Here is a 71,513-nt window from a genome sequence, read left to right on the forward strand (position 1 = left end):
TAAAAAAAAATTATTTATTTATTTATTTATTTATTTATTTATTTATTTATGAGAGAGAGAGAGAGAGAGAGAGAGAGAGAGAGAGAGAATGGGTGTGCCAGGGCTTCCAGCTACTGCAAATGAGCTCCAGATTCATGCACTCCCTGGTGCATCTGGCTTATGTGGATCCTAGGGAATTGAACCAAGGTCCTTTGACTTTGCAGGCAAGCACCTTAACCGCTAAGCCATCTCTTCAGCCCAGAGTTTTGTGTCAATGTGTCACATGGCTGAAAATAACTACTCTAACACTTCTGTGAGGGGGTGGGGAATCTCATGAGTGTATGTGTGTGCACTTGCACACATATGTGTGGTTCACAGACGGTTGTAAAATGCCCACTGGTGGAAGCTGTAGGCCATAGTGGCAGAGTTTCATACAAAATAAGGACAAATACAATGGCAAGGCAACCATCTACACGCAAACAGCACATCAAGACTAATCGGCTGACACCAAGTACAGGATTTGAGAGGGAAAAGATCCAGTTGGCTCTAAGTTTGTCTGACATTTTACCATGAGAGATTAATTCCACTGGCTCTTGAAGCATCAGGTCTTTAAAAGTCTTCTGGAGCTGGGCATGGTGGCACATGCCTTTAATCCCAGCACTTGGGGAGACAGAGGTAGGAGGATTGCCTTGAGTTTGAGGCCATCCTAAGGCTACATAGTGAATTCCAGGTCAGACTGGGCTAGAGTGAGACCTCACCTCAAAAAAAAAAAAATCTTCTGGAAGACCTAACATCTGATGATAGTATTTCTAACAAAACCTAATAGTCCACCTGAGCAGATTATATAAGGTGACTATAAAGGTGACTATGGTAACAGGAACCCAGACAGAAGGATGAAGTATCCAAAGATGCTTAAAATGATCCAGAGACTAAAAAGAGAAAGATACCTGAGCAAAAGAAAGAAATCACGTTACTTGAGACCATGAGAGGCAGACCCAAGTTAGAGGGGCATCCCATCATAACTGCAGAAGGGAAGGAACACGGGCAAAGCCATGGAGCAGAAGCAGGAAGAACGCAGGGAAAATGGGTCTTCTTCTATCCTCTAATCTTACGCCTCTTTTTCACCACATCTGACTGACCAGCAGCAAGACTGCGAAGAGGTCTGGGGTGCACGGGCCAGTGCAGGGAGTGGAAGGGTGGAGGGGGCCACATGGCTGGACCATCTTTAATGGGAAGAAATCTTACAGCTCAGTCTGAACAGTCCGCCAAGCAGCCGGTATAAATCCTCTTTACTTCTCCCTCACCCGGAGCACCAGAAACTTCAAATGCAAATGGGGGGTGAAAAACCTTGAAAAAGAATATGTTTCAATACTTTTAAAAAATAATTTAAAAGATATTTTTCTTTATTTATTTGCGAGAGAGAAAGAGGCAGAGAGGGGAGAGAGAATGGGTGGACCAGGACCTTCAGCCGCTGCAAATGAACTCCAGACACATGCGCTACCTTGTGCACCTGGCTTACATGAGTCCTGGGGAATCAATCCAGGGTCCTTTGGCTTTGCGACTTGAACCACTAAGCCATCTCCCCATCCCTCAGTAGTGTTAAGTGAGTGTTTTCTGAGGTAGGGTCTTGCTTTAGTCCAGGCTGACTTGGAAGTCACTATGCAGTCTCAGGGTGGCCTGAAAATCAGTGATCCTCCTGCCTCTGCCTCCAGAGTGCTGGGATCAAATGTGTGCACCACCACTCCCAGCTTTTTTTTTTTTTTTTTTTTTTTTTTTTTGGTTTTCCAAGGTAGGGTCTCCCTTTAGCCCAGGCTGACCTGGAATTCACTATGTAGTCTCAGGCTGGCCTCAAACTCATAGAGATCCTCCTGGCTCTGCCTCCAGAGTGCTCGGATTAAAGGTGTGCGCCACCATGCCTAGCCCTGAACTTCTTTTTCTCAGGGAATGCCTATCTCCACATGGTTTGTGTGCCAACATAGCTGGCTGGAGCCTGGAATCAGCGCCAACAAGTGGGGTGTGGAGTGGGTGCAGGCAGCGAGAGAGCACCGCGATTGACAGTTCTGCCAGATACTGTAGACTAGGGGAAGGAAGTGAGCAGGTTCAAGCAATAGATAGCACAGCCCCCCAGGGAGAGCTGTAATGGACTCTGGAGACATGATGGCTGGAGGGTAGATTGGGTGACAGGAGTTGGGATGGGAAAAGAGGTCTTACTATCTACATAAGGTTAGCTGAGAGAATACTGAAATGACAGAGAAATGTGTTGTTGGGTGGGGATAGGGAAAAGATGGCATGAATGAAATTATGAACCTCATGTTAACCATATCCAGGCATGAAATGACTTAACATCTCCCGCTTTTCTATAGAAAGATATGTGAAGGCTGAGCAGGGATGGAATTGCTATCACTCACTCAGGTAAATTGCAACGTTCAGTGCAATTAGCGAAACACCCTAAAATAGCTTTGGTTTGCTTGGCATGTGATCAAAGTCTGGAAAGCTTAGATTTGAATAAATGAGATTCAAATATGTGTCTCATGTATGCTGGAGAAAATGAGTTGAAGGAAGAGACAACACAGCGCAGGCCATCTGTTTAGGAGGTACGCAAGCCCCGGGGGGGGGGGGGATTCAGAAAGATTTCAGAGGTTTAAGGTCAATTGGCAGTGAAGGAGTCAGTCTCCAAGAAACGTGTGTGTGTGTGTGTGTGTGTGTGTGTGTGTGTGTGTGTGTTATTCCATGACAGTGGCATGACCACCCATTGTAGTCAGCGGGGTACTGCCTGTGAGGGATGAAAGGCCTGTGAGAATAGCGGGCCAAAGAAACACGAGTACCAGGAGCCTGAAGGGGCTCACTCATCTCTGTGAGGTTCATGAAGAAGCAGAGTGCCCATGCATCCCAGGGCCACTGACACATGAGGAACCACAATACCACATTTATACCCTCGAATAAATGTCCAATTTCCTGCTTCAGGACTCTCTTTTAGGGCAGGCTGCCAAAGGACTTTCTCTTCCCCCATGAGGCACCAAAATGGCCTGATTCTAGGTCCTGCAACATCAGACAAAAAATAAAAACAGTCAAAAGCATGTTTGGGGGCTGAAGAGATGGCTTAGCGGTTAAGCGCTTGCCTGCGAAGCCTAAGGACCCCAGTTCGAGGTTCCATTCCCCAGGATCCACGTTAGCTGGATGCACAAGGGGGCGCACGCGTCTGGAGTTAGTTTGCAGTGGCTGGAGGCCCTGGCGCGCCCATTCTCTCTCTCTCTCTAACTGCCTCTTTCTCTCTGTCTGTTGCTCTCAAATAAATAAATAAAAAATAAACAATTTTTTTTAAAGCATGTTTGGCTATGCACTTTGAGGAAGAGAAAACAAGATGGTCAGATCCCAGCCACATGAAGTAGAAGAGAAAGCGGAATGGGGTCCAGAACTCTGCTTTTGATAAATAAAGACCAGTTCATTTCCTGGAATCGGACCAATTGACTGAACAACTTAATTGGGAAAAGGCAAAGGCTGAGAGACAGAACCACGAGCCTCCCCCAGAGTAGACTGCGGGACCAGCACAATATGTGGTTCCAGGAAGTTTATTAGAAGTGTGGAATTTTGGGGTCCACCCTAATGAATAGAATTAAAGAAATGTGCTTTTATAAGATCTCCAGACAATTCAAACACATATCAAAGTCTGAAAAGCAGTGGGTTTCTGACTTCTAAATTCACACTCATCAGATTTTCTGTCATTTGGATTTCTGTTCACTTCCTAAAATAGTGCTTCACATATGGTCAATAATTAATGAAGGAATATTTGAGAAATTCTTCTTGTTGGCACTTTCTTAACTCCATTTGGAGGGAAGAGAGTCTTTCTAAGAAGCTAGAACACACCAATTAATTGCTCAGCCAGACAGAAGCGTGTTGAAAACAAGCAAATACAACAATTCCAGGCATCCGCACACAGCACTGCCAAGCAGGACAGATGGGCGTAGTAATTCCTCCCTCGCTCCACCCCCTCCCGTAGTACCCCTCCCTTCCTCACTCATGTGCCCATCATGCCAGTAAGTGCTCAGCTCTTGTGTTGAGTACCACATCTTACACTTGGAGGTGCCAGAGAAGTTCCCTGCCTTTTGTAGCCCTGTCCTCTAAGCCAGGACACAATAGGAAAACAAAACAACATTTTGACCACTCACGGGGCGTGGTGGCGCATGCCTTTAATCCCAGCACTCAGGAGGCAGAGGTAGGAGGATCGCCGAGAGTTCGAAGCCACTACATAGTAAATTTCAGGTTAGCCTGGGCTAGAGTGAGACCCTACCATGAAAAACCAAAAAATAGCATTTTGTCACTTGAGCACATCTTACTTCTGATTGGTTGTGGCCAAATGTATATGTATATCCTACTTGTGACATTACCAAATCCGAGTTCTGGATATTTACCCAACATTTGTCTTCTACAGCCCTTTCTAATATGTATATGTTAGAATGCATTATATATTAGAATGCATTATATATTAGAATATATAAAGTAGCATCCCACATGGAATGAAGTTGTCTGAAGTTGGTAGCTTGCCCAGGGAATAGTCAGAATGGAATTCCAGCCCACACCTGCCTGACTGAGTTCAAAGCTTCTTAACCACTGAATTAACGGTGTCTCACTTGTCAGCAAACATCACAGACTTGCTTGCAAGCAGGGAAGTACCACCCCTCTAGGGTAGGGTGAGGATCAAGATGAAGGAGCACTTAGCAAAGTCAAGTGCTGCGCAACATAAGGTGTAATTTCGTCTGTTGTCTTCTGCCGACAGCCTTCAGGTCTCTGTGACGGGCAGCTATACCTGTGGAAATGCTCATCTTTCATGTGAACTTCATACGTCCCTGTTAATTTCTTGTTCATTTTTCACTTACTACAATAAAACTCATATTTATAGAAACCCTACCTGTGATGCTGGGCATGGATGCTGGGAAAATGTACTACCAAACACTTCACGAATTTGCGTGTCATCCTTGTGCAAGGGCCATATTAATATTAATATTCTCTGTATTGCTCCAATTTTAATATATGTGCTGTCTAAGCAAATACTGAAAATGCATTACTGAAAGGGGCACAAATTAGTCTCACCTTTTAAATTAAAAAAAAAAATGTGTGTGTGTGTATGTGTGTGTGTACATGTGTGCCATAGCCCACACGTGGGGATTAGCTGACTTTTTCATAGGTCCTCTTTACACCTTACTTGAGACAGGATTTCTCTGCATCCTTGCTCTAATTTTTTTTTAAAAAATATTTTATTTATTTTATTTGAGAGAGAGACAGAGGAAGAGGCAGAGAGAAAGAGAGAATGGACGCGCCAGGGCCTCCAGTCACTGCAAACGAACTCCAGACACGTGCGCGCACTTGTGCATCTGGCTTCCGTGGGTCCTGGGGAATCAAACCAGGGTCCTTAGGCTTCACAGGCAAGCACTATAACTGCTAAGCCATTTCCCCAGCCCACTGCTGGGTTTTGCTGCTCACCCATAAACTGGAGAATTTTCCTGTCTCTGCCACCTATCTCCATGCTAGGATTCCAGAAACCCACCAAGTTTCTGGCTTTTACATGGGGTCTGGGACTTGAACTCAGGTACTCAAGTTTGAGTGGCAAGTGCTTTATCCACTGAGCCATTTTCCTAGCCCCTCACCTTTTTAATTTTCTTGGTTTTTTTTTTTTTTTTTGAGGTAAGGTCTCTCTAGCCCAGGCTAACCTGGAATTCACTATATAGTCACAGGGTGGTCTTGGATTCACAGTGATCCTTCTACCTCTGCTTCCTGAGTGCTGGGATTAAAGACGTGTGCCACCATGCCTGGCCTTTATTTATTTATCTTTGAGACAAGGCTTCACTGTGTAGCCCAGACTAGAGCTCACTGTGTATAGTAGGCTAACCTCAACATTACCCTCAGCAACCTCTTAGAGGGAAAAATATGTAAGGACAAAAGTCAACAAGGAGATGGGAGCATAGGTACGTGAGCATGTTGTGTGGGCTCAAATTCAGGATGTGTTGTTACTAGTGAGTGGTGTGATCCCAGGCAAGTCTCTGTGGGATAATTCACAGTTCTAACTTCACCAGGAAGTTATAAAGATTAAATGAATTGTATATAAAATGCTTAATCTGCACCTGACACCAAATAAGTATATGTAGTGTTTTTTATATGTTCATATATATATATATATATATACTTTTTGAGGTAGGACCTTGCTCTACCTCAGGATGACCTATAATTTACTCTGTACTCTCAGGGTGGCTTCAAACTGAGGGCAATCCTCCTACCTCTGCCTCCTAAGTGCTAGGAGTAAAGGCATGCATCACCATGACCAGGTATGGTTTGTTTTTTTTTTTATTTTTGCGTATTTATTTGAGAGAAAAAGGCAGATAGGGAGAATGGGTGCATCAAGCCCTGGCATACCCATTCTCTCTTTCTCGCTGCCTCTTTGTGTCTCTCACTCAAATAGATAAATAAAATATTTTTTAAAAAAACAGTAGAGGGCTGGAGAGATGGCTTAGCGGTTAAGCGCTTGCCTGTGAGGCCTAAGGACCCCGGTTCAAGACTCGGTTCCCCAGGTCCCACGTTAGCCAGATGCACAAGGGGGTGCACGCGTCTGGAGTTCGTTTGCAGAGGCTGGAAGCCCTGGCACGCCCATTCTCTCTCTCTCTCCCTCTATCTGTCTTTCTCTCTGTGTCTGTCACTCTCAGATAAATAAATAAAAAAATGAACAAAAAAATATTAAAAAAAAAACAGTAGAGAAGGATGCAGGGAAATCCTCTCTCAAGTGAGGCAGAAAGAAGAGGACCTATGAAAAAGTTGTCAGCTAATCCCCAGGCAAACTCCAGATGCATTTGTTACCATGTGCATCTGGCTTTCATGAGTATTAGGGAATTGAACCTGGAGCCTTAGGCTTTGCAGGCAAGCACCTTAACCACCAAGCCACCTCTCCAGTCCAGTAGTGTCTTTAAAAAAATCTCATTGTTATCTGTAACAGTATAATCTGTCTGACTACAAAACAGTAAGTTATATACAGTATAGCACATACATGCAGTAAAATATTATATAGCCATTAAAATGAGGTTTGGGGGCTAAACTGAGTGATACAGCACTTGCTAGAATGCATGAGGCCCCAGCTCAATTCCCAGATCTGCAAAAGAAAGGAAAAGTGACATAAAAACTATCTGGGTCCAAGTGTGGTGGTGTACACCTTTAATCCCAGCACTCTCTGGAGGCTGAGGTTGGAGGATCGTCATGAGTTCAAGGCCAACCTGAGTTACAGAGTGAGTTCCAGGTCAGCTGGGGCTAGAGTTAAGACCTTACCTTGAAAAAAAACAAAACAAGCAAAGAATATTCAGGCTTGAGAGATGGCTCAGCAAGTAAGAGCACTTGCCACAGAAGCATGAAGGCCTGCATTGCCCTGAGTTCAATTCCTCAGCACTCACATAAACAGCTGGACACAGCTATGCACACTTGTAACTCCAGTCCTGTGCGGGAGCAGAAACCAGAGAATTGCAGTCTAACTGAAAAAGGCAGCTCTGGGTTCCGTGAGACTCTGTCTTGAGGATACACACCAATAAGCAATAGAAAGCACCACCCGATGGGCTGGAGAGATGACTTAGCAGTTAAGGCGCTTGCCTGCAAAGGCCAAGGGTTGCATTCCCCAGTACCCACATAAGCCAGATGCACAAGGTGATGCCCCTGGGTCTGCAGTTAGTTTACAGTGGCTGGAGGCACACCCATTCTCTTCATCTGCCTCTTTCTCTCTCTCTCTCTTTCAACTAAGTAAAATATTTTAAAAGAATACCTGTCATTCTTCTCTGACCTCCATATGTGTGCACATGGGCATGTGCATCCGCACAAGCACATGCATACAACACACATGAACATTCAATCACATAAAACATAAAGTAAAAAAAAAAATACAGGCGCAAATTGTACCACTTATGTTTGTTAAACAAAAGTACTAACATAGGTGCACAGAAAACCATTAGTAAGACTTACATCAAAGCATCAGTAAAGAAAGTAGAAGGTCGTAAGGACCCAGGTTTGACTCTCCAGGTCCCACATAAGCCAGGCGCACATGGTGGTGCATGCATCTGGAGTTCATTTGCAAGGCTAGAGGCTCTGGTGTGCCCATTCTCTCTCTTTCTCCCTCCCTGCCTCTCTCTGTCTATAGTAAATAAGTAAAAGTAAATCTGTCTTTTTTTTTTAAAAAGAAAGTAGAAGGCTGGAGGTTTCCTCTGAACACTTCTGCATTTTCCAAAGCTTCTAGTGCAGAGCAGTAACAGCCCAAGAATCAGGAATAATCTAGTTAAAATGAAGTTTCAGGCCAATGGGCTGGGGATTTTACAGATCCCAAATCTCTCTCAGGCTCCCTGGCCCAGGGCCTGCACTCTGAGTGGTGAGGTTTTAGAGAGGTGTGTCTGACCCAACCCAGTGCCTTGTGAGAGTGAGGGCACCCTCCCTGGGAGGAGTTCCCTTAAGTAGGTCTGGAGTGTGACCACAGGATTCCTACTCACCTCTTTCCCAGGAGGGACTCAGGCTGCAGTCAGGGAACCACACTTTGACATTCACTACCTTACAGGTTATTTTTTTTTTTTAACAATTTTTTTAAAAAAGCCTCCACAATTCCTTTCAATCATTTCTCTCTGCTTTTACTGCTACAAAATCAAACCACGGTATCCCCAACCCTCAGATTTCAAACATCACAGCGTCTGTGGGATTTCCTTACCCTATCTAATTACCCTATCTAATGCCATTTCCTTCTATTTCCAAACAGTACCCATCCTTCAAGACCCCCCCAACGCCCTCTGATCCTCCTCTGTAAGAATCCGAGAATCGCTGAAGAAAGAACCCGGACTCAAATAGTGTGTAAAAACAAAGGGCGTTTATTCTGCAGAATCAGCCAGCATGTGGGGGTCAACCATTCATACAAAATGGCCATGGGAGAGGAGCAGGCAGGCCCCTTTGAAGCACAACTAGGGGAATTCCCGGAGGGTTAAGTAATCCTTAACATGATTGGCTAGGCAAGCAGCAGTTACAGTTGTACATCTCTGATTGGTTGGGGTAGAAGGCGCGAAAAGGTTGCAAAAGGTGGGAAAGGAACATGTCTCCAGGAACCGACTTGGCCCCTGGGCAGCCATCTTCATGGCCACATGTCAGGGCAGGGCCTTTTCCAGAAGTCCTGCCTGCCTCTCCAGGTAACTGAAACCTAGGCCTAGTTTGTCGTGGCGTCAGCTTGGTCCCTTCATTCCCCCCTTGAGTATGGCCTCATCTCAAATGCTTGAGATGCATCCGCAGGCTCCAAAGGCTGGTGCTGTTGTTTCAGAACCAGTAATTGTACTGTAGCGAGGCGATCCTTAACAAGTTTTACCAAAGCATTAATGATTCAAGGTCCACAGGTGAGGGCAAATAGTAAAAGAATAAGGGGACCAGTTAGGGCAGAAATTAAAGTCATTAACCAAGGGGACCAAATGAACAAAGATTCTTAGCAGTTTTGATCTTTTTAGCCCTTTCTTCTAACCTCTTGTGGACCATGGCTAGGCTGTTTCTGATGATGCCTGAGCTGTTGGTGCAAAAACAGCCTCGTTCTCCCAGGGCCTGGCAAAGCCCTCCTTGCTGTGGAAAGAGCAGTCTAATCCCCTTCTATTTTGCAGTACTTCAGCTAGTGAGTCCAGTGACCGCTCTAGGTGATGGACAGACTTCTATAGCTGAGCGAGATCCGAGTCTATAAGGTTACTTAGAGCCTGATAAGTCTGATTCGACCTAATTAAGGCTGTTGTACCAGGGCCAATTCCTGCAGCTATGCCAGACCCAACCAACACCATGAGAATGATTGCTGAGGCCCCAAAATCTCGCTTTTCTCTGTGGTGGTCTGGGACTGTCTCCATATAGAAGCTGAAGGGAAGGCAATAAACCGGAGGGAACAGTGTGACTAGAACACACATACTGGAATTCTGAAGTAACAGTGGGTGGATGAAAGGGGTTAAGCCCGTGGTGCATGCCAACCAGGTTCCTTTAGGGGGCACTAGGGGGATGTGCCAGCATTTGTGGTGATAGTATTACAGAGATGCTTAAGGTGAGGGACGCTATCTAGTTTTCCCCTGTTCCTGTCACACATAGCCCTTGTCCAATTACAACTTGAAGGGTAAGAACCGGGGACCTTCCCCAAGAGCATCTCGGTGGGTTTTCTGAAGGAGTTGACAAATTTCCTGTGGTAGCTCAGCCAGTACAGTATGGGGTTCTGGGGTCTAAGCAGAGCCAGCAGTCTTCTCTGGTGAAGTCAGTAGTGGAACTGAGGAAATTAAAGGGGAAATTAAGTAACCCAAATAAAATGGGACAAATCAGGGTGGGAGTGTGATTAACCAGGGGGTGATTGGGTCCATGGGGGAGGAGGTGATTGAAACTAGGACCAGGGCCACAGGTTTTAAAATGGACAAAGCCGGAGCTGCTGGCCCTATAGCTGTAGGGGGGTCCCTGCCAGGACAGCCTGTTTCTGGATCTGAAAGAGGAGCCCCCTGTCCCATCCTGACACATATAACCTTAGGCCCCAAATTTTTCCAGCTTCCCATCCTCTGCTAGTTTGTCCCTTTTCTGTCAATGAGATGGAGATGGGGTTTCTCTTTCCCAGTGATGTCTGGTTTTTTGCTCTACTTATCTGGATAAGATCCTGATTATTCTTTACCCAGGGGGCGTTGGTCTCACATCCCCATTTATAGCAAAAGAAACTTTCCGTTCCCCCACAAGTCCCATAGTCATTTGTCGCTGGGCAAACATAAAAGTGCACAGTTGCAAGTTTTTGTTGCTGGCAGTCATCTCCGCAGGTTGCCACGGTGTTTTGTAGGTCTTGATAGGACCTGCAATTTCCATCCTTTGGACTTGGACGTCTCCATATGTAACCGGCCAGGGCACAAAGATCAAGGCGGAAGATGGGAAAAGTAATATTCTCTGGACCGGTTAACATCAAAGTCTGCACTTCTCTCCCTAGGTCTCGTGGAGAAGTCTTAGGGCCCCGAAGTATCCATTTGGTAGCAACAGCTTGGTGAGGGTTAGTGTCTGATGCGGTCTGAACCCCAAGCAGGGCTATCACAAGGGTCAGGTGGATAATGTTTTTCATCTTTTAGTCTCTAGGGCACGGCGGAAGGTGTGGAAGGTAAAAGTTTTTGGATCCTCAGCTTGAGTGGACCTTGTGTGTGGGCAACAGCTCGCCACAGTCTTGGCTCCTCTTCAGGTGTGAGTGATGTCTTCAGGCTGGGATGCCCTCTACCTTGATGGCTGTTGGAGTGGTCAGGATCACGGTTCAAGAGTCTCTATCCAGCGTCTTTTGACAAGTACTAGGTCTCCTGGTATGAACCTGTGGGGCGTAGGTGGAGGTATCTTTTCATAGGTGGCCCACAGTTGGGGCCAGAGACATTCTTGCACCTGAAATAAAGTTTGTAAGGAGGACAGAAATCTCTCATTCTCAAATTCAGTTAGCATTTCTGCTTTCATATTAGACAACAAGGATTGGGGGAGGGGTCTTGCATACATGATTTCAAAGGGAGTCAGCCCCATAGTATAGGGGGAGTTTCAAACTTGGAAAAGGGCAAAAGGAAGGAGAGACACCCAGTCACCGCCAGTTTCAAGGATTAATTTGGTTAGGGTCTCCTTTAGGGTCCGATTCATTCTTTCTACCTGTCCTGAACTCTGGGGACAATACACACAATGGAGTTCCCAATTTGTCCCCACAATTTTAACTATGGCTTGGGTTACCTGTGAGATGAAGGTTGGTCTGTTGTCTGACCCCAAAAGAACGGGTAAACCATAACTTGGAATGATGTCATCTAATAGTTTCTTGGCCACAGTTGTGACATTTTCATTCTCGGCTGGTAAAAGCCTCAGTCCATCCTGAAAAGGTGTCTATAAATACCAGTAAATACTTGTATCCATATAAACCAAGATTTATCTCTGTGAAGTCAATTTCCCAGTTCACCCTAGGTTGGGTCCCTCTTTCTCTAACTCCCAACCAGGAAACAACACTACTGAGTCTGGGGATCCCCAGCGATCGCGGAATGAGCCCCCAAATGTAAGGGTCCTAGAATCGCTAAAGAAAGACCCCAGACTCAAACAGTATATAAAAACAGAGAGCGTTTATTCTGCAGAATCAACCAGCATGTGTGTGGGGGGGGTGTCAACCATTCATACAAAATGGTAACCCCGAGAGAAGCAAGCAGGCCCCTTTGAAGTACACCTAGGGGAATTCCAGGCGGGTTTGGTAATCTTAATATGATTGGCTAGGCTAGCAGCAGATACAGTTGAACATCTCTGATTGGTTGGGGCAAAGGGCGGGAAAGGGTTGCGAAACGCAGGAAAGGGACATGTCTGGGCATGTTTGGACATGTCTCTAGGACCTGACTTGGCCCCTGGGCGGCTATCCTCCTGGCCACATGTCAGGGCAGGGCCTTTTCCATAAGTCCTGCCTGCCTCTGGGGGAAACTGAAACCTAGGCCTAATTAGGGTGGCACCTTACTGAAGCCTATCATCCTTCAAGACCCTCAACTATAACACCCCTGGTCCTCCAATCACTCAGAAAGCCACCTCCTCCACCTCCACCCTGCTCCTCAGAGCTCTATGCACAGCACTTTCTCTTCCTCCTCCTCCTCAGGGATACTTTCCCATCTCTGTCTGGCCCAGTAACTCCTGGTCCAGTCAGTACTGGTATATCCCCACAGTAGACTGGAGACTTCTGGTGTACAGAGATATAACATGCCTATATTAGTCAGGGTTCTCTAGAGGAACAGAACTGCTAGAATGAATTATTTTAAAAAGGGAATTTATTGGATTAGCTTACGGTAGTCCAATAGCAGTTGCAGGCTCGGGAATCAAGGAACCTGGTGGCTATTCAGTCCACCTGGCCAGAAGCCTCAGTAGTCCCCACCAGGCACTGCAGATGCCACAGGACAGACCTGGGGGCTTTTTGAGGAGCCGCTGGGTTTCAATCCACAGCAGGTCTTCAGTCCACTCTAGAAGGCAGAGAGCAACCCTGGCAGCCAAGTGGGAAGAAGGAAGGGGCTTTTCCCACCCCCCCACCCAAGAGCTTCCTTATATAAAATTCCCATCTGAAGCGGGCGTCCCGCCCTGGGGGAGGGGCTCACTCTGGGGGAAGGACTTCCTCCTTTAGTTGATCCTTCCTGGAAGCAACCTCAGAGACCCACCCCAAAGGGATTACTAAACAGATCAAGTTGACAACACCTTAAAGATCCCAATGCCTTATCTTGGTGCCTTAGCCAGGGTCCAGCAGACAGCTGAGGTCAGGAGTGAGTGAAAGAGGGAAGCAATGGAGTCCTCCCGCCAGGGAAGGATGCGGAACTGTCTAGTGATGGAAACAGGAACCACGTGCCCGCCCAGCCTGGTGACCAACAGTAACAGGTGTTTCCATGTCTGGCGTCTGTGATTCATTGTGCATAGCCGCGCACGCACATAGCGTAAGCGCACACAGGCTCCGAGGAATACAACGCCCCGCACGCCGACGTGCACACAAGGGCTGTAGGCGCCCGGGTGGTGGGGTGGGGGTGGGGGGTAGAGACACACCTCAGTGACATCCTGGATCTGCAAAAAAAAATAAATTAAAAAAAATAAAGGAGGCCCTGTGCCCCCTTAAAATAGTAATGCCTTACTGCAAAAAAAAAAAAAAAAAAAAAAAAAAGCAAACAAGAAGAAATGTCTCCTGCCTACTTCTCAGTTTCCCCACTGCACCTTTGCTTTTAGTTCTTTAAAGAAAAGAAAATCCGTGGAGGTGACCCTCCTGCAAACACGCACCCCTCCCCCCCTCCCCCCCCGCACCGGTGTGTTTCCGAAGAGCTTCTCTTCCCGGGAAGGCCCGATTGAACGTGGGGGCCCTTTCTTTGTCATCCATCCCGCCCTCCTTGGAGCCAGCCCAGCTTCTTCCGGGTCAGCGGCGATCTCCCCCCATCGCCTGGGATCACCGGGCTCTTGGTGCCCTGGACCCGCAGCCCCGGGAGCGCCCCGGCGGCAGGCTGCGGGCGGGGAGGAGGGCGGGCGCGGCGGGCGTGGGGGAGGAGGAAGAGGAGGAGGGAGGAGGGAAGCTACCGGCGGCGGGCGGGGAGCATGGGAGTGCGCGGCGAGCCGGCAGCGCCGAGTGTCACGGCCGCGGCGACGCCTGCGGGGCACGGGGCGAGCGCCCGCCGCTTCTAGACCCCGGCAGGGCGGCGGCGGCGGCGGCGGATCGCGGGTGCGCCTTGGACGCCCCGGGGAGCCTGGTGGCATGGAGAGGAAAGGCTCGGCGGCGGCGGCGGCGGCGGCGGCGGTCGGGGCCAAGGGGAACCCTAGCCATCCCGCGGTCGGTGACGGGCAGCGGCCGCCTCCGCCACAGTGCGTGCCCGGTGGTGGCCTCGGCGGGGTCCCCGGTCGGGGCCAGGTCGGCGCGGCCACCGAAGCCGCCGAGCTCATCCGGCGCGCGCACGAGTTCAAGAGCCAAGGGGCGCAGTGCTACAAGGACAAGAAATTCCGTGAAGCCATCGGCAAATACCACCGGGCTTTGCTGGAGCTCAAGGGGTTACCGCCGTCCCCCGGGGAACGGGAACGGGACCCGGCGCGCCCTGCCTCTCCAGCCGGGGCCCCCAAAACCTGCCGACTCTCGGAGGAACAGAGCAAGACGGTGGAAGCCATCGAGGTCGACTGCTACAACAGCCTGGCAGGTGAGCCCACCGCGCCCTCTCCTCCTGGCCTCATACCTCCCCCCCCATCCCACCCTACGCCACCCCCCAAATCCCTGGTCCCTAAAGCTTCCTAGAGCCCCGCTGCGGCGCGCCCGCGGTGCAGGCTCCCCAGGGATGACCGGTACCGATGCTCGGGGAGGAGGGGGAGAGGGAGGAGATCCCGGCGAGGGAGGCGCTTGAGAAAAAGTGACTTTAAAGATGATGCCTTCCAAAGACCGCAGTCATCTCGCTTCCCTTCCCGTCTTCCCTGGCATACATCGTAAATCTTGCCTCTAAACGGATGGACAGACGCAAGGCGAATTCCCGTCCCCAGCCCCCTCCAGGTAGCCCGGCGACGATTGGTGTTGCTCGTAGTGGACCTGGGTCCCAAATGTTAGGATCAGCGCCCCAGTGGGCCCTATGTCCATCACTACCTATGATGTCCATCACTACTAGCGCTTCCCTGCGAGTTGGGTCCTCTGGGCTGCTCACGCACCTGTCCGCTCTCAGGTATCACACTGGCTGCAAAGTTGGCCTTCTCTCTTCCTTTCCTCCTCTAAGTCATGGGGCAACGGGCCTTCCCTCCACGTTCTCTGGTGTGTGTGTGGCGGGGGGGGGGGGGGGGGGGGGGGATGGCAAAGGAGATTTTTGCCACAATGCTTTTAGCATCCCGAGCAAAATGGATTCCAGAAAGCCACTTTCTTCTCTCTGAGTCCTGCTGGTGTTCCGTGTTGTCAGGTGAGGACAGAAATCTCAAAGGGTCTCTAACCCATGGTCAGTCTCTAGCCCTGCGGAATTCTTGCTCTCCTACACAGGTCCCTTTTATTGGGCCAAGAAGGTATTAAATTGCAGCTTGCACTTTGGCGATGAAGTCCATGTTAGTAGTGTTTTGTTTTGTTTTTAAAATTAGGCACCCCAGATTTTAAAAGTCTGTGAAAACGGAAAACTTCAGGTCTTCCCATGGTCTTCTTGTGAGGTGGTAAACATCTGCACAGGCGATCGCCTTGTACTTGAAAAGCTCTTTCTCCTCTTGTCCACCAGATCTGTTGTGATTTCTTTGTGGTGGAGCCTCTCTGACGGTATAAAAGGCCGTTTTTAGTTCCTAACCCTGGAAGTTGCTCAAATTAGCTGTGGCCTGTTCTCGCAGGGTCATGGGGAATGTGACTGTGTTTGGTGGGGATAGTGGATGTGTCTGGGGCACCCAGAACTTGGAGGACGAAAATATAACTGTACTCCATTCCTGAATGCAGACTTCCTGAGTTCCCTCCGAGGTTTCTAGTGCCAGCCTCCCTCTGCCCTCACATAAATGCCATCTCCAGGATCACTGTACTACCCCACCCTGCACCTGGAGATCAAGTTCAGCCAGGTGAAACCCAGGCGAGGAGGCACTTTATACACTGCAAAGTAGTTGACAAAATTCAAGGATGGATATAGCAGTAGGAGTTAGGAGCACATCGGTAGAAATGGTGGTGCCCATAGCAATAAGTAATAATAGCACCAGGTAAAGTTGGGGCTCAGCAAAGATGGGAGGTTTCAATCCATAACAAGATATTTGATTCCTTTTTGTTCCCGTAAGTCTCTGGCATACTGACGTCTGCCCCACGAGCAAAGGGCAGAACAGCAGTGGGTGGAGGTGGAGGCACTCTGGATGGCTAATACAGTGCTTTTGGAATGGTGATGGAGTCTTACATTCAGGGTTACCCATGGGCATTCTAAGACTACAGCCCACCCCACACTTTTGGCTACCAGCCGGTGACTACCACTGCCTGCCTTCCACCCCACAAGTGGCGGCATTTCCGTGGTAAAACTCAAGATGTGTATCCTTGGTCAGGCCAGCTGAGTCGGGGTGGGGCTGAGGTGTGGTCAGCTCTTCCACTACTGTCCCCACTACACAAACGCTTTGGAAAACTTCAGTGGTGACAAAATGGAAAGTAGCCCTAGTAGATTTCCCCCTCTGCTGCCTTCTCCAGGGCCCATCGCTTATTAATATTAATAAAGATCTGGGCTGGAGAGATGGCTTAGCGGTTAAGCGCTTGCCTGTGAAGCCTAAGGACCCCGGTTCAAGGCTCGGTTCCCCAGGTCCCACGTTAGCCAGATGCACAGGGGGCGCACGCGTCTGGAGTTCGTTTGCAGAGGCTGGAAGCCCTGGCGCGCCCATTCTCTCTCTCCCTCTATCTGTCTTTCTCTGTGTGTCTGTCGCTCTCAAATAAATAAATTTAAAAGAAAACAATGATCTATTACGTGCATTGTTAGGAACCTTACACGCACTGTCTTTTTACACCTAAGCTGTCTAAAAGAACTGTGTCATTGGTCTTGCAGAGGAACACGGCAAAGCCCCCAAAGCCATTGAGCCCCAAAGGCAGTGTTCCTGTCATCCCACATTCACGCACAGGCTCAGCGTCTCCTGCCTCTGTCTCCCTTGAGCCCAGGCTCAGATGGGCTTCTAAGCCGTGTGTGTGTGTGTGTGTGTGTGTGTACACATATATATTTAAACTTTTTAATTGACAACTTCCATAATTATAGACAATAAATCACGATAATTCCTCTCTCTCTCTCTCTTTTTTCCATTTTCCATCATATCTCCTCCCCCTCTCATTTAGTCTTTTATTTTTGCCCATCATTTCCTCCTATTAACTGGGTAGGTAGTACTAGGCACTGAGAGGTCATGGACATTAAGGCCAATTTGTATCTGGAAGAGTGCATTTTACGCAGTCCTATCCTTTCTTTGACTCTTACATTCTTTCCGCCACCTCTTCCGCAATGGGCTATGAGCATTGGAAGATGTGATAGAGATATTTCAGTGCTGAGTTCTCCTCTGTCACTTCTCAGCACTGTGGTGCCTTTTGGGTCATCCCAGTGGTCATTGCCATCTGAAAAGAGAAGTTTCTCTAACCAAAAGTGAGAGAAGCATTAATATATGAATATGAGCATTTGGAAAAGTGCTCACAGGACAGTTTGGTGAACATAACATATGCATTTAGCCAGACAAGAGCAAGCATCACACTCCTAGGGCTCTTGATCTCCCCTGCCATAGAGTTTTGATTAGGTTTTCAGACCAGGTATGTATTCCCTCCCATAGAGTGGGCCTCCAGTCCAATTAAAGAGCAATTGGTTTCCCCCTTAAGAGACATGCCACTATTGCATCCATTCAGTCATTTGGCCTGGCTGGCCAGTCTTAAGGCATGCAGTGTCCACTGTTTTCACTGCTGATGACTTCTGTCTCCCATAGATACCCCATATTTCAAAAGTTCTTTTGGGAGGTCTCAGCCTTGGCAACTAAGGGAAAGAAATACAATTACTTGATTCAAAGCTCTGATAGAACTTCCTGCTTCCAGATGTTGTTAGATCTTACAAAATAAAGAAAAGAGTGTTGACAAGCTGCTCAGTCTTGTCAAAGCCAAAGTCTATCGCCTTGTGTCTTAAATTCAGCGGCTGGCAGGAAGCTGCCATATAGACATTGGTTTGGTGAGTAGAAACCTGAAGTCGCCTTCCTTTCAGATGATGCATAAAATTGGTTACCAGTCTCTCCAGAAGTCCCAGTTCGTGTAGCAAATAGTCCTTTTACATGGAGTTATGAAGGTAATGAATACCTAAAATATGTGTTTTCTTTTAGAAAATAGAAAACATTTTAAAAACTAAATGCAGCAGGCTAGGGAGGTGGATCAGTTGGCAAAGCACTTGCCATGTGAAGTATGAGAACCTGAGTTCAGGTCCCTGGCATCCATGTAAATGCCAGGTGTTGTAGCTTGCCTATAATCCCAGAGTTCAGGAGGCAGAAATGGGGATCCCTGGAGCAAGATGGCTAGATTGACTAGCCAAATCCGTGAGCTCTGGGTTCAAGTTAGAAACCCTGTCTCGATAAATAAGGCTGAGAGTGATTAAGGAAGACGCTCAGCTTCATCTTTTGATTTACGTGGACGCGCATGCACACACACGTGCGCATACACATGCAAAAAAAATGAAGTAAATACAAAGTGATCTCTAATCCTACCACTTAAACAAATCTCTTATGTGGCTGGAAATACACCTCAGTAGATAGAGAACTTGGTTGGCATGCAAGAACTCCTGAGTACTTACAATTCCGATCCTAGCACTTGTGAAGATAAGAGCAAGAGGATCAGGAGTTCAAGGTTATTCTTAGCTACATAGTGAGGTCTAGGCCACCCTGGGCTACATTAGACCTTGCCAAAAAAAAAAAAAAAAAAAAAAAAGAAAGAAAGAAAGAAAGAAAGACAGAGACAGAAAGAAAGACAAAAGAAATCCATTGTGGTGTATTATTTCTATGTGCTTACAAAACTAATGTGTGTAATGTGTGATGTGTGTACCATCACATATCTTATTTTGAATCCCACTTATTATTATGCCAGAAGCCTTCCTATACTTCATTAAAATATTTTGTGAATATTATTTTAAATGCAAAATAAAAATGTAAACGTGTGCTTTCATTATCTTTGGGCAGAAAGGAAAGTAAAACCGTTGGTCAGCGTTCATTTTGTTAGAGCAAGAATAGCCTGGCAAGTGCAGCCTGGCCCGTGAGATCCCCTTTCCCCTGAGTGCCTGCTAAAAGGAAGGAGGCTGGCAATGGCAGGTTCATTCTGGCAGAAAAGCAGCTGACCCTTCTTCCATCAGGGCTGTGACGACAGCTGGGCGACTCAACTGGCTGCAGGTTTTTAGACACGTACGTTCTCAAGGCTCAGTCCTCCTTCCACACAGAGCCAGAGCACAGTGAGAGATGTAGCACTGAGAAGGAACTTGGGCAAGTCCGGGAGTATCTGGAGAATTAGGCTGTGTTGCTAGGAAGCATCTCTGCTCCAAACAAGAGCTACGGTGTAGCTTCTGGAGAAAACTTAGGCACAACGAACCCTTGTACCCTGTCTGAAAACCTCCAAAAGAATAGCAGGGGAGGGGGAAGCTAGATTGTGGTAAGGGGCATTAGTTTAAAACCCATTTGAATGACCTGGAACCACATGAAAGGCATACAGTCAATTTGCAAAGTGTTCTGACCTGGACCTCCTTTGCCTGGGAGGAATCTGACTGGCTGTAGGGGTGGCTGGGTGGGATTTTGCATACTTTATTCTCGAGGACATTCAAGGGAAGGGATGGGAAGTAGTCTGTTCCTTCAGAATTATGATTGCTAACGATGCAGTAATTAGACAAGATACTCCGACCTGCCTGTGAAGACTGTGGAGTCTGATCCTTGCCAAGTTCCCAGAGCAAGCATGACATGAGACTCCCTCCCCCTCCAGGCCCCAGAACTCTTGAAGGGCAGATGGGCTGTGGGAATCCCATCTCGGGTAGGTAAAGTCACAAAAATGCATCACATAATGACTTTATTGGCATTTTTGAATGATGCTGAAGGCTCAAGTGGCAGTAGAGATGGATGTCATTGTCAAAGACTAGGAGTTATGCCACCATTCCAGACATAACTTGTGACCTGCAAGGGACACCTACCATTTTTATGTGCCTTCAGTTTTCTATCTACTTTAAGCTACGTTTGGGAGATTTCTGGTTTCTTTGTTTGTTTGTTTGTTTTAATTTGACCAAGTGGCAGATATTATCCTATTGTTTCCAACTGAAGACAAGGGTGTGGCAAGGCCTAGGAGGAAATCCATACTGGGAAAACTCCCAGAATGTTATCTTCTTTTAGAGTTATTTTTTCCATTAATTTTTAAAAAATTTATGTATTTGTACTTGTTGGGGGTAGAGGGGGACACCAGAGTGTCTTGCCACTGCAAGAAGTGCCCATCTAGCATGTAGGTGTCGGGAAAATTGAACCTGGGCCAGCAGACCTTGCAAGCAAGGCTCTTTAACTGCTGAGCCATTTCCCTAGGCCCATAAAACCAATTTTATCAGTGCTTATAGATGCATTTTAAAGTCCATGGGGTCAGGTTCAGACATAATTTTAAGGACCCTGTACAAAATGAAAATGTGGCATTTTGTGTTCAAAAGGCAGGGAAGGGAGGCCAGGCATGGTGGCACATGCTTTTAATCCCAGCACTTGGGAGGTAGAGATAGGAGGATTGCCATGAATTTGAAGGCATCCTGAGACTACAAAGTGAATTCCAAGTCAGCCTGGGCTAGAACAAGCTCATACCTCAAAAAGCAAAAACAAAACAAAACAAAAAAGCAGGGAAGGACTGGAGAGGTGGCTGAGCAGTTAAAGATACTTGTTTGCAAAGCCTGATACCCCAGGTTGGATTCCCCAGTACCCACATGAACCCAGATGTACAAAGTGACACATGTGTCTGGAGTTATTTTTATGGCAGGAGTCTACACTCTTTCTCTCTCTGCCTGTCTCTTTCTCTCTACCTGTCTCTAATAAATAAATAAAAATACCTTGTAAAAAAGCAGGGAAGCCGGGCATGGTGGCGCACGTCTTTAATCCCAGCACTCAGGAGGCAGAGGAAGGAGGATCGCCTTGAGTTCGAGGCCACCCTGAGACTCCATAGTGAATTCCAGGTCAGCCTGGGCTAGAGTGAGACCTTACCTCAAAAAACCAAAAAAAAAAAGCAGGGAAAACATGTCATTCCATATCCTAAAATGTAGAAGTTTTAATAAAGGTTATGTATGCTTATAGTCCCAGTATTTGGGAAGTTAAAGCAGGTGGGCCATGAGAGTGAGGCCAGTACATAGTGAGTTCAAAGCCAGCCTATCTCCAAAAGACCCTAACAAAACAAAACCAAAGCTTTTCCTTTCTGTCATGATTTCACTCTCAGCTTAACGTAGGATTTTTGGTTTTTTTGTTTTTGTTTTTCAAAGTAGGGTCTCACTCTAGCCCAGACTGACCTGGAATTCATTCTCTAGTCTCAGGGTGGCCTCAAATTCACAGCCATACACCTACCTCAGCCGCCCAAGTGCTGGGATTAAAAGGATGCACCACCATACCTGGCTCAACAAAATATTTTTGTTTTATTTATTATTTAATGGAATTATAAGAAAATTAAAAATTTAAATTAATGGCATGGATTTCACTATTAATTTGGTTTTGGGCAATACCAGTTTTAAATGAAAATATAAGAGTACTTGAGTTTAGAATCATAAAAATTGTACAATTCATATTTCATAGTTCAGATATACCTAAGTAGTTTATTCCTTCTTGAATAGTGGAAATGCTACACAAACACACTATTTTTATTAAAGTTTTTTATGTGCATAGTTCATTTCATATGTTACACACATAATTTCTTCTTCTTTTTTTTTTTTTTTGGTTTTTCAAGGTAGGGGCTCACTCTAGCTCAGGCTGACCTGGAATTCACTGGAGACTCAGGGTGGCCTCGAACTCATGGCAATCCTCCTACCTCTGCCTCCCGAGTGCTGGGATTAAAGGCGTGCGCCACCATGCCCAACACTTTCTTCTTTCTACTAAGTAAGAAGAGGAAAACTTTTAGTAATTTATACCCTACCCTTTCTTTTGTATCATTTTCAGCTTTAGTGGTTAGTTAACACAAAGAAGTAACAGAAGTAAGGAAAGATTTAATCGATTACCAGGTCATTTCTGTTTCATAGGACACTATCATCTTCTTATGAATTTAAGCAATTTCTGGTTCAAAGAGAGAGAGTAGTCTCTTGGAACCATCAGTATGTTCACTTAGTTATAAATGTGACACTTCTGTCTACTGGCATTGAGTCTCAATGAACTCTGTGTCATGAGTCTACTGGAATTCTTTGCTTCTGGGTATTGTAAAATTCATATGTAAATAACAGCTTAGTGTATTTATCTTATTCACATGTTCCACTGTCTCATCAGATTTCATCTACCAAATGCAAGTTCAATCATCTCTCTCTCTCTTTCTCTTTGAAAAAGCGGCTAAGTGCTGAGGAGAGTTGACTTAAGCTAGGAAATCCCAAATTGAAATGAATCTAGGCAGACCTTCATACCATTTCACCTTTCTTTTTTCATCTTTTTAAAATATATATATATTTAATTAATTTATTTATTTGAGAGAAAGAGGGAGAGAGAGAAAGAGAGAGAGAGAATATGCAGCAGAGCCTCTAGCCACTGCAAACAAACTCCAGACACATGCACAAACTTGTACATCTGGCTTACATGGGTCCTGGGGGAGTTGAACTGAGGTCCTTTGGCTTTGCAGGCAACTGCCTTAACCGCTAAGCCATCTCTCCAGCCCTTCATCTCTTTTTTTTATTTATTTATTTGAGAGAGAGAGACACACACACAAACAGAGAGAAATAGGCAGGTAGAGCCGGGCATGATGGCACAAGCCTTTAATCCCAGTACTCGGGAGGCAGAGGTAGGAGGATCACCATGAGTTCAAGACCACCCTGACACTACATAATGAAGTCCAGGTCAGCCTGGACTACAGTGAAATCCTACCTCAAAAACCCAAAAAGAAAGAAAGAAAGAAAAATAGGCAGGTAGAGAGAGTGCGAGAAAGAATGGGCATGCCAGGGCCTCCAGCCACTGCAAACCAACTCCAGATGGGTGCACCCCCTGTGCATCTGGCTAACGTGGGTCCTGGGGAATTGAACCTCGGTCCTTTGGCTTTACACGCAAGTGCCTTAACCACTAAGCAATCTCTACAGCCCATCTTTTTTTCCAAAGGAACTGTTAAAAGAGCATCAGTGGGCGGGGGGGGGGGGGTCTTGTTTAGTGGTGGAGCACCTGCCTTCCATGCATGAAGCACCACAAGAAAATGAACAAATGAAAGTAGTAGAAAGAACAAGCATGAAGTAGTATAAACTAGTTGGCCCAATAGTTATGTAAAATCAGAATGATGGTTCCAAAGGTCATGAATTTCCTTGTCAACATTACCAACTTGTCATCTAGCTTCAGCTACATATTCCAGTGCTAGGAATAGTCACCATCACCTAAAATGAACTTTGTGACAACCACCGGCAAACAACTCTGATCATAATAGGAACGGTAATGACAGGAAAGTCTGAAGGGGTGAGCCCCGTTCCTGGCACACAATGGTGTTCCACAAAGGTGTCTGAAACGAATGAAAATGCCTATCTCAGCATTTGTCTCAGATTAAGGATCCAGTAAGTTCAGTCATTCCATTAATGTTTATTGAATATCAACTATGTGCTGGAGACCCTGGAATGTTGCACTGACATGAAGGGCAAGCTCCCTGCCTTTGGTGAACTTAAGGTATATGGTTTCACCTGATGTATGCAGCTTTGTGAGACAGATCACTCAGCCTTCGAACCTTTGAGTCATGTGCTCTTCATTACAGTACCACTATGTGGCCAACTGGAATTCCTTATCAGTCAGATCTTGGAATTCAGAGCCTGACATTTTAGCCATTCACCCCGCAGACACCATCTGTAGGAGTTTCTTGTGTACTAAAAAAATTTGCCTCCTTGAAATTTGTATCAGTTCATGTATTCTCTCGCTTTGAAGCAACACAATACATCTCATCACAGTTTTAAGGATAAGCCTTGACAGTTTTAGGACAACTCCCTTGCCCATCCTCTAGGCGGTTCTGGAACTTAAACATCCCTTCACTGCGCGTGTGCCTTGTGAGATGCGGAGTCTCATTTCATGAGGATCCTAGGAGATTAAAGGGAAAGTGTCCTGTGCCCTGTGATAGGCCACAGTTTTCCTTTTTTAAATTGTTGTGATAGAATACCTGACAAAAAAAACAACTGTTTAAGGGAAGAAGGATTTATTCTGGGTCATAGTTCCGGGAATATAGTTTATCGTGGCAGAGAAGTCATGACTACAGGAGTGGTTTGTGACTGAGGCAGGGAGAGCCTGAGGCAAAGAGCTTGGGGAGGATACAAGGGCCCTGTATCTTCCAGCTAGACGCTATGTCTAAATGGTGCTACAACCTCCCCAAGCTATGCTCCCAGCAGGGGACCAACTCTAGCTAGAGGTATTGAGAAGTTTAAGTGGAAGTGCAAAGTTTAGGTGTTTATTTCATCCACTAAAGAGGTCACCTACGAGGAAAGGTGCAATGGGTGTGTTCTCTGAAGGCTACAGGTCTCTTCAGATATCCCCTTCTATAGGAAGATAGCAGAAATCTGGCTCGATGAAAAGGGACCCAGGGGCTGGAGAGATGGTTTAGCGGTTAAGCGCTTGCCTGTGAAGCCTAAGGACCCCGGTTCGAGGCTCGATTCCCCAGGACCCACGTTAGCCAGATGCACAAGGGGGCGCATGCATCTGGAATTCGTCTGCAGTGGCTGGAAGCCCTGGCATGCCCATTCTCTCTCTCTCTCTCTCTCTCTCTCTACTTCTTTCTCTATCTGTCGCTTTCAAATAAATAAATAAAAATAAACCAAAAAATTTTTGTTTAAAAAAGGGACCCAGACTACAAGTCTTATGTTCTATACCTTAGACCAAAGAATTTTACCTTTGCAGTCTAATTTTCTAATTTGTAAAAGCCAAAGGTTGGGTTCTAAAATCTGTAAGATGCTTTTCTTTTTTTTTTCTTTTTTTTTGTAAGATGCTTTTCTTAAAGATAAGTTCCCCATGCAGCCATTCCACCAAATGGAAGTGGTTCTACGTATCCTTATAGAGACCGGACTCCAAAAGCTATTGTTATATAAAAAGGCAGAGTGCAGAACAGTGTTGAATGTGACTTACCTTATATGAAAACTAGAAAGAGGGCCTGGAGAGATGGCTGAGTGGTGAAATGTGCTTGCATGCAAAGCCTAATGGCCTGGGCTCAAATCCCCAGTATTCACATAAAATCAGATGCACAAAGTGGTATGTGCATCTGGAGTTCATTTGCAGTGGCAGGAGGCCCTGGCACATGCCCATTCCTTTTCTCATTCTCTCTCTCTCTCCTTGCAAATAATTTTTTTAAAAAACTACAAAGAGAATTAACATTTATGCTAGTACAGTATTTGCATTTGAGAAAATTATCTGAAATCATACCAGTGAAATGGTTATGGTTACCTTTGAAGGAAGAGACTAGGCAAGGAACTGTGGGGAGGGGTTGGGAGAGAAGGGAGGGTTTAACTTATTTTAAATTTTTGTGTAATGTTGCTTGTCTTTTTTAATTAATTAATTTACTTGCAAACAGAGAGAGAAAGTGAAGAGAAACAGAAAGACAGAATGAGAATGGGTGCATCAGGGACTCCAAACACTGTAAACAAACTCCAGGTGTATGTGCCATTTAGTGCATCTGGCTTTACATGGGTACTGGGGAATCAAACCCAGATTGTTGGGCTTTGCAAGCAAGTACCTTAACTGCTGATCCACCTCTTTAGCCCTAATGTTGCTTTTCTAATAATATACTTCATTACACTTATTTATTTATGTATTTTGGTTTTTTTTGAGGTAGGGTCCCGCTATAGCTCAGACTGACTTGAAATTCACCATGTAGTCTCAGGCTAGCCTCAAACTCATGGTGATCCTCCTACCTCTGCCTCCCCAGTGCTAGGATTAAAGGCGTATGCCACCATACCTAGGTACTTTTATTTTGAAGAAAAGTGATTATGTAGGTTATCTGTTAGAGAAATTATAAATAATTTTGTTTTCTTTATATTTACCTGAACAAAAGGTAACATAGACATAATTTTTAAACTTTTCTGACAATTTTCATACATGTACATAATGTGTTTTGATCACAGTCTCCCCTCATTACCTTTTTTGTCACCCTCCATCCTGAACCCATTCTTCTTTCCAAGTAGTCCTTCTATTTTGATGTCTTTTTTTTTTTTTTTTTTTTTTGGCCATTCTCCATCATCTGTGATGACATGCTGATGTGCCTAATACTGTATAGGTCTTGTGCAGGGAACAACAGCTGCTGTGGGGTCATGAATAGAATGGCCACTCTTGTGTCCACAAGACAGCAGTAAGCATAATTTGTCTGGATTTCAGCTAGGTCTTGCCTGTCCTTATCACCAGGAGTACCAAAGATGTGAAGAAAACTATCCCAAGCTCCATATTTTCATTTCCAATCCCATTATTGGATTTATTTCCCCATTTGGCAGTGCCCACCACCCCAGTCCACATATAGAGCTCTCCTGGTGACATGCTACCTCACAGAGTAGAGGAGTGTCATACTTTAACGACAGCTGAAATCTGTTGGTAAGAGAGGGAGAAATCAGCTCAGAGCTTGTGCTACATAAACTGATCCTGAACATTAGTAACGTGTCTTTTGTGTTTGAGAAGTGGACGGGTAAGGGGAGAATGAGTGTTCAGCATCCAAGACTCTTGTCCGGCCTGAGTCTAGGATATCCTGCCGGCTGGTGGCTCAGACAGAGCAGCCGGAGCACCAGAAGGAAGTCTGCTTCATCATCTGACCTTTGCTGAACACCTGCCTTGTCTCCCCCACTTTCTGCCATAGCTATTCTCAGCCCAAACTTAACCACTCTGTTCTCAAACATGTTGTGGGGGCCAGGGGTTTAGACTAGGCCCTGCTGAGGATTTGCTTGGGAACTTCGGTCAGGTCTCACCCCTCTGATCCTCCAATTGTATATGTAAACAGAGGGGCAGTTTCGCTCCAAGTCTCTTTTCAGAAGCATCGAACCGCTAGGATTTTGAAGGGCTTCTGTCCACCCTCCAGTCTTTTGTCTCTGGAAACAGCCAGATCTGGGGATGGAACCAACAGACAAGCTCTCTTTTATTCCAGTTTACTCATCTGTGTTGACAAATATTCATTAAAAGATCTCAGCTGAGATTACCACGGCAACCATTGTAAATTTGAGAATAAAACAAAATAAGGACTTCATAGACTCCCAGGAGGTTAGGGTTGGACGTGAGGTTTCTGAGGGAATTATGTTGGGTAGGGTTGAAGGCAATTATAGAATTCTGTATGGGCCCTGGAATCTAACTGGAAGATACCACTTAGTCCTTGTTGATGGTGTATCTTATTGATTGTTTGAAACTTCTGACTTTGGTTCTGACAAGTCAGTCATTCAGCATGAGAACCTAGCTGTGCTAGCTCAGGAAGGACCAGTGTCAGGGAAGCAAACAAAAAACTTTTGAGAAACTGACTGGCAGGGAGAAGAGTTTCAAAGAATAGCTGGTGACTAAATTCTGACGTCACAGAGAGCCACTCTTGGCCTATGTATGACTGGGCCAAATCTGAGGGCATTACTCACACTAAATCAAAACTGAACGTCTTTCTCTTTATTTTTTTAATTTTTTTTTCAAGGTGTGGGCTCACTCTAGCCCTGGCTGGCCTGGAATGTAGTCTCAGGCTGGCCTTGAACTCACAGAGTTCCTTCTACCTCTGCCTCCCAAATGCTGGGTTCAAAGGTGTGCACCACCACACCCGGCTCTGAGGGCCTTTCTCTAACAGACCTGCCATTCCCAGGACCATTGGAAACTTGAATGGACCATTCTCTGAAGTGCAGAGAGCGTTGCTTCCCCGTGTGCCACTGAGGTGGGAGGGGCCGCACCAAAGTCTCAGGGTGGCCTCGAACTCACAGTGATCCCCTACCTCTGCCTCCCGAGTACTGGGATTAAAGGCGCACACCACCACACTTGGCCAGACTTCTTGAAGTTCAGCTGGACTCCAGCAGTGACCCCTGTTCTGGCCCTGAGGGTCAGGAGGATGTATTTCCCCCTCTCCCCATTTCAGTGTTTCAGGATTGGGATCTGTCCAAGAAACACTGAGAAACTTCTGGGTACCAGGCAGTCCTGGACTCTGGCTTGACACTGGGAGTGGAGAAGGCATGCTTACCTGCGCCTCGTCTCCCCACTTCCTGTTGTCTGCCTGAGGTACCCCAGCCCCTTCCTGTGAGCTGAACCAGCAGAGAAAGGACTTTAGACAAATAGCTGTTCCCACCTCAGACCAGCTCTGAGAGACAGCAGAGAGGAACAGTGGGAAGAGAAGAGACGCTGTGGCTAGTCAGGCCTCTGTGGTTCTCTGTGGCAATTAGGAAACAAGTGGAATGTTGGGAGGGGAGCTAGGAAGGCAGGGGCACAGGAGAAGCCACAGGCTGGTGCTGCCCACCTAAAAGAGATCGGGAGCTTCCTTTCAGGTGGAGAATGGAGAAAGCCCTGGCTTGACTGCATATCCTTGGAGCAGTAGAGTAGTGGATTTGTCCCTTGAGTCCCTCACAAGTGTTCCCTCAGCAGAATGTCCCCAGAGTCCTGTCATAGTCCCAAGTGGTCCCAAGGTTGTGCTATAAGCAGAAAGTACTTTTTGGTGTGGAAAGCCTTCCGTTTCCCTTTTTTAGTGTGGGGAGAAGGAGCAAGCACAATAGACTGGCTGTTTATTTTATGAGAAAGAGTGAGAATAAGAGTGAGAGAGAGAGAGAGAATATTGGCATGCCAGGGCCTCCAGCTACTATAATCAAACTCCAGATGCATGTACCTCCTTGTGCACATGTGCAACCGTGAGCTTACGTGGGATCTGGAGAGTCAAACATGAGTCCTTAGGCTGTGCAGGGAGGCGTCTTAACCCCTAAGCCATCTCTCCAGTCCCCCTTTTTCTTTTTAATGAAATGGAAACCAGGGTTAAGGTGGGACTTTTAAAAATAGTTTCTAATTTAAATACATTGTCACTCTGGAAGTTGTTGAAAATATTAAAAATGATAACAGTATGGGCTGGAGAGAAGGCTTAGTGGTTAAGGGCTTGAGTGTGAAGCCTAAGGACCCTGGTTCGAGGCTGGATTCCCCAGGACACACATAAGCCAGATGTGCAAGGTGGTGCATGCATCTGGAGTTTGTTTGCAGTGGCTAGAGGCCCTGGCATGCCCATTATCTCTCTCTCTCTGCCTCTTTCTCTCTCTGTCTGTCTGTCACTCTCAAATAAATAAATAAAAGTAAACAAATTAAAAAAATTTATAACAATAAATAAGTTGCCATTTACTACTCCAAGATGAGACTAGCTACTCTTGTTTGTTTCCTTCTGTGTGTATGTGTGCGCACAAACATTTATATGTAAAATAAATACTAGCCAGCCCATTTCAAGTTTTACTTTTCTCCAGTTTATTTAGGAAGAAGTAGGTTTCTTTTCTCCCCTTAAACCCAGAGGGTGCTGCTCACTGCCTGGATGTCACCCAGGGCAGCTCCACTTCCTCTAGCTGCCACTTTCATATCTCTGGGTTCCTAAAGCTCATTCGCCATTAGACTACCAGGACATTTCTATCAGGCCCTTACCTGTCCTGGCAGGTTCTCCTGAGGCTCTTCTGCAAATTAAGCAACCCCTCCTCAAAAAAAAAAAAAAAAAAAAGAAAGAAAGAAAGAAAGAAAGAAAGAAAGAAAAAGAAAAAGGAAAAGAAAATCCTGCCATTTTATATGCAAAGAAGTTTGGCTTTCTTTTAGTTCACCTAATTTGCAGACTATTGACCTAAGCAGCTCATAAGGAGGATCCTTTGACAAAAAGATAACATCCTGCCTAAGGAGAAACTTCACAGGATTCCTGTGGTAATACACAAACTTTTGCCCGCTTCATTTTTTTTTTTTAACCAGTGTCTTCCATTGAAAACATTTTCACTGTCATTCAAGTATTTTTATTCTCTATAGTCAACGTGCCATTACTAATGTGGGTTTGGCCCATCTCATGGTGACCATTTGGGTTTTTTCCAACACTTTGATATGATGCCATGCTTCCAGAGAGCTATGTGTGGCTCTTTCTGAGACAGGCGTGTCTGTTAACCCACTTATCCCCAAACATCCGCTGACACAACGGGAGGCTGCTGGGAGAGGCAATTGAGAAGCCACTGGGGTCAGAGAAGAATGGTGGGTAATCAAAGCCCCAAAGGTAGTTTTTAACAAAAAGAACACAGTGAACCTGTGTCTGAGATTTCTGTCATCCCTGGCTCAGGGCAAAACCAAAACGTGTTCTTGGGCAGAGCTGAGATTGAAAAGATAGTTCCAGGCAGTAGGTTTCTTCTGCGTATTCCTAGGTATTGAACCCTATCACATACCAAAATGGCCAGTCTGGCCCTTGTAAAGTCCCACTTCCAAAAAGAAGAATGGCCATTGACAAAGACTCCTTCTAACAACAGGCCTGTCATGTTTTTATCCCTCTATCACATCAAGACCAAAAGTGAGTGCTGGGGGCCTTGGTTGGCACAACTTCTACAAGAGCTGCCACACTGGCCAGGTAGGTGCCCTACTTTTGAACAGTTGGCACATGGTGGGCACCACAGAGCCAAGCTGACCTTCGTCACATTCCCGTTTCCTTTGGAAGACTCCTCAGCTTGTCCCAGCTCTGTGACCTGCTGCTGGACAGTCGCCCAGTCACCCTCCATCTCCATTGGTTCCAGGAGCCCTATCAGATACCGGAATTCATAAGGCACTAGCCCCTTGACTCATGGCGTGGTATTTGCATATAACCTACACACATCCTCCCATATCATCTTTAAATCATCTCTAGATTACCTGAGAAGCCTAATGATCCTAGTTCAATTCCCTAGGACCCACATAAGCCAAATGTACAAGGTGGCAAATGCGTCTGGAGTTCATTTGCAGTGGCTGGAAGCCCTGACATGCCCATTCTTTCTCTATTGCCCCCCCCTCAAATAAATAAGTTTTGATACAAAAGAAACATGGGGGCTGGAGAGATGGCTTAGCAGTTAAGGCATTTGCCTGCAAAGCTAAAGGGCTTTGGCTCGATTCCCCAGGACCCACATAAGGCAGATGTACCAGGTGGCATATGAGTCTGGAGTTTGTTTGTTTGTAGGGATTAGTGTTCCTGGTGCACCCATTCTTTCTCCCTCTTTCTCTCTCAAATAAATAAATTTAAAATTTTTTAAATCTTTTTTTTTTTTAAAGTGGATTACCAAGCTCCCACAGAGCCCTTGAGAATATGAATCTATAGACATGGAATCTTGTGATCTCCTTGTTAAATAAATCTCCAAAGAGAAACACTCCTAGATTGTTCTAGATTTCACTTAGCACTTAGACAGTTTTTTTTTTTTTTTAATATTGCTAATAAGCCCTCAAGAAAAGGCAGGCAGTCCCCATTTGCTGTTTTCAACACTGAGACGCTAAGAGGTGAAGTGTTTCAACCCAGGGCACAGAGTGAATTGCTGTACTGGGCACGTTGTATGTAGTCACTGGCTTAGAGGCACCTAAATTGTCCTGGCCACTCCCTTGCTAAAAATAGCCCCCTCTCCACTCCTAGGCTCTCTTCTGTCCTGTAGAGTCATGAACCAGCATATTCAGGTTAATTTCCCCTGCCCCATCTTGCTTTTTAAAGCTCCTAGCTCCCCTGAATCATCAGGATTCCAGAGGAGTCCAATGACTTTTGGTCTTTTCCTCTCCACATCCAGAAAGCTGTCCACCAGATGTCTCTGGGGTCCACTGTGGCTAGGGAAGTGGCCGAGGACACAGCACCAGTGTTTGAGGTTTGGGCATGTGAAGGGTGGAAGCTGAGTTAGGGGCTAATCTGTTAAGAAAGAAAAGGGGCCCTGGATACCCCTCCATGCCCTGCCCCCAGTGCCTTTCTCTGGCCTCAGCTTCTTTTGCACTTACAACTCCAGTGTGGAAAACACACCTGGGAGCTGGGGGGAGGATGGCAAGTAAAACCCAGCATCAAGTGTAGATTGGGAAGCATCTGGAACCACGGGGACTTGATGCTCATTCTAGACCATGAAACAGAAAAGAGAAATGAAAAGAGAGTTATTTTCAGAACTGTGAATGTAAGCATTCATATATGCAAAAGAGAAAATCAGCACTTTTGTGCAAAGGTGAAATTGGGCATTCTGACCTCTTCTCAGAAATGTACTTTAAATTAAGCTGAAACTGTGTGTGTGTGTGTCATACATTATGTATGGGACTCAAGTTGGAAGTTTTCTCCAATTCATGCACACATCGCAAAGTAGCCTACATTGGATAATCAGCTTCCTAAAGGATCATTATGTATGAGAATCAGGATTTTTTTTTTTTTTTGGTAGGCAGGGAGTGTACATGTGTGTGTGGTATTCATGCATGCAGAGGCTAGAGGTCAATGTCAGATTGATGCAGGACTTTGGGATTCTTTGCCAAGGCAACAATACGATATACCAATGCACTGACAATTTTGAGGTGTCTCTGAATTCTTGCCTTATGAATTCAAAGAATGAAATCCACAAGCCAGAGGATATGGTTCAGAAAGATTTTATTATAGCTTAGAGCTTTAGGGAGGAGAGAAGGGGCTTAATCCCAGAACAACAGAGACAAGAAACAAGACGGAGCTCTTGCCCAGAGAGGCAAGAGGGGTTTCGAGAAGTACGCCTCAACACTCACGTTGGGAATTTTAAAAAATATTTTATTTATTTATTTATTTGACAGAGAAAGAGGAAGAGAGAGGGAGAGAGAGAAGGGGCGCGCCAGGGCCTCCAGCCACTGCAGATGAACTCCAGACGCATGCGCCCCCTTGTGCATCTGGCTCAACGTGGGTCCTGGGGATCGAACCTGGGTCCTTTGGCTTTGCAAGCAAACGCCTTAACTGCTAAGCCATCCCTGCATCCCAGGCTGGAAATTTTTATGTGAACCCTATAGATGGGTAGGTGGTTTAGCCAGTTACTCTTGGCTGCAGGTGTCTGGGGTCAAGATTCCTGGAAAAGGGCAATCTTTCCAGAAATCTTAATTCTTTAGAAAGGGTCTTCTCAGAAGGGAGTGGAAGGACTCCGTAAGGGGGCAGAGATAAGGAAGAACCAGGTCCTTCTGACGTTAATGACCTGTGGTAAAGTGTAACGACCGAGATCTTCCCATAGAGGCCCAAGGACAATTCCCACATTTGTTCACTTTGGGGGTACTGTCACCCTTAAACTGTCTCAAGGTGTCTTCCTCAATTGCTCTCAACCTTGTTTTTGGAGACAGGATCTCTCACTAAACCTGGAGCTCACTGATTTGGCTAGGTGAGCAAGCTAGTGAATCCCAGGGAGCCTCTGTCTGCACCCCCAGTCCCCTAGTGCTAGGATCACATGAACCACCGCCATACCCAACATTTTATGTCCATCAGTGCTTGGTTTCTGAACTTAGGTCCTCATGTTTGCACAGTAAGCAGTTTATGCACTGAGCCATCTTCCAAGCCCCAAGAATCAGTTTTTGTCCCAGCTTTATGTACTTACTATATATGTATATATGTAAGACATATAACATCCTTAAATGTTATTGCATTTCATCATCACAAGAATATCCCTACAGAGCAGGTATCTTTATTAAACACAGGAAGAATGCGACTCAGAGCAATAAACTCCCCCAAGTATCTGTGCTAGTAAGTGGCAGAGCATGGGTTCCAGATCAGTACTGGATCTCCAGTCCCAGGACTGATATTCAACAGGCCACCCCAGAGATGCCTCAAAACCATGTGCCTGTTTGCTTTGGTTATGACCTGTCTTGACCTTTAAATATTCTCAATGTCACCTCTCTAGATTCTCTCACTTTATTCACGTTATTATTACACCATTGTTTCTTGGAGTAAATTTGAAAGAAAAGCAAAGTAAATCACTTGGTAAGTTTTGGGGAATTATCCCCCCTGAGATATAATGGTCACACCCTGGGCCACCTTGCAAAAGAGTGACCAACAAGGTTTATCAGTTTCCTGTAATAAATTACCATACCATGAGGGGCTCAAAGTAATAGAAATGTATTACCTCACCCTTCTGGAGGCTAGAAGTCCAAGAATGAGATGTTGGCAAGGATAGTTCATTTATACACACACACACACACACACTCACACATACACATGAACTATATATTTGAGAGAATATATTTGAACACCAGGGCCTCTAGACACTGAAAACAATCTCCAGATGCATGCACCACTTTGTGCATCTGGCTTTACATGGGTACTGGGGAATTGAACCTGGGTCCTTTGGCTTTGCTGGCAAGCACCTTAACCACTAAGCCATCTCTTCAGCCTGATAGTTTTTTTTAATGTATTTTTATTTTTAAGCAGGGAGAGTGTATGTGTGAGTGAGTATAGGTGTGCCAGGGCCTCTTGCTGCTGCAAACAAACTTGAGATGCATGAGCCACTTTATGTATCTGGCTTCATGTGGGTATTAGGAAATTGAACCCTGGAGGCAAACTTTGCAAGCCAGTGTCTCTAACTGCTGAGCCATATCCTCAGCCCAAGAATAGTTCTTTCTGAGGTCTGTGAGGGACAATATGTTTGTGCCCTTCTCCAAATACCTGACAGCCATCCCTGTATCTCTTGCTGGGACTTTACCTCTGTTCATGTTTGTCTCTCCCTTTTCTAAAGACACTTGGATTGAAGAGTACACCAATGATCTCTTAACTTGTTTCCGTCTGTAAAGGCTCTTAAGTAAGGGCCCATTCTCAGGTACTGAGGGTGACGACTCCTACCTGTGCCTGTGGGAGAAAGGATACAAGACAGCTCAAACAGGGAACAAACAATGTGGTAAAGTAGGTTCCTTATTGCTGTGGACCTCAGGAGAGTCTTTCCTCTCCACCCAGTTTCCTGCTTCCCTTCTATTCATCAGGCAAACTAGTGAGTGAACCATTAGAGAAAAGCTGGTGACTACGTGGATTTATTCTTCCTCTAGACTGGCTTCCCTTCATCTCATGCCAATGGATGGCACCTTGCCCAGGTAGTCACTATACCTTGCATACACCAGGAAAACAAAACCAAAACAGGTGCCAGGCTGAGCAGCACCTCACAAGCTGTGGCCTGAGGTCCTGATGTGGTTGCTTTGGGGAAATCAGACTTGGGGTTTTCAGGCTGTGTTCATGGGTATGCTTGGAGCTCTTTAACTCACTGATTCTCTAACTTTTTATGGCCATAAATACCTGGCATAGCCTGCCAGCTCTTTCACATAATCATGGCCCAGATACTCAAGTAGGCAGTAGAGGAAGGGCTTCCTCACAGGAGGAGTGGTTGCAGGTTTGTGGCCCCAATTCTTTTCCTCCAAATTCTTGTAAGCTGCACTGGCCACCATCACCTTCCTGCCCTTCTCAAGCATAAATGGAGCTTGTCTTAATTTTTAAAAATATCTTGTTTATTTATTTATGAGAGAGAAAGAGGCAAATGAAAGAGAGAGGGAGGGAGGAAGGGAGAGAGAATGGGCATACCAGAGCCTCTAGCCACTGCAAACGAGCTCTAGACACGTGTGCCACCTTGTGCATCTGGTTTGAGTTGAGGATGTAGCTCAGTTTGGTAGTGTGCCTGCCTAGTATATATATGGGCCTAGGTTCAATTCCAGGCACTGTAAGAAAACAAGTAAGTAAATAAAAAATTAAAAGATCTTCCTTCCTAGTTTTATAGCTTCCTTTCAGGGAAGCTCCTGTCCCACAGCCCTTCCCTAGAAGTCCACATCAAGTCTCACACAATCTCTAGATACACACACCACAAATATCCATATGGAGAGGAGTCATGGTCTTACAGTAACCCCGTCGAACTCCAACAGCACTTACCTCACTTAACGGGGAATGCAGAATTAATCCCTTTAGAGGTGGAACCAGGGAAACAGTTGTGAGCTTCCATTAAGTGTCAAACGTTTGTTTTCACAGGCTGCTACATCAAAAGGGATAACAGAGATTATTTGGGAGGTGTAGGTCCCTTGTTTCACGGATAAGGCCTACAAAGGGAACGTGATTTTTGCCATGTTGGTGGGTGGCGAGCAGAATCCGGTGTGCTGACTTCCAGTCCAGAACTCTAACGTACTGATGTGTGTGCTACGTAGTACATACAGCAGGGAGGCAACTGTATCATAAACTTTAAAAAATTTTTCTTTGTTTATGTACTTATTTGCAAGGAGAGAGAGTCTGGAGAGAGAATGGGCACACCAGGACCTCCAACTTCTGCAAACGAGCTCCAGGTGAATGTACCACTTTGTGCATCTGGCTTTACATGCATACTAGAGAATCAAACTTGGGTCATTAGGTTTTGTAGGCAAGCTCCTTAACCACTGGGCCATCTCTCCAGCCCTATCATAAATTTTTTAATTCAAATAGAGACCCAATTGCAACAATGTGAGAGGATACATTTCCGTCACCAGTAAATCCAGAATGACAAGGGAGATATGATTGAAGGGTTTTAACTTGCAGAAGGACATTCCATCAGGGAATCCCCCAATACTGTTCAGTTCGACCCCTCTAGATGCCCCATATGTTTTCTACCCATGTTTTCTGCTTGTCTGCCTCCACTCTAGTCACCTAATGATCACCATTTCATCCTCCAAATCCACTCTTGTCTTAAAATTCCAGATCATCATCATGGACCAGAAAGATCTATATGTCTTGCTTTTTTTTTTTTTTTAACTTTTCTAGCTTGATTTTCTCTCAAGCTTCCTGTCGGGCTCTCCATAGCAGCCCGGCAGAGCTTCTCAGAGTCCCTCAGATAGCTGCACTTTCCTCCCCTGCTCTGTCGAGAAAACTTTTCTTGGTTTTCCCGAGACCAGTCACTCTGTTCTCGAGCTGACGTGACTTTAACTCTCTGGGGAATACTTAAAGAGTGTCTGGAGATCCTCTTGTGGCTGTCCCAACTGGCCTCTGGAAGGAGAGACCTTGATGCCGAACAACACACAGAATGTCCTGCCGTGACAACCGCAACCAAATCCAGCCCCAGATGTTCACAGTGCGAGGCTGACAAACTCCCAGTCCTCCCGGCTCAGCTTCCAGGAAAGCCTCCCGTGGCACGTCAGGTGGAGGGCCCTTCTACCCGTTAGCATGTTTCCCCGTTGCCCTTCAAGTGAGTATTTGAAACAGTGGCATACCTGCCTTCCTGCAGCCGCAGCCTAAGGGACAGGAGTAGAGCGCTGGCCCATCCCCAACCCGCTGTCCATGCTCCACCCAGCACAGTTTTTTGTCTGTTGTTCTTGGTTCTTGTGTTGTTCTTGGGACACCTGAGGGACAGTAGCTTGCAAAAAGAACATGTCTTTCTTTCCAGGGGAGATGTAGGCTTTTGAAGCCCCCCACCATGCAGGCCTTCAGAACCTGGCAGAAAGGGGCTGATTCTACCCCCATGCCCCTTCTAGTTGAGTGACTTTCAGCAGGTTGCTTAATTTCCCTGGAATTCAATTTCATCATTTATGAAAGAAACACAAAAACGGAGCCTGTTTCGTAGAGTTGTGGAGATTAAGAGGCATGCCTGGCATATGGGAAGCACTGAGCCCCGGCTCTGACCGGGCAAGGGCAAGACCTTGGGGAAAGATGTGCTCTGGGGACAGTGCCACTTTAGAATTCTCTGCCACCTCCAAGCACCATGGAAACAAGGAAGAAATGGTCAGAAAGCAGCTTATCAACTTGTTCTTAAATTCCTTAACTCTTAGAGGTACCTACAGATATCCCATCTTACCTAGTACATGGGTTTGACATATATGTTTACAGCTCTCCCCTCAAAGGAGGTGGTGGATGTCTGTGTCACGTACAGGTAGGGCTCATCCCACCTGTAGACTTCCACCTCCTCCACACTCCTCTTTCTAACCCCGACCTGGTACCCCAGCATCTTATCTCAATTCCACCTCTCGGGTTGACTTTCTTTGGGCCGCTGCCCATTTCTCAGTCCCCCTGGGCCTTGCCTCTGTTGTCAGCAGGGGCACCACACCCTGTAGCCAGTCTGTCTCTGCTTCCTACCAACTCAGAACCCTGGTCCTCAGCCAGGTGCCCCAGTTCCCATAGGATTCCCCACAGGGAGCCAGATGAGTCCCAGAATGTATCGCTAGCTTCCTTTGGGTGCGGGGAGAGGGCAAGGCTTTCTTGCGCCCAGCCTTCTTTGCTTCCTTTCTCTCATTTTGAAATCCAAAAACTTTTTAGACAAAACAAAAGTCTGTTTCCCAGACTGCCAAGGTCAGCAAACAGAAGCGTGCGTTGGAAAGTGGAGGCCTGGGCAGGAAGAGGGTGCTGAGGCTGATCAGGAAGAGGTCAAACCAGGCACGGGGAGGCGGCCTCAGGAAATCCTTTGGCTCTGAGAGCAGATGTGGCAGCCAGGTCCCACTCAGGTAACTGTCAGTCATATCCAGGAACCACAGACCCCTCCCTGTCTGCAGAGCTCTCACAGCATGAGGCTCAAAAGAGAACAAGGGGGCCTTAGGCTGCATCCCTGAGCCAGTAGGGGAGCTTGTGACCTCAGCTCATAGGGAAGGAGCCCTGGTGTGCCCGTGGGTGAGCTTCCACTGTGGGGCTGAGCAGCCTACTGCGGGCCAGTGAAACCTGCCAGGTCAGTTAGTAGATCTAAGTGATTGTCTTTCACTTCCTCATTCTCACACCTTCAGCTCCTGCCTGGTTCACCTCCTTTTCTGCTGCCGAAGGGTGGGGTTGATCCAGAACATACAATGAAAGATCCCGTCTCTTCAGATGAAGCTTGGGATTTTGATACCTGGAATATTATTAGAGGGACAGAAACAAATGAAGTTAGACCCCCTTAATATTGAAGTCAGCGATTCACCTCTGTTCTGAGAACTCTCCTTCTGATCTGAGCACGGGGCAGAACCCACAGCCCTGCGGCCCCAGCCCAGCCAGGGCTTGGCGGGAAGCCACAGTTTGGCCTCATGCCTCTATTTTTATTTGATTTGAAGAAATAAGCAGGTGTCTCCTCTCCTCTGCTTTTTTGCTATCCCTCTGAAGTGTATGGTACCCATCTTTGCTATTGGTCAGAACCTACTGACTGTTTGAGTGGTTGAATGAAGTGGAAATGCCTCAGCTGGACCGGGGTGAGTCACGGTGAAGTGCGTTGGACCCAAAGGTTCAACCGCTCTCCAAGATGGTGCTTCACTCTCCAGGAAGGAGCCTCTTCATCTTATCATACCCAGCCCTGTGGCTCAGCGCTGATAAGAAAATCCTTCAAGCAAGGATGCTTTACTCAGATAGAGTTGGTTATAGAATGAGGAGCCTCTCCCTCATAGGCACCCAGAGCCTTGGCGTCCTCCTGCCTGGGACACCCAGGTCTCACATATTCAGAGGTGAACCTTGAGTGAGCTCATCACCAGTCCTTCACACGGCCCCTGCTCTCAGAAACTGCAAAGATGATGAAGGAGAAAAGTAAATCTACAAGTTGAAGGAGGTCAGAGGCACACGCCACTGGTACAGTCTGAAAAGAATTATAGTCATGGGCTGGAGAGATGGCTTAGCCGTTAAGGCCCTTGCCTGCAAAGCCAAAGGACCCAGGCTCGATTCCCCAGCACCCATGTAAGCCAGATGCACAAGGTGGCACATGTGTTTGGAGTTCATTTGTGGTGGACAGAGGCCCTGGTGTACCCATTCTCATTCCCCATCCTTTTTCTCAAATGAATAAATAAGTAAAATACTTTTAAAAGAAGTATAGTCATATTAGCTAGCATTGTTTGGGTACTCACTGTATGCCCAGTCCTGTGTTAAGTACAGATATGCCTTCATGATCATTATGTCTCCCCCTCCCCCAGCGACTGAATGAAGAACTTGGGCTCTGGAGTCGGACAGCTTTGGTTTAAATCTTATCCTTGCCTCTTATTATACACTGTGTACCCATGGGAAAGTTCCTAAGTTCTTGGAGCCTCAGCTTCCTTACCTGTAAAATGGGAATAATAATAATACATACATCATAGTATTCTGGTGATTCTGAGGTAATACATAGGAAATGCATAGTATTCTGGGAGTTACTGAGGTAATACATGGAAAATGATGAGACAGGCATCTGGTCCAAAGTAAACAGTCAATAAATATTAACTGTTGTTGTTGCCTCTGAGATTGCTGTAACAGGTCCCACAACCAAGGTGGCTTAAAGTAACAGAAATGTATTGTATTGTCTTATGGTTCTGAAAGTTACAAATCCAAGGTCAGGGTGATGGTGGGCTGGTTCCTATGGAAGGCTGTGTGAGTGCTCTGTTCCATGCTTCTGGATTGTACTTACTGGCCCTGTCAGATTCTGGTTGTTTTTTTTTGATTTTCACTATGCTCATATCTTAAAAGAAATTTAATATTTATTTATTTGCAAGCAGAGAGAGAGAGAGAGAGAGAGATACAGAGAAGAGAGAGAATGGGAGTGCCAGGGCTTCTAGCCACTGCAAATGAACTCCAGAAGTATGTGTCACTTTGTGCATCTGGCTTACTTGGGTACTAGGGATTTGAACCTGAGTCCTTGGGCTTTGCAGGCAACCACTAAGCTGTCTCTCCAGCCCCCTCAGCTTATTTGTCTTTGGCATTGGCAGGCATTCTTTAGCTACAGTCATAGGTGGCTGTCTTTTGTCTGTGTTTCTTCATAGTGTCTTTCTTTTTTCCATAATTCCTTTTCACAGGAGCACCAATCACATTGGATTAGGGCTCACTCTAATGACCTTCTTTTAATATGATTACCTTTTTAGAGATCTCAAACAAGGTCAAGTTCTCATGTACTGGAAGTAAGATGGCAACATACCTTTTTGGGGGGAGGCAATTTGGTCCATGATTCAAGGCTGAGAGACTTGTTCATGGTTATATGGTTGGTTAGTGATAAAACTGGTCCTTGGGCTGAAGAGAGATAGGGCTCAGCATTTAAAAGCTCTTGCTTATAAACCCTGCCAGTTCAGGTTCAGTTCCCCAGTACCTAGTGCACAAAGTGGCGCATATGTCTGGAGTTCATTTGCAGTGGCAAGAGGCCCTGGAGTGCCCATTCTCTCTTTTTCTTTTTCTTCCCCCATACCCTCTCTCTTTCTCTTCCTCTGCTTGGAAATAAATAATTTTTTTTAATATTTTTTATTTATTTATTTGAGAGCAACAGACATAGAGAGAAAGACAGATAGAGGGAGAGAGAGAGAATGGGCGCGCCAGGGCTTCCAGCCTCTGCAAACGAACTCCAGACGCGTGCGCCCCCTTGTGCATCTGGCTAACGTGGGACCTGGGGAACCGAGCCTCGAACCGGGGTCCTTAGGCTTCACAGGCAAGCGCTTAACTGCTAAGCCATCTCTCCAGCCCGGAAATAAATAATTATTAAAAAAAAAAAAAACTGGTCCTGTAGCCTGGGATGGGTAGATGGAAGATTCCATGGTATGAACTCCAGTAGAAAGCGCCAACACTGCTCAGCCTCCTCTATGAAAAAGAACGAGAGAGAGGAGCTCGGGTCCTGCCGCTTTTGCACTGATGGCATTTTCTCTGATTCCTCCTTCTTCCACAGCCTGCTTGCTCCAGGCTGAGCTGGTAAACTATGAGCGGGTCAAGGAGTACTGTCTCAAGGTTCTGAAGAAGGAAGGGGAGAACTTCAAGGCCCTTTACCGCTCGGGGGTGGCCTTCTACCATCTTGGGGACTATGACAAAGCACTCTACTACCTGAAAGAAGCCAGGAGCCGACAGCCGACAGGTGAGGCAGCAGCCCAGCTTGCTTCAAACCCCTCTGGCCACTCCCAGGCCTCCCACTGTGGCAGATGGTATCTGAGCTGGCAAGACCAGGTTGGGGCAGAGACAGCAAGTGAGGGCTCAGGTTAGGTAGGACCCACAATGCGGAGAGCCAGGGACCATGGGCAACTCTTCTCTTCAAATACATTACAGAACTGGGTTTTGGTCTTTTCTTTCCTTCCTTCCTTGGGTACTAGGGATTCCTTCCTTCCCTCCTTACCTCCCTCCCTCCCTCCTTCCCTCCCTCCCTCCCTCCCTCCCTCCCTCCTTTTCTTCCTTCCTTCCTTTCTCCTTGTCTACCCCCAAATGCTGATTTTCACTATGCACCACAATTAGCACTGGTCATTAGGGAAGTAGATGAGAAGCATGGTCCCAACCCACAAGGAGTTTGTGTCTAGTCAGCAAGAGGGAAAGAACAGAGATCATTTTGAAGTGAGCCCAGCATCTTCCAGGAGTCACGCGCTGACTTTTCCAAATAGATCCTATTCCTTACAGCGTGTGTAGACTACATCGTTCTTCTAGATCATGTGCATCAGCTCCCGTGTCATTCGTTTAGTCACTCTGCAGGTATTTACTGAAGTAGTGTAATGGGTCAGGGACTATCCTAGGAGGTGAGCACACAGCAGTGAATGAATGTAAACCCATGTAAAGCCAGACACACATGGTAGCGCATGCATCTGGAGTTCATTTGCAGTAGCTAGAGACCCTGGTGTGCCCATTCTCTCTCTTTCTCTGCCTCTTTATCACTCTCTATTAAATAAATAAGTAGTATTTCTAAATATTCAATCCTGCAAGGCATGGGGATGCACGTCTTTAATCCCAGCACTTGGGAGGCAGAGCTAGGAGGATCGCCATGAGTTCAAGGCCACACTAAGACTACATAGTGAATTCCAGGTCAACCTGGGCTAGAGTGAGACCCTACTTCAAAAAACCAAAACAAACAAAAAACCACAGTCCTGAGCCAGGTATGGTGGCACACACCTTTAATACCAACACACAAGAGCAAAGGTAGGAGGATCACTGTGAGTTCAAGGCCAGCCTGGGACTACACAGTGAGTTCCAGGTTAGCCTGGGATAAAGTGATAGCCTGCTTTGAAGAAAAAAAAAATTAATCCTAGGGAGATGGCTCAAGGCACTTGCTTATAAAGCCTGCTGGCTCAAGTACTATTCCCCACATGAAGCTGGATGTAAAAAGTAGTGCGTGCGCCAGGCGTGGTGGCGCACGCCTTTATTCTCAGTACTAGGGAGGCAGAGGTAGGAGGATCACCATGAGTTTAAGGCCACCCTGAGACTCCATAGTGAATTCCAGCTCAGCCTGGACTAGAATAAGACCCTACCTCAAAACCCATGCCCCCCCCAAAAAAAGGTAGTTCATGCATCTGGAGTTCATTTGCAGGGACAGGAGACCCTGGCACAATTGTACACATACCCACAAACACACACAATGTGTGAAAATAAATAAATACATTTAAAATATTTTTTTTATTTATTTGAGAGAAAGAGGAGGGCGGAGGGAGGGGAAGGGAGAGAGAGAGAAAAAAAAAAAAAAAAGAAAGAATGGGCGCACCAGGGCCTCCAGCCACTGTAGACAAACTACAGATGCATGTGCCCCCTTGCGCATCTGGCTTATGTGGGTCCTGGAGAATTGAACTGGGATCCTTTGGCTTTGCAGGCAAATGCCTTAACCGCTAAGCCATCTCTCCAGCCATGTAAATGCATTTTTTAAGTTTAAAAATACAATCCTGGGCTGGGGAGATAGCACAGTTAGTAAAATCATTGCTTTGTAAGAATGAGGACCTGAATTTGATCCCCAGAATCCATATAAAAAAGCTGGGTGTGGAGGTATGTTTGTAATCCCAGTGTGGGGAGCCAGAGATGGCAGACCCTGGGGCTCACTAGCCTCGTTGGCAAGTTCTAGGCCAGTGAGAGACTTGGTCTCTTAAAGGTGGACAGCACCCAAGGAACACCACCCAAGGTGATTTTCTGACCTCCACACGCATGTACGTGCATATGCAAATCACATACACAAACACACATGCACACAAATACAATCCTTTGTCAGGCATAGCAATGCACACCTGTAATCCCAGCACTTGGGAGGTGGAGGCAGAAGGATCAAGAGTTCAAGGCCTTAGGCTGGGCGGGTGGTGCACACCTTTAACCCCAGCACACAGGAGGCAGAGGTAGGAGAATCACTGTGAGTTCAAGGCCAGCCTGAGGCTACCTCAAGGCCATCCTCAGTTCCCTAGTAAATTCAAGGTCAATATGAGCTACATGAGACTATCTCCAAAATCTGCCCCCTGCTAAAAAAAAAAAAAAAAAAAAAAAAAAAAAATGCAGTTTTTCTTCCAATATGTCTTTAAGAACTTTGGTATCAGTTTGTAAAATGTCCAAACATATACTTTTTTTCTTTCTATTTTTTATTTTATGTATTATTGGGAGTTTTTATATATAAGTTATGTTCTGCCAGTTATACCATAAGGACTAGGCTCACTCAACAGAATTTTCTTGAGCACCTTCTATATATACCAGTACCTTATGCCTGACTGTTTTGAGCATGATGCAATATTCATTTCAGCTTCTGGAAGTAGATGTGCAGGTAGCAATGGGACTCATGTACTCTGGTATGTGCAGAGCTAAGCAATTGTTGCATGGCATGCCCTGCTTGCTAATTTAAGGGTTGAAGTTGTGTGTGTGGGTGAGGCGCAGGGGGATGTCCCAGTTGTGAAACGTTGTCTGATCCTATTTATAAACACAAAAATGACGATAGAGCAAAGTCATTTTAAGCTCCAAGTTAAAAAATTATAGAGAGAGAGTCAACTCATCTCTATTGATCACTATATTAAGTACTTTTAGATCTATCTATTTTGGTCTTTACAGCAATTTTTTTTGAGAAAGGCATTATGGTCTCTAGGAGAGGCAGGCTTTTGAGGCACACATACAAATAACTGTGTGATTCCTTGGGCATTGTGCTTAATTCCTGCAGGCTCCAGTCTTCTTGTTATTACAGGGAGGGTAAGTACACACACCTTGCAGGATTGTGGTGGGGGATGGATGGGACCAGTGAGGGTTAAGAAACCTACTACGAGATGGGAATGGTGGCATGCACCTTTAATCCCCCACTCGGGGCTGAGGTCGGAGGTTTGCCATTAATCTGAGGTCAACTTGAGTAAGTGCCTGGGCTAGAGGAGAACCTGCCTTAAAAAATAAATTTAAAAAATTAATTAAAAAAAATAGCACAGGCACATGTAGTCCCAGCTATTCTGGAGGCTGAGGCAAGAAAATCACGTGATCCCAGGAGTTTGAGGCTATTTTAGGCAACATAGTGAGTTATTCCACCTCAGAAACAGTTTGTTTTTGTTTTCTTGTTGAGACAAGGTCTCTTTTTATTAATATCTCATTTATTTATTTGCAAGGAGAGAGAGAAAGAGAATGTGTGCACCAGGGTCTCTAGCCACTGCATAAAAACTCCAGATGCATGCACCACTTTGTGTACCTGGCTCTACACGAGTCCTAGGGAATCAAACCTGGTCATTAAGCACTGCAGGCAATTTAAACTGCTGAGCCATCTCTCCAGCCTGAGACAAGATCTTTTGTAGGTTAGGCTGGCCTTGAACTTCCTGTGTAGCCAAGGGTTACCTTGAACTCTTCATTCTCTTGCATCTACCATCAAAGTGCTGGGGTTCTAGCCATGTGCTGCTGTGCCCAGCTCTTAATGGTTTCTTTAGATTAATAAAAACCATCACAAAGTAGAAACTCAAAAGTGAAGGCTGGTGTTTTCTTGAAGATGAGATCTACAGATAGAAAAGTCCATGGCTTGCCTAAGGGTAGTCTCCAAGTGGGGTCTCAGCTAACTGTGCTGACATGGAAAACACTGAGGTCGCTACTACAGAGAAATGGGGGGGGGAGCCAGGCGTGGTGGCGCGTGCCTTTAATCTCAGCACATGGGAGGCAGAGGTAGGTAGGTCGATATGAGGTCAAATCACCCTGAGACTACATAGTGAATTCCTGGTCAGCCTGGCCTAGAGACCGAGACCCTGCCTTGAAAAGCAAAAATAAATAAAATAAAGTAAAATAAAATAAATAGAAATTGGGGGAGGGGGTGGAGGAACCCACCTCTCTCCTATTTGGCTCCTAGATCATAGTGACCTGTGCATACTTGCTATAGTACTTTGCTGGGTCTGAATACCAGACTCGAAGCAGCTTGTGGAAGGAAAGGGTCTATTTCTGGCTTACAGTTTCCAAAGGAAGTTTCTAGAAAGCATGGTAAGCACAGACAGCTGACATGACATCTCTACACATCTGCAGGAAGGAAGGGAGAGTGAGCTCAGTGGCCCTGGCAAGCAGGGCTGGACATAAAATCCTTGAACCCCCCCCCCAACCCAGCGAGATGGCTTCAAGGCTCCACCTCTCAAGGGTTTCACCAGCTGGGGACACATATGAGGCTTAATCCCAAACACATGAGGCTGTCAAACGCCGTACTTGAGAAGGAGAGGCTGTAGGGAGAGGTGTGTCTCGCTCAGGCAACACCGTGGAAAGCTGAAAGGGACCTTATTTGAGTAAGCGTGGCCTGTCCCTGAGCTGCAGACCCAGCTCTCGTCCCGCTCAGTGAAGACACCACCATGGCCCTCACTGGCTGGTCTCTGAGGGGTGTTTTCTCTCTCCACAGACACCAATGTGGTTCGGTACATCCAGCTGACAGAGATGAAGCTCAGCAGGTGCTCCCAGAGGGCCAGAGAGAGCCTGTGAGGAGGAGGCCGCCCCAGAGCCGCGGCCCGGCCTGACTGGTGGAGAGCGCTCCCTGGGTTCTGTCCCTTTCTCCCCATGCCTCCCTCCTGTTGCTCCCCAAACATTTGTGTACTCCCAGTGAGAAAGGAAGGTGAGCGGCACATCTGGAACGGAGAGCGCTGCCCAGATGTGGAGACATCCTCTTCTCTTACAAGTCAGTGACTGGGGGGGGGTGCCTAAACCCCGTTGGAACCCCTGGGGAGGAGTCTCACGGGCTGGGAATGGTACCGTGGCTTGGACTCGGGCCAGGGCTTCTGATGGGCAGAGTCTGGCAGGTGTGCCATCCCAGAAGCAGCAGGTATGAATGCCACAGTATGAACCCTTCTACACCTTCCTGATGGACCAGACTATCTTGAGGCAACCGAAGCACATCCAGGGCCAAGATAAACACAGGAAGCACTGTCTGAGTCAAGGCCGAGACTGAATTTGTGCACTGGAGTTCCCCACACCAGTCACCTTAGCCGTGGCCACCCTCCCTCCCTCGACTCGCTTGGCTTTCCTCTCTAGCGCGTCTCTGCCAGGGTTCACATGCCATCAAGGCCTACTCGCAGTGCCCTTTGGTGAGCACGCATACCACTCCCCCGCTCTGTGGCCAGCAGGCAGCTGGGACAACAGAAGGACAGGGTGAAGTGGGCCCAGGGTTGGGACACAGCAGACTGTGTAGGTGACAGGGGAGAGAAAGATGATGTCTGAGGGAAAGAGCATGTCTAGGATGATGACTGAACTGTGGGCTACTTAGGAATAAATAATGATAATGAGAGGCAGCAGATCCTGACATTTCTCCCAGAAGCGGTCCATGCCCTCGGGTTTGCTCCCAACCCGACCCTCAGGCATGGTTACTTACATCCGGGCAGGACAGGCCTTCCCCCAAAGCCACTGACCATTTGTCCAGGACTATATATATATATATGTGTGTATGTGTGTGTGTGTGTGTGTGTGTCTACACACACACACACACAATGTATATGTTGGCCACAACCCTTGTGCTTCTAGGAGTGGAGATGTCCTCGGGACTTGGCTCTGTGAGAACTTGTACAGGACTTTTTTTTTTTTTTCCACAAAATTATCCAAACTCAGTATCTAGCACATAGAATGGATTCAACAAACATTTGTTGAACGAGTAAATTATGACTGCAGACTGACTCTTTTCCTGCCTTAAACAAATGTGATCCCAGCCTAGTCTCCTAACATCTACGCTCTTTCGGCTATGCTGTATTGCTTCAGTCAGACAAGGAACATTTACTGAGGGCTTACTGTTTGCCCACCACAGTGCAATATGTTGTGGGACATAGGATGTAGTCTCAGTGTCCAAGGAGATAGAAGAGTTGCAAAATGTGTATGAGATCAATAGCAATGACACCGTTAATATATATATATGTGTATGTGTGTGTGCGTGTGTGTGTGTACATATATATATATATACATATATATTTGTATGTGTATAAATATATATATGTATGTATGCTTAAATGTGTAGAAGGCACCCTTTGTGTATTTTTCGTGTGATTTAGTGAGACAATATTGTACAAAATTAAAATATATACAGATGCAATAATGTTAATAGGATTTATTAAATGCACTATCTTCAGATATTTACATGGACAATCTCATTTCTTTCGTGTAATTCTTCTGTGAGATATCACTTCCATATGATGGATAATAAAACAGAAAGCCAGGAAAATTAACTATCTCAAGGTAGCATGGCCTTACCAGACGTAGCTAGGATTTGAACCAGGTCTTAACTCCAGAGCTCTAGCTAGTAACTCTCCTGTGCTTTGTTGCCTCTCTGTGCACCTGTTTTGTTGGATAGTTACAACTGTGTAAGGGCAGGACAATAGGACAATCTGCATTGAGCTGAACCACGTTCACCATACCAATGGCCTCCTCTGACAGTTACACAAAGCAGGAGAAGATCAGAGGCCTGAAGAGTCCTCCTGGTTGAGCAATGACCAGCCAGGAGAAGATAATGAGACCCGGCAGTTACGTCTACATGTCAGCCATTCTACTCGATGGGGCCCGCATGAGTCTGACCAACCTATGTGGCATTCCTCACCCCACCGCCAGGGGTGGGAAAGGACCACCATTACAGGTATAGACTGAAAGGAAACACGAAATTCATCATGGGTCGTTTGGGAAAGAAGAGGCTCTATCACTTTAAAGCCAATCACAACCAAGGGGCTGTTGAGCCACTAGCAGAGTTTCTGTTCACATAGCTCCCCAAACACTTTAATGGGGGCTGAAGAAAGGTGCTAGAAATATCCAGGGGTCCACAGTTGCTCACCTCTAGAGGAGAAGAAAAGGAAAAAGCCATTCTAGCTACCATGTTTCCCTGCTTCTGCCCCCCAAAATGACTTCACATGACCCCAACCCAAAACCACCCTAGACATTTGTGCAAACCCCCCCCACCCCCATTCCCAAGTCCAGAAAGTTTGTGAGGATCAGGAGGATGAAGAGGTCAGAGGTGGCCTGAAGATCCTGTTCAAACTGGCAGGGTCTTCTTTGTTCTTCATGGGGGTAGGTGAGAAGGCTTGTTTGAATGAGTCATTGGGGCAGGGCTGGTCAGATGGGGATAAGACTGTTGCCACCCCAAGGAGAAAGCTTGGGAACCACAAGCAGGTGGGGACAACCTTGTCAAACCTCCCAGAAGAAATGAACGGGCTGTTGGCTTGTTCTGTGACTTCGTTAGCAGTGCCTGCTGGAACTCCATTCACTGTGACCCAGACTCAAGTGATCCTCGCCAAGGAAGCTGTGTGGGGAACTGGTCAATGTCTGGGGTGTCAGGGCAAAATGTTCTGTGCATTTGTCCAACTGAAATTTCAGATAGATGATAAGATTTCTTCTCTCCACTCCTAAAAACAGACTGATTTAATTATGCACTCTGTGGATGCTGATGTTGAACGATTTAGACAGGAGCACTTGTAGATCTGACCTACATTTTCATCTTCTGCCTGGACTTTTGTGATTGACTCCTTGGGAGAAAAATTATACTTTCTGTTTAGTTATGAAGTCTTATGTGTGTGTTATAGAACATTTAGAGAAAAAAAAATTAAAAGAAGACAAGATTCAGTCTCTCACCCTACCACCCAAGGTAACACGTTTTTATCCTTTTGGATATATTGTTCAGTTCTTTTTGGTATAAGTGTGTGCACACACATAAACAGGTTTTTGTTTGTTTTTAATGAAAACAAAACTATATCATGTTGTATATTCTTTAAGAACTTACTTTTCAAAATGTGTACTTACATTTTAGAATAAGCAATACATACACCAATACAAAACTCAAATAGTACAAAAACTCAGTAGTTGGAAGTCACTTTTTCCCCTATCTGCTAACAGTTTCCCTCTAATTTCTTGTGTGCCCCTCCAGAGATCACATTTTCAAACACATGTATATATTTTCTTTTATCACTCATAAATGGTAGCATATCAGACCACTTTTTTTTTTCTCTCTTTGTGTTGCTTCATTTACTATTCAAGGACATTTCTGCATGTCTTTCAAACTTTTCCAGTAGCATTTTCATGGTATGGATGGAGCTTCATTTTATAATCTGTCCCCAAGTAGTGATTGTTTCACTTGTTCCCAATCTTCATTGTAAATAATGTTGTAAGTGGCATTTTGGTCGCTAAAATTTGCACACATCTATGATGATTTCCTTGGGATATGATCCAAGAAGGAAATTGCTTGGCTATTTTTAAGGATTTTGATATGTGCTGCCAATGCTCCCCAGAAAGTTTGTACCAAAACACTGTCCTATTTGCAGCCTCCAGAGCGTCCTGTCTTGGCCCTTCCTAATACTGGATATTACCACTTATCAAATATTTACCAATTTGATAGGGCAAAATAATTGTGTTTCAATGTTATTATAATTGGTTCCTTTAACTTTTTTGATTATTGGTGAATAACATGTTCATGTGCTTGTTGACCATTTATACTTCTTTCTTTGTGGATCTCCTATTTATTTGATATTGATATGTTTAATCTTTATTACCAATTTGTAAATTTTTTTAAAAAAATATTATTTTTGTCAAGAAATGCTGCAAATATGCTTTCCAAGTGCTTTGCTTTCCAATTTTGTTTATGGTGCTTTTTGACATACATAAATTCCTAATTCTGCAATCAATCTGTGCTTTTGCTGCTAGCTTTTCCTGCCTGCATCTGACATTCCCATGTCTGTCAGGTGACTTCTTCGAAAGCACAAGCTGATCAAATGCTCTCTTGACTTTACAGCACTTCTTCCCCTCTCATTGGCTGGGATAAGGAACAAAGCCCTTCACATCACACACAGGGTCTTGTGTGCTTGCTCCCCCAACTTTTCCAGGCTCACTTCCTGCTCTGCTTCACAAAGTATTCTTCGTGCCACTACCACATACCCCAAACCATTGTACTGGGTATGGGCAGGGGTTTCCCATATTGTTCTCCCTGCCTTACTGGCTGTTCCTCATTCTTCCAACCCCTTATGCCTTGCTAACTCTTCCCGGTGATAGCGAGGGATCAGTCCTCCAAAGCCTTAGTCTGTGTTCTGAAAGCCACACAATCCTGTCTCTTCCCAGAATTTGTCAGAGCTGATTGGAATTTCCTATTGACATTCACGTCTCCCACTACCTTATTTTCCCCAAGGCAAGGTACTCTGCTTCCTTCACCTTGGCAGCCAGAGTTGTCTGATACAATACACCTGGCACATGATAGGTGTTCAAAAGTATTAAGCATTAAGCCTGCAACAGAGGAACAATGGATTCGGTGATGAATGTTACTTGTGGTAAATGCAGGGTTGGACTTTGTTGCAGTCAGGTTCGCATTGCTGGCAGAAATTACCCAACCAAGAACAGCTTGTGGGGGAAAAAAAAAAAAAAAAGGTTTATTTTGGCTTACGGGCTCGAGGGAAAGCTCCATGATGGCAGGGAAAACAATGGCATGAACAGAGGGTGGACATCACCCCCTGGCCAATACAAGGTGGACAATAGCAACAGGGGAGTGTGCCAAAATACTGGCAAGAGGAAACAGGCTTTAATACCCATAAGTCCGCCCCCAACAATACACCCCCTCCAGGAGGTATTTATTCCCAAATCTCTATCAGCTGGGAACCTAGCATTAAGAACACCTAAGTTGGGCTGGAGAGATGGCTTAGCAGTTGAGTGCTTGCCTACAAAGCCTAAGGACCCCGGTTTGAGGCTCGATTCCCCAGGACCCACGTTAGCCAGATGCACAAGGGGGCGCATGCGTCTGGAGTTCCTTTGCAGCGGCTAGAGGCCCTGGCCTGCCCATTCTCTCTCTCTCTCTCTCTCTCTCTCTCTCTCTCTCTCTCTCTCTCTCTCTCTGCCTCTTTCTCTCTGACTGTCACTCTCAAATAAATAAATGAAAATTAAAAAAAAAAAAAAGAACACCTAAGTTTATGGGTGACACCTGACTCAAACCACCGCATTCTGTCCCTGACCCCATAAACTGATAATCATACATGATTTAAAATGCTATGTGTTCAGTCCAACTTTCAAAGTCCCAATATGTGTTTTTTTTTTTTTTATCACTCTTAATGATGTTCAAACATCCCCATAATCCAATGTCTTTTTTTTTTTTTTTTTTTTGGTTTTTCGAGGTAGGGTCTCACTCTGGTCCAGGCTGACCTGGAAATAACTGTCATCTCAGGGTGGCCTTGAACTCATGGAGATCCTTCTACCTCTGCCTCCCGAGTGCTGGGATTAAAGGCGTGAGCTACCATGCCCAGCTAATCCAAGGTCTTTTAACAGCCACAATACCAAAAAAAAAAAAAAAAAAAAAATCCCCCCAAACCCATAATGGTACAGAATAAACATTCACACTGCAAAAGATGGCATTGGGCATAGCAAAGAAATATTCAGCAAATACAAGATTTAAAACAACCAGGTCAAACATCAAACTCTGAAGCTTTAAGACCAACAATTCTAGCCAGTGGCAGTTCTCTAAATCTGATAGCTAGGCTACTCATAGTCCTGGAAAACTTCATCCGGGGCTGGCAGCTTTCCTTAGCAGCTATCTTGTGGTCCCTGCATTGCCACTGGGTCTGCACTGCAGTCCACGGTTCATACTCATGGCTCCATCAGGTCTCCATGCAGGAGGCATCCAGCAAACCTGCTTCACACTGCCCATGGCCATTTCCAAAACACGAGATCATGCTACAAATTCAATGACTCTCTTTCCTGCACTTCTTATACTCCATAATACCAGGTGGGGTGCCAATTTGTTAATCCGGAGGGAACTAAGATAGACTTTGAAGAACAGGATGCTCCTTCAGCATTCAGGCTCTTTAAAAGACTGCATTTTTTTCTGTCATCCCAATGCATGTCAGCTGGCCCAATCTCATTGTTTGTAATCTCTCATACAGTTGCACCTGAATGGGCATACTTCTCTGCCAGTCTGTTTCTACTCAAAACAAACCTGTACAAGTTCTCGGGACTCGAGCATAACAGCAAGCCTCTCATACAAACTGCTTCTAGCCCAGTCAAGCAAAGCTCTTTCTCACCCTCATTTGCCAAACCTCACAGCCCTTAGTTCTTACTGCATTCAGATCTTTCAACTCTGACCAAAATAATAATTCATCAAGCTGTACTTACAGCACTGCAAGTCATCTCTTAGGCAAAGGTTTCAAACCCTTCCATATTCCTTTGAAAATCAATTCCAAAAGGCCAAAGCCACACACTCAGGTGTCTAGCAGCAATTGATGCCATTCCTTTGGTGCCAAGATTACTGCTGCAGTCAGGTTTGCATTGCTTGTAGAAATCATCTGACCAAGAGCAGTTTGTGGAAAAAAAGGTTTATTTGGGCTTACAGACTAGAGGGGGAAGCTTCATGATGGCAGAGGAAAATGATGACATGAGCAGAGGGTGGATATCACCCCCTGACCAACACAAGGTGGACAATAGCAACAGGAGAGTATGCAAAACACTGGCAAGGGGAAACAGGCTATAATACTCATAAGCCCACCCCCAACAATACACTGCCTTCAGGAGGTGTTAATTCCAAAATCTCCATCAGCTGGGAACCTAACATTCAGAACACCTAAGTTTATGGGGGACACCTGAATCAAACCACCACATTCTGACCCCTGCTATCCATACTTCTGGTACTAACATTTCTGTTGCAGTCAGGTTTGCATTGTTGGCAGAAATCATCTGACCAAGAGCAGCTTGTGGGGGAAAAAACAAAAAGGTATATTTTGGCTTACAGACTCGAGGGGAAGGTTCATGATGGCAAGCGAAAATGATGGCATGAGCAGAGAGTGGACATCACATCCTGGACAACATCAGGTGGACAACAGGAACAGGAGAGTGGGCCAAACACTGGCATGGGCAAACTGGCTATATAACACCCATAAGCCCACCCCCAACAACATACTGCCTCCAGGAGGCTTTAATTTCCAAGTGCCATTAGCTGGGGAAACTAGCATTCAGAATACCTAAATTTATGGGGGACACCTGACTCAAACCACCACAGACTAGATCTGTGCTTGTGAGAAACAAAGAACCCTGAGAGCCGTGGATCAGCACAGAAGCCATGTGCTCTTGTCCCTTGCTTTCCAGAGCTCCACAGTTGCTCAGGAGAGACTTGATAGATACATCCTCTCCCAGTCTGCCTCAGTCAGACCCGGTGCCTCAGACTCATGGAGATAAATGCTCAAGACACCATAGCTTGGAGAATATTCTAAAGTGTTTCTGATGATCAGGCATGCTGAGGTAGACCAGGAGACCCACTTTAGCATGCACCTGGCTCCTATCACTTTACACCATGTGACCTTTTGGAGTGGACAGATGGAGCTTTGAGGACTTGCTTTAACAATTACTAGCTGGCGAATGTGGAGCATTTGCTTAGCTTTCTGACTCTTGCTTCCCTAACTGACACACAGAGATAATGTCACATCCCTTAGAAGGGTGTCGAAGCCAGGTGTGGTGACACTCACCTTTAATCCCAGCACTAGGGAGGCAGAGGTAAGAGGATTGCTGTGAGTTCAAGGCCACCCTGAGGCTACATAGTGAATTCCAGGTCAGCCTGGACTAGAGTGAGACCATACCTTGAGCCCCCCCACCAAAAAAAAAAAAAAAACCACAAAAGGGTGTAGAGAGGATTAAGAAATAACTGGATTTTTGCTCAGTTCCTGCTGCAGAATAAACACAGGATGTTAAGTCCCTTGTCCCCTTCATTCTCAGTTTCCTCATTGATAACGTGACTGCTAATACCTCCATGTTTGCTTTCCCTGACCATGCACTCTGCACGCTAGAAAGAAGGGTCATGTCAACAAGCCCTTGCATTTAACTGGTCAGACAGGGCAAGCTCTTTGGAGGGTACTGAGAGGGGACCGAGGGAGTCCCACATGCCACCTCATTGCCTCTCCAGGCATAGCAGAAACTCCACAGCCACCAATGGGAATAATTCTGATTATGTTCCAGAAATATCTGAAGAGCACCACAATTTTCTTCCTCATAGTCTCCCCGCTGCCCAGGGGCCAGCAGTCTCCGGGCTTCAAGGAGAAAGCAACTGTTTGGAAATAGAGGGGAAATGGCCCACTCTCCTTTCAGTGCCTTTGGTATCCTCATCACACATCTCAGGGCAGGGAAGACAAGACAATGGTTGGGTCAAACAGCTGATCCAGGCTCGCTCTAAGTTAGGTAGGTGCTCCACTCCCAGTGCCACACCCACCTGGGGCAGGCAGTGGAGGCTGGGAAAATGCGCCCCGTCCATCAGGCATGGCATAGTTCAGATTACCGAGTCAGCATGAAGTCCTTCTCTAAATGGACTGAAATTGGATTCTATTAAAAACCGCACTCAGCGATGCCTTTGGCTATTAATATTTGCTAAGACAAGGAGGGAGAGCAGGCGGAGGCTGGGTCTCAGCTGCTGTTGAGTTGTTTGTCTGGAAGGAGGCCTGCATTTGAGAACTAGACTCGCCCTGTTTTCAGAGTCTCACAGAACGTTAGATCTGGAAAGAAACTTGAAATAGAATAGCTCCGCCTCCTAGCGATACCGATGAGGGATCAAATACAGGGTCTAATGATTGCAAGCCACACAGCTCATCGGTAGTTAAGGCCAGAACTGATAACTCTTTCCATTAAACCAAAACATACTTTCAAAGCTCCTGACTTTAACAACAACAGATATTCAGTGCTGTGACCTTGTTGTGTTCGAAAGAAAGAAGGGACACTGTGCTCAGTCACTTGCTCCTTCACACAGTATTTGTCACCACACACTTTAGGAGAGGGCTCAGTGGCCAGCAGGCTATTGCTTGGGCGTAAGAGGCTTACAGTCTACAAAGAAGAAAATGTAAACAGGGTGGGTCAATCCTATGCAGGAAACATCACCAAACACACCATGGACATGTATAATAAGAAGCACCTATATCAAGATTGGCCTAAGGGAACCCAGTTAGGTCAAGGAGAGGTGTAAACTTCAGATCAGGCTCAATGACTCTCTATTGCTCCTTTTCCTGGCTGTAACATTAAAAAAGATATGAGACATCATGATGGATGGTCTTCCTGCTTTTTTCCAAGTTTTTCTCATGCCTGGGCTCAAGCAATGTTTCTTAGGCTACCTTTGCTGAGAAACCACAGAAGACCACGTGGCGGTATCTGAGTCAGGCCCCGCTGGCAGCGGCTGGTGCTTCCCCGAGTGCAGTCAGCTCGTTAGGATCTGTGGTTTCCACAGAGGAGGGAATGCTATGCCAGGTGGCACTCATGTAGTTCCTCTGAATGATGCCATGAGCACCTAAGATGCAGCCTGTCTCATACGTGCTTGCTGTTTTCTCAAAGCTTTATCCCAGAGCAGTGTTGTCCATTAGAAATGTAATGGGAACCACTGGTGTCACCTTCAAATGCCGAGTAGTCCCAGTTTAAAAAGTAAAACCAGGGCTGGAGAGATGGCTTAGGGGTTAAGGCGCTTGCCTGCGAAGCCAAAGGACCACCCAGGTTCCATTCCCCAGACCCTCGTTAGCCAGATGCACAAGGGGGTGCATGCATCTGGAGTTCCTTTGCAGTAGCTAGAGGCTCTAGTGCACCCATTCTCTCTGTGTCTGTCTCCCCCCTCTCTCTCTCTCTCTCTCTGCTTGAAAATAAATTAAAAACAATTTTTAAAAAAGAAAAAGCAGCCTAGTGTGGTGATGCACACCTTTAATCCCAGTACTCGAGAGGCAGAGGTAGGTGAATCACTGTGAGCTTGAGGCCATCCTGAGACTACATAGTAAATTTCCAGGTTAGGCTGGGCTAGAGAGTGAGACCCTACCTTAAAAAAATTAAATTAAATAAAAATTAAAAATATATTTAAAAAAGTTAAAGCAGGGCTGGGGAGATGATTCAGTGGTTAAGGTGCTTGTCTGCAAAGCCTAAGAACCTAGATTTAATTCCCCAGTACCCATGTAAAGTCAGATGAAATAGTGCATGCACCTGGAGTTCATTTGCAGTGACTGGAGCCCCTGATGCATCCATTCTCTCTCTCATTTATACTGCCTCTCGCTCTCAAATAAAGAAATAAAATGGTTTTTATCTTTGGGGTTTTTTTGTTGTTGTGTTGTTTTTTTGATGTAGGATCTCACTCTGGCCCAGGCTGACCTGGAATTCACTATGCAATCTCAGGCTGGCCTTGAACTCATGGCAATCCTCCTACCTCTGCCTCCCAAGTGCTGGGATTAAAGGCGTGCACCACCACGCCTGGTTAAAATGTTTTTAAAAATAGAAATAAACAGGGAAAATAACAATACATTCTAAATAAAAATAAGAAAACAACCAAAAGTGTTCAAGAATGTTTAGCAAAAGAGCCTTGCATGGTGGTACATGCCTTTAATCCCAGTACGCAAGAGGCCAAGGTAGGAGGATTGCTGTGAGTTCGAGGCCACCCTGAGACTACATAGTGAATTCCAGATCAGCGTGGACTAGAGCTAGACCATACCTCAAAAAAAAAAAAAAAATAACTGGCTGGAGAGATGGCTTAATGGTTAAGGCACTTGCCTGTGAAGCCTAAGGATTCTGGTTTCATTCCCCAGAACCCACGTAAGCCATATGCACATGGTGGCACATGTGTCTGGAGTTTGCAGTGAAAAAGGATCTGGTGCTCCTATTCATTCTCTGTCTCTCCCTCTCAAATAAATTATCAACATTTAAAAAGTAATGAAATAAATACAAAATTAATCCTCTAAAGACTATAAAACATGTTTGGAGGAAGTTAAAAAAGCCTAAATAAATGTAAATATATCTCATGTTTATGAATTGGAAGACTCACCACTGTTCTACACGTGTGTGTGCACACATGTTTAGTGGTGCCTGTGTACATGTTTGGAGACCAGAGGTCAACATCAGGTATCTTTTTAAATCACTCTCCATCTTTTGTTCTCACTGAACCTGGAGGTCATCAGTTCAGTTAGACAAGCCAGAGAGACCCAGGAACCCTCCCGTCTCCATCTCCCTCAGAGCTAGGCTTACAGGCATGCACAGCTGCACCCAGCTTTTCCCATGGATGCTCGAGATACAAACTCAGGTCTTCATGCTTACATGACACCCACTTCACCCTGGAGTCATCTCCTCGACCCTTAATATTGTTAAGATGACACTTTTTAAAAATCTTTTTATTTTTATTTATGTGCATGAGGGAGACAGAGGCAGATAGGGAGAATGGATGTGCCAAGGTCTCCAGCCACTGCATGAGCCACCTTGTGTCCTGGGGAATTAAACCCGGGTCTTTTGGCCTTGCAGGCAAGTGCCTTAACAGCTAAGCCATCTCTCCAGCCCAGATAGCACTATTTTTAAGTGGATCTACAGATTCAGCATAGTTTCTATCAAAACATCAACTGATTATTTTTTGGGCAGAGATTGACAAACTGGTCCTAAACTTTATATAGAAATATATATACATACATATACATACATACATACATATATATATATATATATATATATATATATATATATATATGACATTTAGAATAACAATCTAGAAAAAGAGGGCCTGTTTTCAAAACTTACTACAAAGCTATAATAATCAAGACAGTGTGATACTAGCATAAAGACAGATGATAGATCAACAGAACAGAAATGAAAGTCCAAAAATAAACCCTGACATTTGCAGTAAATTGATTTTCTGCAAAGGTACCAAGACAATTCAATGAGGGAAAAGAAGTCTTTTCAATGAATGGTGCTGGGATGACAAGATAGCCACGTGCTAATAATGAAATGAGACTACCTCGGCCTTACATTATATGCAAAAATCTATTCAAAAGGAACAGAAGGTTTCAATGGAAGAGCTAACATGACAGCACTCTTTGTGATAAGCACTAGGTAATGGTTTCCTACTAAAACAACACAACAAAAGAAAAATAATAAACTGGACTTTATTAAAATTGAAAGTATCTTCAAAGGACACCTTCAAGAAATGACAACTCACAGAAATGGAGCAAACATTATAACCATAAATCTAATAATGGACTTGTTTCTAGAATAAATAAAGAACCAATACAAATCAATAATGAAAGGACAACCCAATTTGAAAGGGGGCAGAGAGAGCTGGGGGTATAGCTCAGTTGGTAGACTGTTTGCCTGGGTTTGATCCCCAGGGCCACATAAAATAGACATTGAGGCACACATCTATAATGCCAGCATTTGTAAAGTGGAGGCAGGAGGATCAGAAATTCAAGGTCATCCTTGGCTACATAGCTGTTAAAGTCAGCCTTGGCTACATGGGACCTTGTCTCAAAAATAAAAATACAAAGGGGCAAAGAATCTGAATAGACATTATTCCAAAAAATATCCAAATGCCAATATACACATTAACAGATGGTTGATATCTTTAGTCAGGGCTGGAGGGATGGCTTAGCAGTTAAGGCGTTTGCCTGCAAAGCCAAAGGACCCAGGCTCGTTTCCCCAGGACCCACGTAAGCCAGATGCACAAGGTGGTACATGCCTCTGGATCTCCTTTGCAGTGGCTGGAGGCTCTAGAGCAACTATTCTCTCTCTCTCTCTCTCTCTCTCTCTCTCTCTCTCTCTCTCTCTCTCTCTCATGCTCACTCTTTCTCAAATAAATAAATAAAATATCTTTAGTCATTAGAGAAATGCAAAGCAAAACCACAATGAGCTACCAGTTCATGCTGTCAGCAAATAGACAACAGGGGATGCTGAGTGTGTGGGGAAGCTGAAATCTTCATACATGGCTGTGGTAAGAGACATGGGGCAGCTGCTAAGAGAGACTGTATAAGTTCTACAAACAGTTAATTAGAGTTACCCTGTGCGGTGATTTGATTCAGGTGTCTCCCATAAACTCAGGTGTTCTGAATGCTAGGTTCCCAGCTGATGGAAATTTTGGAATTAATGCCTCCTGGAGGGAGTGTATTGTTGGGGGCGGGCTTATGGGTGTTACAGCCAGTTTCCCTTGCTAGTTAGTGTTTGGCACACTCTCCTGTTGCCATGGTCCACCTTATGTTGGCCAGGGAGTGATGTCCACCCTCTGCTCATGCCATCCTTTCTCCCTGCCATCATGGAGCTTCCCCTCGAGCCTGTAAGCCAAAGTAAACTTCTTTTTTTCCCACAAGTTGTTCTTGGTTGGATGATTTCTACCAGCAGTGCGAACCTGACTGCAACACCCTGTGACCCTCATAGGAGCTCCTTTTCTTGTCACCACGACCAAATACCTTACAGAAGCCACTTAAGGGAGGCGAGGCTTGTGCTAACCCCCCGTTTAGAAGGTGCAGTCCATTGTCACAGAGAAGGCATGACAGTGGAACCTGTCTCTGGCAGTGGAGATTATGGAGTGCCTTGTCGCATCTTGACAGATCAGGAGAGCTAGACCAGAAGTGGTGCCAGCCTATTACCCAAGGTCCACCTCTATGGCCCTAGATCTGCAAGCTAGGCAGCAAGGATAAAAGATGCCATGACCTGACCAGCACATGTGTTCAAACATGAGCCTGAGGGGGACATTTCACATTCAAATTATAACCCCCAGCAATTGTAAGTATATACCCACGACACCCGAATACATGTGTCCACACAAAATCATACACGCTGATGCTTATTATTTATTGACATCAAAATAAAAGAGAAACTAACTGAGAGGGGGAGGGGGCATGATGGAGAGTGGATTTGTGAAGGGGAAGGTGAGATGGGGAGGGAATTATCATGGTTATTGGCTATAATTATGGAAGTTGTCAATAAAATGTTTTAAAAAATAAATATTATTTATAATGACCAAAACCAGAAGCAATCAAAATTCCCATAACTAACAGATCAATGCAGTGTGACAGAGCTACATAACACATTGGTCACAGTTTTTTAAAAAATGAAGAACTGATACACACCACACAATGGACCTTGAGAACATGCTGCGCAAAAGAAGCCACCACAGCGCAGCCCAAGTTCCATGAACTCATTTATACGAAGTTTTTCCAAAGGAGGCAAATTACAGAGACAAAACCTACATTAGTGGTTGTCAGGAGGAAGGGGTCAAGAATATGGAAGGAATGAGAAATGATAGCTAAGGGACTCAATGTTTCCACTGAGGTCATGAAATGTCCATCCATTACCACTTATTTGTGGTGGTATGCATAACTGTGAATATATTTTAAAACAACATTAAAGGCTGGGGAGATGGCTCAGTGGTTAAGGTGCTTGCCCGCAAAGCCTAACAACCTGGGTTTAACTCCCTAGTTCCCCACGTAAAGCCAGATGCACTAATGACACATGCATCTGGGGTTCGTTTGCAGTGGCTGGAGGCCCTGGCATGCCCATTCTCTCTCTCTCTCTCTCTCTCTCCAAATAATAAAAAAATTTAAAAATTAAAACATACATTTTAAATTGGGTTTATTTAAAAAAATATTTTATTTATTTATTGGGGGGAGAAGAGGCAGAGAGAGAGAAAGAGAGAGAGAATGGACACACCAGTGCTTCTAGCCACTGCAAATTAACTCCAAACATATGCACTACCTTGTGCATCTGGCTTTACATGGGTCCTGGGGAATTGAACCTGGGTCGTTTGACTTTGCAGGCAAGCACCTTAATTGCTAAGCCATCTCTCCAACCCTGTTATGTTTTGATAAAACCACTAAGTATATTTTTTATTTAGTGTAATTTATCTAAAATATTGCCATTTCAGCATATAATCAATTTAATAAACTACTAACTATATGCTTTATTTTTTTTTTGTAATGCAGTGTGTAATTCACACTTAATAGCACATTTGGACTAGCCATGATGCAATTGTTCTAAGTCACACACAACTAATGGCTTCCACATCAGACAGCACAGTAGTAGAGCTATGAAATCCTAGGCAAACTGAGAAGTCATGAGATATGGCCTTCCTGGTTGTTTCAATGCTGTTCCTTCATGGAGATGGCACATGTATCTGGAGTTTGCAGCAGCTGGAGGCTCTAGTGTGCCCATTCTGTCTATATCTCAAATAAATAAAATATAAAATATTTTGAATATCTATACCTCAGGTATTAAATGATCATAGACTTCTGTACCAAAATATCAATCATAATGCAATGTCACCATCTTCCTAGAAAGTTCTTTCATGTCATCATCCTAACCTATCTCCTTTCCAAGCCTATTTAATCAAATAGTATTATAACTAGCCCCACTGATTCATTTTCAAAAAAAAATTGGGGGGGCTGGAGAGAAGGCTTAGTGGTTAAGGCGCTTACCTGCAAGGCCAACGGACCCAGATTTGATTCCCCAGTACCCACGTAAGCCGATGCACAAGGTGGCACATGCATCTGGAGTTTGTTTGCAGTGGCTAGAGGCCCATTCTCTTTCTCAAACAAATAAATAAAATATTTTAAAATTCATATAAGTGGAACAATCTAGCATTAAAACCTGTTATCTTAATATACAATTTTAATCCTATTAAATGTGATCACATTAAGTTTCATCTTTCCTCATGATTCCATAGAAGGGATTTTGGTCTTGATTTAACCATTCGTACCTGGTGGCTGTCTTCAACTTTGTGCTCTAGAGGTTTGGTCATAATTCTTCCTGTTCTTAATCTGACATGAGACACGACCTCAGAGGATAACTGGGGTGCTCAGGGAGAAACCTCCTCTTGACCTTCAGCTTAGGAAATGAGATCCATTGAGAATCATTCCTGGCCAAGGAAGCGCTGGAAAGTAATCCTCCCTGACAAACAAGACTGGGTTCTATTTGGCATTAATCTATGGAGGAATGCTTCCCAACACTCTTCTAGGCTGAGCCACAAATATTAAACTGACATGAAGCATAGTAGCAGTAGATTTTATTTTCTGTATATGTGCAAAAGTCCCCAAAAATATGAGACTTTAAGAGCCAGGTGATTGGAACTTAACAGAATCCTGGGCTAAAGAAGGGACTCAGAGATTCAAGATTCTGGAGGGCAATGGAGAGAAATTACAGGAGGGTAAGGAAAGAAGCATGATATTGAAGGTTGCCTCATTATGCAAATAAGATTCTCGGTAAATGAGGTTGTGTGGGCGCAGCCCTTTCCTAATACAGATAGCTTTGACTAAAGGAAATTGTCTTTGTGGATGCAAAATGTTTTGAGAAGTGGATGGCCTTTCAGAGCTATAATTGTAATCTCTCAGAATAGCCAGCTAATAATCAACATGGCAAAGAGGTGCATTCAGGCTGGTTTAGTCTGGTATAGCACAGTAATATTTTAGGGGGGTGTTCTGAGCCCCAGCACTCTGAAAGATGGAGGTGGGACCAGGACAGCCCAGTGGGATGTGTGCTGAGAGAAGGTAGGTCTCAGGGGAGAGTTTGGGAGTCACATGGGTGACCATAGCCCTGAAGCAGGGTGAGGAAGGAGCTCCCAGGCAGGGAGAAGCCCAGAGCCACTCAATGGAAGGCCCTGGAGGTTTCTAAGATCCTCTGAGGAGTTAAATGAAGAGGTAGTGATTGGCTAGCTTTGTTGTTTTGTTTTGACTCTCCTAAATGGAGTCTGACAACTTATAAGGAAAACTATTTTCCTAGATATAAGGAAAACTAACTTCCCAGATGAAATTTTGAAATCATGGAGAACACTTATTCCCTTCCCTCACCAGTCTCCAAAGTACTGAGGCTTGGGGTACAGGCTGTGTTCAGGTGCGGGGAGGGGAGGATGCTGGCAACATGTGGGTTCTTTCCATCCTTCAGGGAAACACTGGAGTAAAGGTCACCTTATGGAAAAGCTCCTTAAATTTTAATTTTTTATTTTTTCTAAATATTTATTTATTTACTTGTAAGAAGAGAGAATGAGAGAGAGAAAGAAAGAGAGAGAAAAAGAATGAATATTCCAGGGCCTCCAGCCACTGTAATGAATTCCAGATGCATGTGCCACTTTGTGTTGCTGACTTTAGATGGGTCCTGAGGAATTGAACCTGGGTCATTAGGTTTTTCAGGCAAGTGTCTTAACTGCTGAGCCACCTCTCCAGCTCCTACCTTTTTAATTATATTTTTTAAATTATTTTTGACTCAGAATTTGAGTCTATCTTTTTGATATACACGTGCATTTATAAATACAGGTTCTCTTGGCCAAAAACATGAAACTGGACCTGCCAACTTTGGCTTGTAGGACCTTGAGCTGGTGGCAAGGTTCTTGACCTTCATTTCATCTACACATGGGTGGGGACCACAATCTATCAGGGTATCAGAATTATCTAGCAAGCAATAAATTAAAAAAGCCACAGGGCTGAAGACATAGCCTCGTATTTAAAAGTGCTTGCTTGTAAAGCCATATGGCCTGGGTTCGATTCCCCAGTACCCTTGTTAAGCCAGCCAGCAGCACAAGTGGCACATCTGTCTGGAGTTCATTTGCAGCAACAGCAGGCTCTGGCATGCCCATACACATGCACAAACACATTTTCCCTCAAATAAATAATGTTTTTTATTATGTAGATGCTTTGTATGGACACATCACTTGTTGGTACCATCATTTCCTTCCTCCCTGTCACCATTTCACTGAGGACTCTCCTCAGTGGGGTTTCTGATATTCACCATGGGGTTTGGGTTAGGAGTGGTGAGAGCAGGAGTCATTGGGGGAGGGGAGGGGCAATGCCTCTGGATATTCCCTCCCATGCTGTGGCTCTTACAATCTTTCCACCCCATCTTCCAGAAACTTCCCTGAGCCGTGGTGGGTGTGCTTTAAGTCTGCTTTAGTGTCGAGCTCTCAGCAGCTTCTGGATTTCTGCCTTGGTGCGTTCTGAGTGTCCTCAGTGTCTGTCTCCATCACCCTGGTGCTGGTTGTCAGGCTGTCCATGGAAGCAGCATGCTTGCTCATCTCTTCAGTTCCTCTGTGGTTTCTCCTGGGCCCTGGCTGATGTGTGTGAGGGGTGGTTCATCTCCTGCTAGGGAGTCAGCTATTTTTTCTTCTCTTGTTGATAGACTTTGGTTGTCCTTGGTTCTTGCTGCCTTCTGGTCTGAGTCACAGGCCCAAACATGCCTGAACCTCAGTCCAAGCACTCAGACCCCAAACACACTGGTACCTCCGTAACTTCTTTTTTTTAATCTTAAAAACAAGGACAGTAGTGATAGCTCAGCAATTAAAGACACTTATTTGCAAAGCCTGCTAGCCTGGGTTTGATTCCTCAGTACCCATGTAAGGCTAGATATACAAAATGGCACATACATTTGGAAGCCTTTGTTGCAACAGAAGGCTCTGGGGTGCCCATTCTCATTCTCTCTCTCCCCCTTTAACTTTCTGTAGTGGTGCACACCTTTAATCTTAGCACTAGGAGGCAGAGGTAGGAGGATCGCTGTGAGTTCAAGGCCACCCTGAGACTCCATAGTGAATTCCAGGTCAGCCTGGGCTAGAGTGAGACCCTACCTCAAACAACCAAAAAAATAAAAATAAATAAATAAATAAATAAAATACTTGTGGCGGGGGGGGGGGAACTGGAGAGATGGGTTAGCAGTTAAGGCACTTGCCTGAAAAACCAAAGGATCTTGGTTTGATTCTCCAGAATCCACGTAAACCAGATGCACAAGGGGGTGCATGCATCTGGAGTTCATTTGCAGTGGTTTGAGGCCCTGGCACACCCATTCTTTCTCACTCACTCTCTGCCTCTTTCTCTCTCAGTAAATAAATTGAAAATTTAAAAAAAAAAATTTTTTTTGGCTTTTGAGGTAGGGTCTCACTCTAGCCCAGGCTGGCCTATAATATACTATGTACTCTAAAGCTGGCCTCAAATTCACTGCAATCCTCTTACCTCTGCCTCCCAAGTGTGAGATTAAAGGCATGTACTACCATGACCAGCTTTTTTTTTTTTTAACTTAAATATCACTTGTTTATTTATTTGAGAGAGAGAGAAAGAGAATGGGTGCACCAAGGCCTCCAGCCACTGCAAACAAACTCCAGACACATGTACCACCTTGTACATTTGGCTTACATGGGTCCTAGAGATTCAAACCTGAGTCCTTAGGCTTCACAGGCAAATGCCTTAACTGCTAAGCCATCTCTCTAGCCATGTTTGCTTTTTCTTTCTTTCTTTCTTCTTCTTCTTCTCTCTCTCTCTCTCTCTTTTTTTGTTTGATTGTTTTTTGAGGTAGGGTCTTGCTGTAGCCCAAGCTGACCTGGCCTCAAACCCACAGCAATCCTCTTACCTCTGCCTCCTAAGTGCTGGGATTAAAGGCATGCACCACCACACCCGGCGGCAAACACTTCTTAAACTAGCTCACAAACCTGAGAGAGACCTTCAGTCTCAGTCCTGTGCTGCTGGGGGTTGACTGAATTCATTTCCCGCATTCCCTGGCAGGTGGCAATAGGGGAATTTTTAATAAGGCTATTAATAGATGTTATGCATTAGAGTGTGTCTAGTGAATTCACTACCATAGAAATTGTCTGGTGATCAAAACTCATGCTGATGTTACTTGCCCAGAATATTTGATAGGCAAAAGGCCTATAGGGTGTGTGAACTTTTCCTGGGGAGACACAAACATCTGTTTACCCCAGATAGGGTATCAGCAACAGACCAAAGGAATAATTGACCAAGTCCAACTTGAATGAGTTTATTGGGCTTTCTTACAGCACATGGGGTGGCTTGCAGGAGCATGGATAACTCAAAACCACCCCATTACCAAAAGCTGAAATCCTGGAGCTCCCTGCAAGATTTCTGGCCAAGTAAGCCAGTCCATTTCCTCTCCCCAGAAACTGATAAGTCTTATATAATCAGGGGAGAGCCTTATGACTCTTGTAACTTTCAGGACCTTCCTGAAATTTATGAGTTTTCTTTCTTGAGTCTAACCAGATTTCCTCCTTGAGAGAATGTTCAAAGTCAGAGGAAATAGCTACACAACATGGTGTATATTCAAAAATTTTATTCAAAGATAAACCCACTAGAGCCCCATGCCTGGAATCCCAGTACTCAGGACACCAAAGCACGTGGATTGAGTTTCAGGCCAGCCTGTGCTACAGAACTAGATCCAATCTCTAAAGGGGGGGCAGATAAACTCACTAAAGTACCAAGTTCATTTAAAGTTTTTTGGGCCGAGAGATTGCTTAGTGGTTAAGGCACTTGTCTACAAAGCCAAAGGACCCAGATTTGATTCTCCAGGACTCACATAAGCCAGATGCACAAGGTGGCATATGCATCTGGAGTTCGTTTGCAGCAGCTGGAGGCCCTGGCACACCCATTCTCTCTCTCTCTGTCTCTGTCTCTCTCTTTCTCTCTGTGTGTGCCTCTTTCCAATAAATAATATATATATATTTAATTTCTTAACATTGCCTGATAGAATTCTGTCCTAACACAGTTTAAAACTCCTGGCAACTCTCGCCTCTTCTTTCCAGTCTTGACATTAATGTGCCCATGACTCACTTGGGGATCTTGTTAAAATGCAGATTTTGATTCAGTGGTTCTGGAGCAGAGCTGGGGATTCTGTCTAACAAGATCCCAGGTGAGGCCAGGTGAATGTTCTGTGGACCACAGTCTGAGCAGGAGGGCACAGAGTGCCCTGACTGCTGAGCAGAGACGACAGCCTGCAGTCAGCCAATTCCCAGCACTGTGTCCAGACATCCCCTCTGACTGTGTCTTTATCTAGCTACATGTTGTTTAGAAATAACCTACAGCATTCTTAAGTGGCACTGAGACTTTTGACAATTTCACCATTTAAAACATCTTGGGGGCTGGAGAGATGGCTTAGCGGTTAAGCGCTTGCCTGTGAAGTCTAAGGACCCCAGTTCGAGGCTCCATTCCCCAGGACACACGTTAGCCAGATGCACAAGGGGCCACACGTGTCTGGAGTTCATTTGCAGTGGCTGGAGGCCCTGGCACGCCCATTCTCTCTCTCTCTCTCTCTCTGCCTCTTTCTCTCTGTGTGTCACTCTTAAATAAAAATGAACAAAAAAAATTAAAAAAACATCTTGGGGGGCTGGAGAGATGGTTTAGTGGTTAAGCACTTGCCTATGAAGCCTAAGGACCCCAGTTTGAGGCTCAGTTCCCTGGGACCCATGTTAGCCAGATGCACAAGGGGGCGCACACGCCTGGAGTTTGTTTGCAGTGGCTGGAAGCCCTAGCATGTCCATTCTCTCTCTCTCTGTCACTCTCAAATAAATAAATAAGAATGAACAACAAAAAGAATTAAAACATCTTGGGAAACAGACTAAGGTCTTCCATGCACCAGCTCTACCCCACCCTCCTCCCCTCCCCCAAGTCCTCCTCTGTACAACACTAACCCTACCATTTAATGCCTCCTTTTCCTCCCTCCAGAATAATCCAATCCTATAATTGGAAACTTCTGTGACTACCACGTGCCAACGCTGAGTTCTGCTATCCTTACTGGGTTTGTGAATGTCACCTTGGATCTGGGAAGATGGCACAGTGGCAAAGGCGTTTCCTTGTGTATGTCACCTTAATGAGGTTATTATTGTTACCTGCATTTTACGGCTGAGGAATTTGAGACTTATAAATTGCTCTCAGTCATGCTACTCAGTGGAAATACCTAGATGAGAACCAAGCCGTCCTACGACTGAAGTTCAAGTTCTTGGTCCGCTGCACTGTAGGAAGGTGGATTCTGGAATGAACAGTTCATTCTCTCTGGGATGACAAGGGTTCTCACACACTCTCCTAAGCCTAACTTATCTCTGGTTCCAACTCACCCGGGATACTTTTGAGATGGGAAAGGAGAGGTATCCCCCCCCCCCACAACGCCCAGCTGTGACCAGAATAGGTAGCTCCATGGGAAAACCTCAGGCACCAATTGTGCGATTGTCTGTGTGTGCCCATTTTGACACCTGAGTGTCACTCCCAATGGCTGACTGCCATGACAGCCTGGTATATGGTTGGAATGAAAGTGGGTGACTCCCACTGCCACTGGTGCTGCCACTTGGTGGTTGCCATGGCACCAAGGAACACAGAGCTCTTGGCAGGAACTTTTGAATTTGGGTGGATTCACGGGCTCTTCTGATTGCCACCATGATCTCACAGTATGTACAAATACTTTATTTCCATGCACCAATCAGGGCCCACCTGTGTCTGACACATAGGCTCTCGTACTAAGCTCCTTGGAGATGCATCAGACTCTGAAGAGAGAAGATTGGAGGAAGGGGCCAGACCTGAGGGACTGCTTAGGGTTAGGCTGTCAGACCTGAAGATCCCAGGGCTAGAGGAGCTGCTTTCACTGGGGCCCCTGCATCTGCTTCCCCTGAGAGCCCCTGGAAGTGTAGGGCTCAGCGTGCTGGACTGGAGAACCCCTGGAGCCATGCAAGTGCTAAGTGCTGAACTCGTTCCTGCCTTCGCAGGCCGACGCTGCTTTCAGCTTGGGGCCTGCTTCTACTCTTGGAACCTGCTCTTTTTGTTTTGTTTTTGTTTTTTTGAGGTAGGGTCTCACTCTAGCCCAGGCTGACCTGGAATTCACTATGGAGTCTCAGGGTGGCCTTGAACTCACAGCCATCCTCCTACCTCTGCCTCCCGAGTGCTGGGATTAAAGGCGTGCGCCACCACACCCTGCTTTTTGAGCCAAGTCTTTTAACCAGTGTAACATCATGCTAGAAGAGTGAGGGGAGGGAGGTTCTTACCCTCAAAACAGTGAGAACATGCCCTGGGCGGGACCTAGAATTTTTTTGAAAGTACTCTCCAGCTGCTCAGTGAAGTGTTGAGTATACAGTTGTTGGTGCACACGTATGTGTCCCCATGAGGCAGGAGTTCCTCAAAGGCAGGCTGTTCCTTGATGACAGGCCAGCAACAGTTCATAACCCACTGGCATCTCAAGTGCTAACTAGTGGGAGCGTTTATAATGAAGAGAGAGAGCAGGAAGACGCTGAGTGGCTAGAACTGTTTCTGCGTCACTTGCCCAGGGCAGGCTGTGCTCTAAGAAAGGCTCAGCCATTTCTCAGCCTCAATGCCCTGCCTTTGCATTTGACCCAGCTTATTACTGTCTAAGCATTGCAGCCTTTGCACCCAAAAGGTAAAACCCCACACGTGGGCTCTAATTCGCGAGCTCAAATCCTGATAGTTCATTCAGTGAATTTTAGTTAAGGGAACAAACCAAGTCAGACTACTATATGGTGTGCGTGGTCCTCCCCTGATGAGCCCATACAGGGCAACCAGAAAACGTCTCCTGCGCAGTGGCTGTAAGAATCTGTGGCCTTAAGAGCCAAGGTGACAGTTCAGCTCCAGAGCTGGTTTCAAGATGGCTGCTGAGACCTGTGTTGTCACAGAACCTTCCCAGTCCACAGCTGGGAGGGTTCAGATTGTTTCTCAACAGCCCCTTCCACAAGACCTATGGCCTAAAAGGAGGTAATGAAGGAAGGGTGACTCACAAACAACCCCCCCCCAAAAAGATAGGCCCACTTCCCAAGTACACAGCACCTTTTCCTTTGTTATACATACAGCCCTAGAGCTACGAACACAGAAGTTCTGTTTGCTCTCTGAATATATTCCTGCAAGATACATGAGGAAAAGGGCAGCTGGGAACGAGGAAACTAAACTCTGCAGGTGTTACCTTCCAGGGCCTCTCATTTCTGCTGACTCACTTCTTGACTCAGAGATCGACATCTTTTCTCAGGTTCAGAAGTCAGCCAGGTGACTGGGGAGCAGTGAGTGTCCCAGGCACAGCCTCTGCTAGTCTAGCCCAAAGGCCAGGCTGTCAGCATGCCGCCTTGGGAAAACGCAATTCACGTATCCTTCTTGATGTATAGGAGACTCAGCTTACAAGAATGAGGACTCTGGGGGAACCAAGGCCAGAAAAGAGAATATCCCCGGTAACAAAACATTTTTTGGTGGGGGGCAAAGGAGTTTATCTGCATGATACCCTTTTAAACAGACTTAGGTCCATGGGGACAGAGCTTGACCTCTGAGATCAGTACTTACTTCAGTGTTGACAATTCATTTCCTAGTTTGATCACTCAATCCTAGGACCCTTTAGTTTCCAACTCAAAACTAAGAAGGAGAAAAAAAATGAGCTTAGAATTTCACTACCCGGCTATGTAATTTCAAGAGACCTCCAGCTACATGCCTGTTGTCTCTTCTTTGAGGACCTGCCCACACAGCCTCCTGACCCCAGTAGCCAAGGCTGTGACCCCCAGCAGTCCTTTAAGCTTCCATAGAAAGGGAGTAGCCCCCAAGCACAAATGACAAAAACATGCTTTGGCAGTACTGGCTGACAGGAAGATCTATGTGCCACATTGTGTTTGGGGAGCTGGTGTTGGAATTTATATCACTAACAGGCCAAAGCAGGCCACAGCAAGTTCTGTCAGCTCTACTTTCAAAATACAAATCAGGCTGGAAAGATTGCTTAGTGGTTAAGGTGCTTGCCTATGAAGCCTAAGGACTCAGGTTCGATTCCTCAATACCCATGTAAGCCAGATAGATAGACAAGGTGGTGCATGCATCTAGCGTTTTCAATGGCTGGAGGCCCTGGTATACCCATTCCCCCTTTCTCTCAAGTAAATAAAATTTAAAAATATAAATAGAATATGAGCACTTTCTCATTCCTGTTGTTGCCACCTGGACTAACACACTCTCCTAACTCAACTTACTACCTCTGTCCCTGCCCCCTGCAATCTATCCCAAAGTGATTCTATTAAAAC

The 71,513-nt window shown here is 45.6% G+C and overlaps 1 protein-coding gene, 1 long non-coding RNA gene and 1 pseudogene across 4 annotated transcripts; 1 reads left to right on the forward strand and 2 right to left on the reverse strand.

The window, feature by feature from the left end:
• Window positions 1-4,910: 4,910 nt before the first annotated feature.
• Window positions 4,911-5,024, reverse strand: LOC123462530 (annotated as a pseudogene).
• Window positions 5,025-8,831: 3,807 nt separating this feature from the next.
• LOC123462032 lies at window positions 8,832-13,990 on the reverse strand. 3 transcript variants are annotated; one of them, XR_006638051.1, is made up of 5 exons: window positions 13,786-13,990; window positions 13,195-13,551; window positions 12,794-12,965; window positions 11,716-11,862; window positions 8,832-11,385 (listed from the first exon to the last, which is right to left on the reverse strand). It is a non-coding gene; the product is annotated as an uncharacterized LOC123462032 (long non-coding RNA). The 3 variants fall into 3 exon arrangements; XR_006638050.1 differs by having other exon boundaries at window positions 8,832-11,317; window positions 12,794-12,985; XR_006638049.1 differs by having other exon boundaries at window positions 12,794-12,985.
• A 237-nt stretch (window positions 13,991-14,227) lies between these two features.
• On the forward strand, window positions 14,228-48,142 carry Ttc9 (tetratricopeptide repeat domain 9). The gene is made up of 3 exons (XM_004649310.2): window positions 14,228-14,660; window positions 41,541-41,723; window positions 46,428-48,142. The coding sequence occupies exons 1-3, from the start codon at window positions 14,228-14,230 to the stop codon at window positions 46,505-46,507; spliced, it is 696 nt and encodes a 231-aa protein (XP_004649367.2). The 3' UTR covers window positions 46,508-48,142.
• The last annotated feature ends 23,371 nt before the right edge of the window (window positions 48,143-71,513 follow it).

The sequence above is a fragment of the Jaculus jaculus genome, chromosome 7 (assembly GCF_020740685.1).
Source record: "Jaculus jaculus isolate mJacJac1 chromosome 7, mJacJac1.mat.Y.cur, whole genome shotgun sequence".
NCBI lineage: Eukaryota > Metazoa > Chordata > Mammalia > Rodentia > Dipodidae > Jaculus > Jaculus jaculus.

Coding starts and splice junctions, on each gene's coding strand:
- Ttc9 (XM_004649310.2), top strand. CDS start 14,228: ATGGAGAGGAAAGGCTCGGCGGCGGCGGCGGCGGCGGCGGCGGTCGGG. Junction 14,661..41,540: donor CTGCTACAACAGCCTGGCAG/GTGAGCCCACCG, acceptor CTTCTTCCACAG/CCTGCTTGCTCCAGGCTGAG. Junction 41,724..46,427: donor CAGGAGCCGACAGCCGACAG/GTGAGGCAGCAG, acceptor CTCTCTCCACAG/ACACCAATGTGGTTCGGTAC.